This window comes from Ambystoma mexicanum, chromosome 4p (assembly GCF_040938575.1).
Source record: "Ambystoma mexicanum isolate Mex_15411 chromosome 4p, UKY_AmexF1_1, whole genome shotgun sequence".
In the NCBI taxonomy this organism is placed as follows: Eukaryota; Metazoa; Chordata; class Amphibia; order Caudata; family Ambystomatidae; genus Ambystoma; species Ambystoma mexicanum.
Window position 1 is genome coordinate 924,186,685 of NC_090927.1, and position 72,089 is coordinate 924,258,773.

The following is a 72,089-nucleotide window of genomic DNA, read 5'->3' on the forward strand; positions in this document are numbered from 1 at the left end:
CATGTCCCCTATCACCCCCACCCCCCAGCAGTGCAGGGGCACCCTCCACCAGGCCCCCACTCATGTCTCCCACCACCCCCACCCCCCAGCAGTGCAGGGGCACCCTCCACCAGGCCCCCACTCATGTCTCCCACCACCCCCACCCCCCAGCAGTGCAGGGGCACCCTCCACCAGGCCCCCACTCATGTCTCCCACCCCCCCACCCACCAGCCACCATGGGCAGCCTCCACCAGGCCCCCACTCCTGTCTCCCACCACCCCCACCCCCCAGTAGTGCAGGGGCAGCCTCCACCAGGCCCCCACTCATGTCCCCTATCACCCCCACCCCCCAGCAGTGCAGGGGCACCCTCCACCAGGCCCCCACTCATGGCCCCTATCACCCCCACCCCCCGCCACCAGGGGCAGCCTCCACCAGGCCCCCACCCATGTCTCCCACCACCCCCACCCCCCAGCCACCATGGGCAGCCCCCACCAGGCCCCCACTCATGTCCCCTATCACCCCCACCCCCCAGCCACCAGGGGCAGCCCCCACCAGGCACCCACTCATGTCTACCACCACCCCCACCCCCCAGCCACCAGGGGCAGCCCCCACCAGACGCCCACTCATGTCTCCCACCCACCCCACCCCCCAGCCACCATGGGCAGCCCCCACCAGGCCCCCACTCATGTCTCCCACCCACCCCCACCCCCCAGCCACCATGGGCACCCTCCACCAGGCCCCCACTCATGTCTCCCACCACCCCCACCCCCCACCCCCCCCAGCAGTGCACGGGCAGCCTCCACCAGGCCCCCACTCATGTCTCCCACCACCCCCACCCCCCAGCCACCAGGGGCAGCCTCCACCAGGCCCCCACTCATGTCTCCCACCACCCCCACCCCCCAGCCACCAGGGGCACCCTCCACCAGGCCCCCACTCATGTCTCCCACCACCCCCACCCCCCAGCAGTGCAGGGGCAGCCTCCACCAGGCACCCACTCATGTCCCCTATCACCCCCACCCCCCAGCAGTGCAGGGGCACCCTCCACCAGGCCCCCACTCATGTCTCCCACCACCCCCACCCCCCAGCAGTGCAGGGGCACCCTCCACCAGGCCCCCACTCATGTCTCCCACCACCCCACCCCCAGCAGTGCAGGGGCACCCTCCACCAGGCCCCCACTCATGTCTCCCATACACCCCCACCCGCAGCCACCATGGGCAGCCTCCACCAAGCCCCCACTTAGGTCTCCCACCACCCCCACCCCCCAGCAGTGCAGGGGCAGCCTCCATTAGGCCCCCACTCATGTCCCCTATCACCCCCATCCCCCAGCAGAGCAGGGGCACCCTCCACCAGGCCCCCACTCATGGCCCCTATTACCCCCACCCCCCGCCACCAGGGGCAGCCTCCACCAGGCACCCACCCATGTCTCCCACCACCCCCACCCCCCAGCCACCATGGGCAGCCCCCACCAGGCCCCCACTCATGTCCCCTATCACCCCCACCCCCCAGCCACCAGGGGCAGCCTCCACCAGGCACCCACTCATGTCTACCACCACCCCCACCCCCCAGCCACCAGGGGCAGCCCCCACCAGGCCCCCACTCATGTCTCCCACCCACCCCCAATCCCCAGCCACCATGGGCAGCCCCCACCAGGCCCCCACTCATGTCTCCCACCCACCCCCACCCCTCAGCCACCATGGGCACCCTCCACCAGGCCCCCACTCATGTCTCCCACCACCCCCACCTCCCAGCAGTGCAGGGGCAGCCTCCACCAGGCCCCCACTCATGTCTCCCACCACCCCCACCCCCCAGCCACCAGGGGCACCCTCCACCAGGCCCCCACTCTTGTCTCCCACCCACCCCCACCCCCCAACCACCATGGGCAGCCTCCACCAGGCCACCACTCATGTCTCCCACCACCCCCACCCCCAGCAGTGCAGGGGCAGCCTCCACCAGGCCCCCACTCATGTCTCCCACCACCCCCACCCCCCAGCAGTGCAGGGGCAGCCTCCACCAGGCCCCCACTCATGTCTCCCACCACCCCCACCCCCCAGCCACCAGGGGCACCCTCCACCAGGCCCCCACTCATGTCTCCCACCCACCCCCACCCCCCAGTCACCATGGGCAGCCTCCACCAGGCCCCCACTCATGTCTACCACCACCCCCAACCCCCAGCAGTGCAGGGGCAGCCTCCACCAGGCCCCCACTCATGTCTCCCACCACCCCCACCCCCCAGCCACCAGGGGCACCCTCCACCAGGCCCCCACTCATGTCTCCCACCAACCCCCACCCCCCAGCCACCATGGGCAGCCCCCACCAGGTCCCCACTCATGTCCCCTATCACCCCCACCCCCCAGCAGTGCAGGGGCACCCTCCACCAGGCCCCCACTCATGTCCCCTATCACCCCCACCCCCCAGCCACCATGGGCAGCCCCCACCAGGCCCCCACACATGTCTCCCACCCACCCCCACCCCCCAGCCACCATGGGCAGCCCCCACCAGGCCCCCACTCATGTCTCCCACCCACTCCCACCCCCCAGCCACCATGGGCAGCCCCCACCAGGCCCCCACTCATGTCCCCTATCGCCCCCACCCCCCAGCAGTGCAGGGGCACCCTCCACCAGGCCCCCAGTCATGTCTCCCACCACCCCCACCCCCCAGCCACCAGGGGCACCCTCCATCAGGCCCCCACTCATGTCCCCTATCACCCCCACCCCCCAGCAGTGCAGGGGCACCCTCCACCAGGCCCCCACTCATGGCCCCTATTACCCCCACCCCCGCCACCAGGGGCAGCCAGCCTCCACCAGGCCCCCACCCATGTCTCCCACCACCCCCACCCCCCAGCCACCATGGGCAGCCCCCACCAGGCCCCCACTCATGTCCCCTATCACCCCCACCCCCCAGCCACCAGGGGAAGCCTCCACCAGGCACCCACACATGTCTACCACCACCCCCACCCCCCAGCCACCAGGGGCAGCCCCCACCAGGCCCCCACTCATGTCTCCCACCCACCCCCAATCCCCAGCCACCATGGGCAGCCCCCACCAGGCCCCCACTCATGTCTCCCACCCACCCCCACCCCTCAGCCACCATGGGCACCCTCCACCAGGCCCCCACTCATGTCTCCCACCACCCCCACCTCCCAGCAGTGCAGGGGCGGCCTCCACCAGGCCCCCACTCATGTTTCCCACCACCCCCACCCCCCAGCCACCAGGGGCACCCTCCACCAGGCCCCCACTCTTGTCTCCCACCCACCCCCACCCCCCAACCACCATGGGCAGCCTCCACCAGGCCACCACTCATGTCTCCCACCACCCCCACCCCCCAGCAGTGCAGGGGCAGCCTCCACCAGGCCCCCACTCATGTCTCCCACCCCCCCACCCCCCAGCAGTGCAGGGGCAGCCTCCACCAGGCCCCCACTCATGTCTCCCACCACCCCCACCCTCCAGCCACCAGGGGCACCCTCCACCAGGCCCCCACTCATGTCTCCCACCCACCCCCACCCCCCAGTCACCATGGGCAGCCTCCACCAGGCCCCCACTCATGTCTACCACCACCCCCAACCCCCAGCAGTGCAGGGGCAGCCTCCACCAGGCCCCCACTCATGTCTCCCACCACCCCCACCCCCCAGCCACCAGGGGCACCCTCCACCAGGCCCCCACTCATGTCTCCCACCAACCCCCACACCCCAGCCACCATGGGCAGGCCCCACCAGGCCCCCACTCATGTCCCCTATCACCCCCACCCCCCAGCAGTGCAGGGGCACCCTCCACCAGGCCCCCACTCATGTCCCCTATCACCCCCACCCCCAGCCACCATGGGCAGCCCCCACCAGGCCCCCACACATGTCTCCCACCCACCCCCACCCCCCAGCCACCATGGGCAGCCCCCACCAGGCCCCCACTCATGTCTCCCACCCACTCCCACCCCCCAGCCACCATGGGCAGCCCCCACCAGGCCCCCACTCATGTCCCCTATCGCCCCCACCCCCCATCAGTGCAGGGGCACCCTCCACCAGGCCCCCAGTCATGTCTCCCACCACCCCCACCCCCCAGCCACCAGGGGCATCCTCCACCAGGCCACCACTCATGTCTCCCACCACCCCCACCCCCCAGCAGTGCAGGGGCAGCCTCCACCAGGCCCCCACTCATGTCCCCTATCACCCCCACCCCCCAGCAGTGCAGGGGCACCCTCCACCAGGCCCCCACTCATGTCTCCCACCACCCCCACCCCCGGCAGTGCAGGGGCACCCTCCACCAGGCCCCCACTCATGTCTACCACCACCCCCAGCCACCAGGGGCACCCTCCACCAGGCCCCCACTCATGTCTCCCACCACCCCCACCCCCCAGCATCCAGGGGCACCCTCCACCAGCCCCCACTCAGGGCCCCTATCACCCCCACCCCCCCACCACCAGGGGCAGCCTCCACCAGGCCCCCACTCATGTCTCCCACCACCCCCATCCCCCAGCCACCATGGGCAGCCCCCACCAGGCCCCCACTCATGTCTCCCACCCACCCCCCAGCCACCCTGGGCAGCCCCCACCAGGCCTCCACTCATGTCTCCCACCCCCCAGCCACCATGGGCAGCCCCCACCAGGCCCCCACTCATGTCCCCTATCACCCCCACCCCCCAGCCACCAGGGGCACCCTCCACCAGGCCCCCACTCATGTCTACCACCACCCCCACCCCCCAGCCACCAGGGGCAGCCCCCACCAGGCCCCCACTCATGTCTCCCACCCACCCCCACCCCCCAGCCACCATGGGCAGCCCCCACCAGGTCCCCACTCATGTCCCCTATCACCCCCACCCCCCATCCACCAGGGGCACCCTCCACCAGGCCCCCACTCATGTCTCTCACCACCCCCACCCCCAGCATCCAGGGGCAGCCTCCACCAGGCCCCCACTCATGGCCCCTATCACCCCCACCCGCCCGCCACCTGGGGCAGCCTCCACCAGGCCCCCACCCATGTCTCCCACCACCCCCACCCCCAGCCACCATGGGCACCCTCCACCAGGCCCCCACTCATGTCTCCCACCACCCCCACCCCCAGCAGTGCAGGGGCAGCCTCCACCAGGCCCCCACTCATGTCTCCCACCACCCCCACCCCCCAGCCACCAGGGGCACCCTCCACCAGGCCCCCACTCATGTCTCCCACCACCCCCACCCCCCAGCAGTGCAGGGGCAGCCTCCACCAGGCTCCCACTCATGTCTCCCACCACCCCCACCCCCCAGCCACCAGGGGCACCCTCCACCAGGCCCCCACTCATGTCTCCCACCCCCCAGCCACCAGGGGCACCCTCCACCAGGCCACCACTCATGTCTCCCACCACCCCCATCCCCCAGCAGTGCAGGGGCAGCCTCTACCAGGCCCCCACTCATGTCCCCTATCACCCCCACCCCCCAGCACTGCAGGGGCACCCTCCACCAGGCCCCCACTCATGTCTCCCACCACCCCCACCCCCCAGCAGTGCAGGGGCAGCCCCCACCAGTCCCCCACTCATGTCCCCTATCACCCCCACCCCCCAGCAGTGCAGGGGCACCCTCCACCAGGCCCCCACTCATGTCTCCCACCACCCCCACCCCCAGCAGTGCAGGGGCAGCCTCCACCAGGCCCCCACTCATGTCTCCCACCACCCCCACCCCCCAGCAGTGCAGGGGCACCCTCCACCAGGCCCCCACTCATGGCCCTTATCACCCCCACCCCCTCGCCACCAGGGGCAGCCTCCACCAGGCCCCCACCCATGTCTCCCACCACCCCCACCCCCCAGCCACCATGGGCAGCCCCCACCAGGCCCCCACTCATGTCTCCCACCACCCCCACCCCCAGCAGTGCAGGGGCAGCCTCCACCAGGCCCACACTCATGTCTACCACCACCCCCACCCCCCACCCCCCAGGGGCAGCCCCCACCAGGCCCCCACTCATGTCTCCCACCACCCCCACCCCCCAGCAGTGCAGGGGCAGCCTCCACCAGGCCCCCACTCATGTCTACCACCACCCCCACCCCCCACCCCAGGGGCAGCCCCCACCAGGCCCCCACTCATGTCTCCCACCCACCCCCAGCCACCATGGGCAGCCCCCACCAGGCCCCCACTCATGTCTCCCACCCACCCCCACCCCCCAGCCACCATGGGCAGCCTCCACCAGGCCCCCACTCATGTCCCCCTGCACCCAGGTCCTCACAATCACCAACCATGTGCGTAATGGTCAGCCTCCACAGCCAAAAGGCCCTACCAAGTAACCCATTCACCCACATGGAAATGAAAATTACATGTTACACCCCCAACGTACATAAAGCACATGAACCCATGTCTGTCACACACAATGGTTGCAAATGAATTTGAAAACACCCAACATGACATGCATGAAACCAATGAGATGATACCACACAGTGAAGTATGAAAACAAAAATGTATTCAAAAAATATGAATGCAAATGAAATGAAACAAACTACAATGCCAATGAAAAAAAGAAAAGGTGCATGTCCGTCCCAAAAAATGAAAAACACCAAATCCAAAAAAATGTACTTCAAAGTCACTTTAAAAATTAAATCAATCCGACAGAAAAAAAATAAAATCCAAACACCATTGCTCCATGGAGAAGAAAAAATAAAATTAAAAAATAAAACAATCCAATGAAGAACTATGTACAAAATATCCAAGGGTCCATGAGCCCAACTGAACAAAGGAAACCTACAAAAAACCCTAACAAAAATGCAACTATATACAAAAAGTGGAGCTGTGTCCGTCGACTCCAAATCATAAGAATAAACAAATGAAACCTAAAACTAAAGAACTATATACAAAGGCGGCGGGCAAGTCCAGCGGCTCACTCCGTAGTGTTCCGGGCCAGGGCATCATCAAACTCCTCGTCTAAGTCCCGGAGGCGGTCCTGTTCCATGGCCCCGAGGGTCCGCAGGGACGACACCATCTGCTCCTCCAATCCCCTGCGGATTGCCTCGAGGCACTCGGCCCGCCTCAGGGCCCTCCGCATGGAGTTCTCCGCCCTGACCATCGTGAGCCGCTCCTCTTCCGCCCGCCACCGCTCCGCACCTTTCTGCTGGGCCAACCGCAGCCACATGGAAGACACTTCCTGTCCTGGGTCATCCTGCCCTCCGGCCGATGCCTGCCCCTCCGATGTTGATGGCCCCGAGCCATGATGCCTCCCACATTGACTCTGCTGCTGCCTCCGACACAACTGCCTCTGCCAGCACGACGGCATCCAGGCTGATGGAATCCACTGACGCCGTCGTGCACGTGCCCTGCCTGATGATGCCGGCACATCCTCCATCTGCTGGGGTACAGTTGGTGTGGTGTCCACCCCTGCTTGACCTCCGACTCCCGACTGTGGCAGGGATGGGATCCCCACCGAGCTGGCTGCATAGGTCAGGGCAGGTCCACAGGGGGCCCTGGTGGCATCTGGGCCGGAAGACGGCAAGGAGAACGACTGGCGTATAGCCTCCACAGAGGAGGAGAGGGCCGCCAGATTGGCCGACACATGCAGGAAACCCCCGAACATGGAAGATCCCAATTGGGCCACGTCGGCACGGTGCTCTTCGTGATGATGTGCGTGCTCCTCCCGGGAAGCACGCACGTCATCACGAATTGCACCCGCGCGCATCGCAACCCCAATCAGGACCTTCTCCATATGGACACGGGTCCCCTCGTCCGCAGGTGGAGGGGAGTCAGGTGACATGGACATCCCCTCTACCTGCGGACGGGCCTGGGACGGGGCAACCCTGCTGGTGCATGGTGGTGCACTCACAGGGTCAGGGACAGCGACATGCACAGGCCCCTCCATGGTGACCTGTGCTGCCTCCTGCCCCTGGCCCTGGACTGCACCACTTGCACCAGCAGGGATGCCCCCACCAGGCCCCATGTGTGCCCCTGTTGCGGCCTCCTCCTCCTCTGTGGAAACCACCAACCTGGATGGCTCCTCACCGTCTTCCACCGTAGCAGGCCCCTGTGGGGGCTCACCCACCCCTTCCGCTGCAGCCGTGGGGGCATCCCCGCCGCCTTGCTCCAGAGCGCCGTCTCTGCCCTCTTCTTCACTAGCCGCTGCGTAGAGGGAGACAAAGAACACAAGCATCAGGGTACTGTACAATGGTCCCCTAGACAGGAAGCAATAGCAGATGAGTACCACTGTCAAAGTACACTTCCATCATGTCCCTCCACAACACATGGGTCAGTCCAGGCAAAACACACACAGTAACAGGCATGGTGCATGCCATGGACATTTCCATACATGTCCAATGGACTCTTGAAACATACAATGATATGGAACTCACATGCATCATGGGTCATGCCTATCACATGCACACACTTCACCTCAGTCACATCCATCTGGCCCCATACACCCCAAACACAGCGGATACAAGGGTAATTAGGCTGCATCAGTGAATCTGTGCATTGTCACACACATGTGTCATGCATCCATGGCATGCACAAGTCACAGACACGCAGGTCAGGCACACAGAAATGGCTACCATATATGTACCTGCCATCAGCACCCATCCCTCACCCCCACCCATGTCCAGGAACAGAGACTGGCATGCTCTCATGTCTAAAATCTGCATAGGGCTCCCCATGTGGCATTTAAACACATGCAACAACCATGTGGTTCACACATCACTGGTCGCACATGCATTACCATGATGTCCCTGTACACATACATGCATACATGGCCTATGTCACACATACAGGCAAGTATCAGAGAACCAGCACACCGCAACATGCCCTGTCTCACACAGCAATGCTTGGACACTTACCGCTCAACTCCAGACGGGTCTCCCTCTCAAGGATCTGGGCGTGGAGCGCTGGGCGTACGCGTTCCAGGACCCTCATCTGGATGGAACTCATGCGGCCCCGGCCCTCCTCCACGAGGCGCCGGGCCTTCACGAAGGTCCTGGACCTCAAGTCCTCCCAGCGCTTCTTGATCTTCTGGACGTCGCAGGTTGCCACCCCCTCCGCGTTGATGGCAACCACACAGTCGGCCCAGATCCTCTCCCGTCCTTCCTTGCTGGCGCGGGACGATCCAAAGAGGGCATCATACTGCCCCAGGACATGCTCCACCAGGACACCAACTTCGGTGGCAGTGAAGCTGGTGCCCCTCTGCCCCTCTGGCCTGGGGTTGCCACTGGTGCCAGATGTGGAAGTGCCCGACATGGCAACCACAGAGGCAGGTGTGGGTGGGCAACTGGGTCCTGGGGCTGGGCTGTGGAGCGATGTAATCCCAGTCGGGAGTCTTCAGTTCCAGCAGGGGTGGACACAGCAACTGGACCCCTGCAGATGGCTGATGTGCAGGCACCAAATGGCAGGGCACGGTGGCAGCAGGCAGGCAGGCAGGCAGCAGCAGATGGCACGTGGGAGGCTGCTCGGGGCACTGGGGGGCAGTAATTCGGCCTTCTGGGCAGGAGCGTGGTCTTCCGTGTGTTTTGCGTGGCCAGCTTGATACGGAGTGATTTGGCACGTGAAAATCCTGCACGTCAGCGTGAAATTCGAGGAAAGGCCCTTAGCGCGTAAGCGCGTCAGCACGCATACGCGATTCTATTGGACCAAAGGCCCTCAGCGCGTAAGCGCGTCTGTGACGTGACCCGCAGGGGTGTTTCCCACACAGCACGTGATGACAGAGCACACGTGGAAAGACTGCACGTCAGAGTGTCATCGCGTGTAATTGGACAGCACGTCAGAGTGTCATCGCGTGTAATTGGACAAAAGTGCGCGTACACGCGATTGGCCTATGTACGTGTATATCAGGGGTGCGCGGGCACTTACACACGCAAGTACGTCAGCGCACCTGTATCCCGGGGTGCGCGGGAATTTCCACACGCTATTGGACTGGGTACTGGATTTCAGGGGTGCGCGGGTCACACGCTCGCCTACAACACGCGCAACGCATAAATTTGTGCGCTAAATAACAAGCTCAGACCCAGGATGAACATACCGTTCCTAGCAGCAGTGGGCGTGGGCTACCAAAGGAGGAGGAGGAGGAGGAGAATAGTCAGGGCCAGAATATTCACACCCAGAACCAGCCTTTTCGGGATGCCTGATGACCAGGTGTATGGGAGGTACAGGTTTCCACCACACATAATACTGGACCTGGTGAGTGAGTGGGAGGATGACCTCACATCACCCACCCTGTGCTCCCAAGCACTCAGCCCCCTGGAGAAGGTCCTCAATGTACTGCACTTCTTAGCCACTGGATCATTTCAGCGGACAAGTGCCATAGTGGGTGGGGTATCACAGGCCACCCAGTCACGCTGCCTACACCAGGTCTTGAACATCATCACTGCACGCCCATCAGTCCGCAGGCACATATACCTGCCCAGAACACCTGCAGAAAGGCATACTGCAGCCCTGGATTTTTACGGTGTGGCACGATTCCCCAAAGTGCTGGGTGCCATCGACTGCACCCATGTGGCTCGACGTCCCCCCAGGGCATCAGAGCACATCTATAGGAACCGCAAGCACTGGCATTACATCAACGTGCAGGTAGCATGTAATGCCAAGGGAATCATCACCTCAGTATATGCCAACTATCCCGGGTCCACCCACGACAGCTTTGTTTACCGAATGTCCACCCGAAGAAGGGAACCTAGAAGCTGGGCGGCATGGCGATACATGGCTGCTTGGTGAGTATGAATGCTACTGCACATGCATGCATGTCAGATACTGAGCAAGGTCACAACCCCACCAATGATACCAATCACCACCTCCACAGGGGACAGTGCCTACCCTCTCAGCCCCCACATGATGACGCCAATTCGGAACCCCACCACGCCACCCCAGGTAAGATATAACACAGCCCACATTACAACCCGGGGCATAGTGGAGCGCACATTCGGAGTGCTAAAGTCACGCTTTCGCTCCCTTGACCGTTCTGGCGGCAGCTGTTGTACGCTCCCCCAGTAGTGTGCAGGATCATAGTGGCAGCATGTGTCCTGCACAACGTTGCAACACGCCGGGGCCTGGCCGTGGACATGGTGGTGGCCCCACATCCCAAACCACATGCACAGCCGCTGCGCATGGGAGGGGAAAGGGCACGGGGGACGCAGCCCGTACACAGCTAGTGGCTAATTACTTCACATAGAAATCACACCCCTGTGGAGTGCACACTGCCCTGGCACATTCCATCTGACAATCAATTATGACTCAACCTGACACTGATCCTGAATGTCTGGAGAATCAACCGTGAAAACCATAACAGCCTGAGATTGTTCACCTGGAAGTGTTACAATGTGTGCATCCCTACCCACACAGACACCACCAATGCAGTTTTGTGAAGAAACACATTCAAGCAGCTAAAATGAATACCCACTTGCAAAATGCAACAAGAGGACAGTGCCATGTCAGCCAACCCATCCCCAGCACCGCCACACGACACACCGTGCCATGTCATGCTATTTGCAGGTAAACAAAGTAATCCCCACAACATGACACTAGTGTCACAATGTACAGTGTCCCTAATTGAAACTTGCAACACCTGAAATGCTCACAGTAATGCAGGACCAACAACAAACTTGAGCAGGTACTACCATTAACATGACATCACAAATGTAATAAATTAGTAGTCTCACCACCTGGAAATGCCTGCACTCCCACCACTACCAACTGTGCAGTGTTGGCGCCATGTAGATTTGTAGGTGCACTGCTGCCAACATGGACCCCATCTCCAAACTAGAGGGCCTTGTGTAGACATGAGGAAGGGACCTGCAAATTGGGAGGTAGACACAGATGATGAGTTACACATCAATGCAACATGCAGTGTACAACACAACAGCAATATGCACTAGGAATGTGTACACAGTATTGACTAGACTACCCACACATGTAGTGGGAGTCCAATGTCACCATGTACGTCAATGTCACTTGGGCACACCCTTTGCAAGCCCGTGGAAACGGGAAGCAGGAGGGGTGTGTGTGACTCAAACCCAAGCATCTGAACCAAATACATGAGAAGCCTGCATGTGCCCAGCCACAATGCAGCGTATGCCCACAGGAACCACGGAAGGCAACAAATTGTCCCAAAAAAATTGGGAAAAAAATATTTAAAAATAAAAATAAAAATAAAAATAAATAAAAATCAAAAATGGCCATTGATAGGCCCGGGGGGTTGGGGAGGCCACCCAGGAGGTCCGAGGACAGGGTGCACACCAAAACCCACCTGTGTGGATCCTGGGAAAAAAAAAACACCTCCATGGGCTCATGGTCCACACGGCTACCCTATTGTGGGAGTATCACTGCTGTCGCTATTATCACCCTGTGCAGCTGCATCCGGAGGTGGTTGCACTATGGGAGGCAGCCCACGCAAGGCCCTAGTCTGCTCCTCCATGGCTGCAAGCATGCGGGTGTGGTAGGTCTCGTTCTGGAGGATGAGTGTGCGGAGGTCCCCATGCAACAACTCACGGGATGCCCGGACCTCCGCCCTCGTTGCCTGCATCTCAGCTGAGAGCGTACAGGTGAGACGCTCCAGCTGCTATTCTGTCCTTTGGTGTGTTGAAGCCTCAAGCTCAACAAGAGTCGTCCTGAGGTGAAGGAGCTCCTGCCTCAGGGCTTCCCTGTGGCCCTGGGACTCTATGGAGATGGCCTCCTGCAGAGTCGCCAGTGCCGCTCGCCTGTCCCTGTTGCTCGCCAACATGTCCTCCCTGTGTGACTGGCAGATGGAGTCGGTTGCCTGCTGTAGTCGCTCCATCAGCCTTTCAGGGGGGACAAGGGAAGTGGCCACCCTATCCATGGCCTGAGCCATCATCTCGGATGATGCTGCCTGTTGGGTTGCCATACCGTAAATGGATTGCTCCCATGCGGTATTGCCAGGTGGCGTACGGCCACCACGTCGGCGGGCACCACACCTGTCTGGGGCAAGGCGAACTGCGCCTTGCTGTGCCGGCACTGCCTGAGGCTGAAGGACTGCATTCCCCCTCTGATCTGCTGGCCCAGGAACAGGATCAGATGTCGCGGAGTGTGACCCTGCATCCGTAACCACCAAAGGCGTAGCTGCCAACACTGACATCCCCATTGAGGGTTCTGACCCTGGTGCAGGTGGGTGGGACAGAACAGAATCCCTCCCTGGAACACTCACCTGCGACGGCACGTAGGTCTCATCATCCGAATCAACACCTGAGTACAGCTCGGGGGAGGTGCAGCCAGAGACACCCCTTGAGAGCACGACCTGCAGCACTTGTGGGTTCTCACCCACCACCACACCACATCCCTCACTGGTGGTTGGTCGGCCCTCGGACCCCTCCTGGGTCTGCACCATCTCCACAACCCCAGCAGTATCAGGTGCGTCTTCCCCTGCAAAGACATAAAAACAAAGAAATGGAAACAGGCATTAGCACCATGGCACACAATGAGGGCTGAGAAGCAACAGAACCAGTACTTAATTGACACATGTCCCACATGACTAAAACCCTCCCATGCATGCACCCTCACTGCGTATGAAGGGGAGGCAAATGGCACACATTGATGACACCAAGTTGGAAGATGAACACATTTTCTGCATGCTGCCTGGCAGTGGCATCACACATTGGCCTGTGATTGCCAGGTGAAACACACATGCCATCACACAGATGGCATGTACCATTGCTATTGAGTGAAGATGGAGAGGAGGGCAGCACCTATTCATTCAGTCCAGTTCCCGCATGTAATAGCTTTTCTAATTCAAACAGGTCAGATTTTTCACCTGGAGCTGCCAGTCCTAAATGGTCCAATTGCACAGGGACATGTGTGAACAAATGATATCCAGGTAACAAAGTCACTCCACTTTACCATAGCCATGTCAGACAGGTGACTAGAGGACTGCGAAATGCCTAGTAAAAGTGGTGGAATGCAAACAATCTGACTGAATGAACAGTGAAAAATAAGCAACAATGTTGTGGCAAGGTGACACTTCCAGGGCAACTGGCGTGCAGATGGGCTAGATGTCTACTGTTGGCAGAAGGGATACTGCTATGGCCAAATGCAGCTGCGCAGGATGTATTGCATGAAGCACATGGATGACCCATACGACTCAGGCGCACACACTCTCACCTGGCACACAAACAGAAGCCCTCACAGACACACCATGCACAAGGATGACACACACATGCATGTGCACTCACCGGACAATGCCTCGTAATCAGGCAGATCTCCCACGCCTTGGATCTGTTCCTCCGTGACGTAGGTCCCAGCGACTGACTCATGTGGAGTGAGTTCCCTGTCTACTACTGGAGACCCACCTCCAGTCACTAGAGTTGCGGCATGACTTGAGGCCAGCTTACTCTTTGCCCTGCGCTTTAGGTCATTCCAGCGCTTATAGCAATCATTGGCTGTGCGCCTCACGATTCCAAGGGCACTTACGATGTCCGCAACGGTCTGCCAGTGTGCCTGGCGTTGTGCAGGTGTGGTCTTGGATCCTGCAACAATGACCATCTCGTTATCATGTGCGGACACATACTCGACAAGTGCATTCAGTTCGTCATCCGTGAAGCTGGGCTTCCTCGACGGGCTGGACTGTGTAGCCGTGTCTGGGGCATCAGCCTGTGCCGGACGAGCACTCTTCCTCTTCCGCTTGGAAGGTGGTGGTGATCCTGAGTGTCCTGCGCCGCTCTGGACACTAGGGGCAGGAGCCCTGGTGGACTCTGTATCAGGAGTGTGGGATTGCACACTCAGCATGGGAGTTGGTGCAGGCATTGGCTCAAGTGTAATGGTGTCAGGGGGAATGTCAGCAGGATGGACTAGGACCGACACTGTCCTGGCTGGGTGTGTGAGAGCTGGGGTGGATGGAGCCGCAGCTGCCCCTGCAGCCTCTCCGCCCTGCCTACTTGGGGCAGCAGATGACCTTGCTGCCCCAGATGCACGTGGCATGATGACATCAACGTGCACCAGCGCACGTGTCATAGGCCTGCTGACCTGGAAGTCAGCCATGGAGTCAGCCAGGTCTGGTGCCACAATGGGCTGGTCCAACAAGGGCTGAGCATGGATTGGTGTCAGCCACATCAGCCTCAACGGGAGGGGGGGGGATTATGGGTGCCCTTGACTGGTCCTCCACACATGGGGGGACAGGCTCACCCTGCAAGTAACGACCACGTCCCCTACCGGATCCACCACGGCCACCACTTGTGGCTCTTCCACCTTTGCCACCCTTACGGAATCCTCGCCTCCCAGCCATGGCACTGATGTTAATGTGCGTATGGGAGTGGCTGTAAACTATTGTCCTGGGAAATTGGGGGTCAAAGGGGTTGGGTACCAGATGGTAATTGTACCCTAGTGCTCTAGCAAGGCTGAATGTAACCCCTGGGGAAAGATGACGGGTCACACTACGCACAGGAGCCCCAAAAAAGGGAGATGACGTGCACGCAACCCCTCCTAGACCACGTGTGCAGAAAGAAAAACCTGCACTACGCTGTGGCACCCAGTAACACAAGAATGAACGTATGCGTGTCACACGCAGCCTAGAATGACCTCTGAAGGGGTAGGCTACACACGGGGCAAGCACAGATGTTAGATACGTGCGTGACTCACCGTCTGCCAGGTAAAAGAGCGTGAAAAAGGAGCGCGTTTGGTTGGCAACACCCCCGCCAAAAGAAGATTTGTACGCTGTCTGAGGAGACATGACAACAGTAGAAGGGAACACTGTTTGAGGGAACAGGCCCAGGTAAACCAGTAAAAGAGAAAAAAGTGAAAAAGCTGTCAGAGGTAACAGGGAATACGAACTTGAAACGCCGTGAAGTAAATCGCATGTGAAACGACAAGAAGTACAGAATTCACCCACTCGCTCTCCACGAAAAGCACGTACAGGGAAATGGTGTTCTACACGTACCTTTTATACAGGCCCACACGTCCAGCGTCACTTACGCGGCGTGTACGCGCTAGGGCCATTTCCACCAATTACACGCTTTGTCACTTCTGCGTGTAGGGCCATTTCCACCAATTACACGCTTTGTCACTGCCGCGTGTACGCGCTAGGCCCATTCCCACCAATTACACGCTTTGACACTCGGACGTGTCTTTCATTTTTTTAACACGCAACATTTTCAAACGTGTGCCCAATTCAACGTGCACGTGACTTCATAGACGCGCATACGCTGGCGACGCGTTTACGCGCTAAGGGCCTTTGGTCCAATGACATCGCATATGCGTGCTGCCGTGCATACGTGCATGGCCCTTTCCTCGTATTACACGCGGACGTGCAGTTTTTCACGCGCGCTGAAATGCACATGCACGTCTGTACGCGTCACGTCACAGGGGCGCTTGTGCTTGAGGGGCCTTCTGTCCAATGAAAATGCGTATGCGTGCAGACGCGCTTACGCGATAAGGGCCTTTCCTCGAATTACACGCTGACGTGCAGATTTTTCACGTGCCAAATCACTCCGTATCAAGCTGGCCACGCGTATGCACACGGAAGACCACGCTCCTACCCAGAAGGCCGAACTACTGCCCCCCAGAGCCCCGAGCACGCTCCCACCTGCCATCTGCTGCTGCCTGACTGCCTGCTGCCCACGTGCACTGCCATTTGCTGCCTGCACATCAGCCAGGGGTGCTGTTGCTGTGACCACCCCTGCTGGAACCGAAGACTCCCGACTGGGATTCCATCGCTCCACAGCCCAGCCCCAGGACCCAGTTGCCCACCCACTCCTGCCTCTGGGGTTGTCATGTCGGGGCAAACACCATCTGTGACCACTGACAACCCCTGGCCAGAGAGGCAGAGGGGCACCAGCTTCAGTGCCACCGAAGTTAGTGTCCTGGTGGAGCAAATCCTGGGGAAGTATGATGCCCTCTTCGGAAGTTCCCGCGCCGAAAAGGAAGGACGGACTCGGATCTGGACTGACATCGTGACTGCCATCAACGCGGGGGGGGTGGCAGTCCGCGACTTACAACATGTCAGGAAGCGCTGGGAGGACTTCAGGTCCAGGACCCTGAACAAGGCCCGGCGCCTCTTGAAGGCAGCGGATGCCAAGGAGCGCCGGGGCCACTTGTCGAAAGAACAGATGAGGGTCCTGGAACGCATATCCCCAGCGCTCCACGTCCAGGTCCTAGAGAAGCAGACCCGTCTGGAGTCGAGCGGTGAGTGTACATGCATCCTGATTGTGAGCAGTGCGTGTGGTGATTATTCGGTAGTGTGCAGGTTGCACATCTGTTTGTATGGGGTCGAGTATGGGTGGGGGTGTACAGGGCCGTGGGGCTGACACATGCGAGGGCTGTAATGTGTGAGACATGGATGGTGCTTGTGTGTGTAGGCTTGCATGCCAAATGCAGTTGTGTGGGCACACATGTTTGGATGAATGTGTATGTAAGTAGACATGTCCGTGATGTCACGCATGTATGTTGTTTTCGGCTGCATGTATCAGCACTGTGTACATGTGCATGTGTGTGTATTTGACAAGGGTGCAACAGTGATGCAACATGGATGCATGTGACAGCGGTATGTGGAAGCCTGATTGGCAGATGTGACATGGATGCCCGTCTGAACACTGCAACACTTGGCAGAGGTGTACACATGCATGCAAGTGTGGTGTGTGTACATGTGTGGTGCACTTCCTGTGTTGCATGTGATGTCGGGCTCACCTTTGGCTGCTCATGCTGTTGTATGTGTAGGGATGGTGGTGGCAGTTGCGATATGGCTGTGGTATGGCTCATGTGTGCGAGTTGTAATGACATGTGTGTTGGGGATTGTGATGACATGTCTGAGGTTTGCCAATGCCACTCATGTGCAACTGTCATGTGTGTATGTGTCCATTGTACAGTGCCCTGATGCCTGTGTTTTGTTTCTCCCTGTCTGCAGCATCAACTGATGAAGAGGGCGGAGAAGGTGCTGTGGAGCACAGCGGCGGGGATCCCACCGCCAGCCGGAGACGCAAGGCCCGGCTCCCCTCCTGTGTTGTCATCTCGTCGGGGAGTGAGGAGTCCGGTGCCGCGTCCTAGGCCGCAGCTGCCGGGGGGAGGTCCAAGAGGCGGAGGTTGGAGTTGGACTCCTCGGCAGCAGAAGGGGCAGCTGGGACCCCACAGGGCCCAACAGGGGAAGATGGCACAGAGTCATCCAGGTTGGTGGGGGGTTTGGTGGAGGAGGAGGCTGTGCAAGCACCAGAGACGGGGTCTGGAGGTGGGGATCCCACTGGTGCTAGTGGTGCAGTGCAGGACCAGGGACAGGAGGCAGCACAGGCCGCCGCGGTGGTGCCTGTGTGCAATCCTGTCCCCGATCCTGTCCCTGCATCATATTGCACCAGCAGGGATGCCTACGTCCAGACCCGTTTTCAGGCAGGGGATGAGCTGACGTCAACTGGCCTTCCTCTGCCTGCGGACGTGGCTATCCAGGTCCGGGTTGAGCTTGTCCTGGCTGGTGTGGCGTTGCGTCAACGGGCCATGGGAGGTGACCTGCAGTCTTTTCATGGAGAGACTGCACGTCATCTCGAATGGCTCGTTGACCATGTCAGCCTGCTGGGACAGGTCACCCAGGCCGGATTCCTCCGTCTGATGGGGCTTGCTCCGACCCCCTCCTCAACTGGACCCCCTACGCGCCAGTCGTCCTCTGTGCCATCTTCCCACCCATCAGTCACCTGGGTGCCCTGTGGAGCTGCCTTTGACGGTGCGGCCAGGCTGGTGGAGGAGGCATCCCTGCCACAGTCGGGAGTCGGACGTCCAGCAGGGGTGGCCACATCTACGACTGCACCCCAGCCGGCGGAGGATGTGCAGGCAGCAGGAGGCAGTGCACGGGCAGAGGCAGAGCAGCAGCAGCAACATGGTGGGAGCCATGAAGGCTCGGGGCCTTCGACATCGGAGGGGCAGGCATCGGCCGGAGGGCAGGAGGACCCAGGACAGGGAGTGTCTTCTGTGTGGCAGCGGTTGGGCCACGCCATAGATGCAGAGCGGCGGCGGGCGGAAGAGGCGCGGCTCACAATGGTCAGGGCGGAGAACTCCATGCGGAGGGCCCTGAGGCGGGCCGAGTGCCTCGAGGCAATCCGCAGGGGGTTGGAGGAGGACACGGCATCGTCCCTGCGGACCCTCGGGGCCATGGAACAGGACCGCCTCCGGGACATCGAACAGGAGTTCGATGATGCCCTGGCCCGGAACACCACGGAGTGAGCCGCTGGACTTGCCGCCGCCTTTGTATACAGTTCTTTAGTTTTAGGTTTCCTTTGTTTGTTCTTATGTTTTGGAGTCGACGGACACTGCTCCACTTTTTGTATATAGTTGCATTTTAGTTAGGGTTTTTTGTAGGTTTCCTTTGTTCAGTTGGGCTCATGGACCCTTGGAAGTTTTGTACATAGTTCTTAATTGGATTGATTTTATTTTTCATTTGACTTTGGACAACATTTTTTTGGATTAGGATTTGGTGTTTTTATTTTTTTAAACGGACATGCAGCTTATCTTTTTTTCATTGCCATTGTAGTTTGTTTAATTTCTTTTGCATTCTTATTTTTTTTAATACAATTTTGTTTTCATACTTCACTGTGTGGTATCATCTCATTGGTTTCATGCATGTCATGTTGGGTGTTTTCCCATTCAATTGCAACCATTGTGTGTGACGGACATGGGTTCATTAGCTTTATGAACATTGGGGGTGTAACATGTAATTTCCATGTCCATGTGGGTGAATGGGTTACTTGGTAGGGCTTTTTGGCTGTGGAGGCTGACCATAACGCACATGATTGGGGATTGTGAGGACCTGGTGGAGGCTGCCCATGGTGGCTGGGGGGTGGGGGTGCAGGGGGACATGAGTGGGGGCCTGGTGGAGGGTGCCCCTGGTGGCTGGGGGGTGGGGGTGATAGGGGACATGAGTGGGGGCCTGGTGGGGGCTGCCCATGGTGGCTGGGGGGTGGGGGTGGTGGGAGACATGGGTGGGGGCGTGGTGGAGGCTGCCCCTGGTGGCGGGGGGGGTGGGGGTGATAGGGGCCATGAGTGGGGGCCTGGTGGAGGGTGCCCCTGCACTGATGGGGGGTGGGGGTGGTGGGAGACATGAGTGGGGGCCTGGTGGAGGGTGCCCCTGGTGGCTGGGGGGTGGGGGTGGTGGGAGACATGAGTGGGGGCCTGGTGGAGGGTGCCCCTGGTGGCTGGGGGGTGGGGGTGGTGGGAGACATGAGTGGGGGCCTGGTGGAGGCTGCCCCTGCACTGCTGGGGGGTGGGGGTGGTCGGAGACATGAGTGGGGGCCTGGTGGAGGGTGCCCCTGGTGGCTGGGGGGTGGGGGTGGTGGGAGACATGAGTGGGGGCCTGGTGGAGGCTGCCCCTGCACTGCTGGGGGGTGGGGTGGTGGGAGACATGAGTGCGGGCCTGGTGGAGGGTGCCCCTGCACTGCTGGGGGGTGGGGGTGGTGGGAGACATGAGTGGGGGCCTGGTGGAGGGTGCCCCTGCACTGCTGGGGGGTGGGGGTGATAGGGGACATGAGTGGGGGCCTGGTGGAGGCTGCCCATGGTGGCTGGGGGTGGGGGTGGGTGGGAGACATGAGTGGGGGCCTGGTGGAGGCTGCCCCTGCACTGCTGGGGGGTGGGGGTGGTGGGAGACATGAGTGGGGGCCTGGTGGAGGGTGCCCCTGCACTGCTGGGGGGTGGGGGTGGTGGGAGACATGAGTGGGGGCCTGGTGGAGGGTGCCCCTGCACTGCTGGGGGGTGGGGGTGATAGGGGACATGAGTGGGGGCCTGGTGGAGGCTGCCCCTGCACTGCTGGGGGGTGGGGGTGGTGGGAGACATGAGTGGTGGCCTGGTGGAGGGTGCCCCTGGTGGCTGGGGGGTGGGGGTGGTGGGAGACATGAGTGGGGGCCTGGTGGAGGGTGCCCCTAGTGGCTGGGGAGTGGGGGTGATAGGGGACATGAGTGGGGGCCTGTGGGGGCTGCCCCTGGTGGCTGGGGGGTGGGGGTGGTGGTAGACATGAGTGGGGGCCTGGTGGAGGCTGCCCATGGTGGATGGGGGGTGGGGGTGGTGGGGACATGAGTGGGGGCCTGGTGGAGGGTGCCCCTGGTGGCTGGGGGGTGGGGGTGGTGGGAGACATGAGTGGGGGCCTGGTGGAGGGTGCCCCTGGTGGCTGGGGGGTGGGGGTGGTGGGAGACATGAGTGGGGGCCTGGTGGAGGGTGCCCCTGGTGGCTGGGGGTGGGGGTGGTGGGAGACATGAGTGGGGGCCTGGTGGAGGCTGCCCCTGCACTGCTGGGGGGTGGGGGTGGTGGGAGACATGAGTGGGGGCCTGGTGGAGGGTGCCCCTGCACTGCGGGGGGGTGGGGGTGGTGGGAGACATGAGTGGGGGCCTGGCGGAGGGTGCCCCTGCACTGCTGGGGGTGGGGGTGATAGGGGACATGAGTGGGGGCCTGGTGGAGGCTGCCCATGGTGTCTGGGGGGTGGGGGTGGGTGGGAGACATGAGTGGGGGCCTGGTGGAGGCTGCCCCTGCACTGCTGGGGGGTGGGGGTGGTGGGAGACATGAGTGGGGGCCTGGTGGAGGGTGCCCCTGCACTGCTGGGGGGTGGGGGTGGTGGGAGACATGAGTGGGGGCCTGGTGGAGGGTGCCCCTGCACTGCTGGGGGTGATAGGGGACATGAGTAGGGGCCTGGTGGAGGCTGCCCCTGCACTGCTGGGGGGTGGGGGTGGTGGGAGACATGAGTGGTGGCCTGGTGGAGGGTGCCCCTGGTGGCTGGGGGGTGGGGTGGTGGGAGACATGAGTGGGGGCCTGGTGGAGGGTGCCCCTGGTGGCTGGGGGGTGGGGGTGATAGGGGACATGAGTGGGGGCCTGGTGGGGGCTGCCCCTGGTGGCTGGGGGGGTGGGGGTGGTGGTAGACATGAGTGGGGGCCTGATGGAGGCTGCCCATGGTGGCTGGGGGGTGGGTGTGGTGGGAGACATGAGTGGGGGCCTGGTGGAGGGTGCCCCTGGTGGCTGGGGGGTGGGGGTGGTGGGAGACATGAGTGGGGGCCTGGTGGAGGGTGCCCCTGGTGGCTGGGGGGTGGGGGTGGTGGGAGACATGAGTGGGGGCCTGGTGGAGGGTGCCCCTGGTGGCTGGGGGGTGGGGGTGGTGGGAGACATGAGTGGGGGCCTGGTGGAGGCTGCCCCTGCACTGCTAGGGGGTGGGGTGGTGGGAGACATGAGTGGGGGCCTGGTGGAGGGTGCCCCTGCACTGCTGGGGGGTGGGGGTGGTGGGAGACATGAGTGGGGGCCTGGTGGAGGGTGCCCCTGCACTGCTGGGGGGTGGGGGTGGTGGGAGACATGAGTGGGGGCCTGGCGGAGGGTGCCCCTGCACTGCTGGGGGTGGGGGTGATAGGGGACATGAGTGGGGGCCTGGTGGAGGCTGCCCATGGTGTCTGGGGGGTGGGGGTGGGTGGGAGACATGAGTGGGGGCCTGGTGGAGGGTGCCCCTGCACTGCTGGGGGGTGGGGGTGGTGGGAGACATGAGTGGGGGCCTGGTGGAGGGTGCCCCTTCACTGCTGGGGGGTGGGGGTGGTGGGAGACATGAGTGGTGGCCTGGTGGAGGGTGCCCCTGGTGGCTGGGGGGTGGGGTGGTGGGAGACATGAGTGGGGGCCTGGTGGAGGGTGCCCCTGGTGGCTGGGGGTGGGGGTGATAGGGGACATGAGTGGGGGCCTGGTGGGGGCTGCCCCTGGCGGCTGGGGGGGTGGGGGTGGTGGTAGACATGAGTGGGGGCCTGGTGGAGGCTGCCCATGGTGGCTGGGGGGTGGGGGTGGTGGGAGACATGAGTGGGGGCCTGGTGGAGGGTGCCCCTGGTGGCTGGGGGGTGGGGGTGGTGGGAGACATGAGTGGGGGCCTGGTGGAGGGTGCCCCTGGTGGCTGGGGGGTGGGGGTGGTGGGAGACATGAGTGGGGGCCTGGTGGAGGGTGCCCCTGGTGGCTGGGGGGTGGGGTGGTGGGAGACATGAGTGGGGGCCTGGTGGAGGCTGCCCCTGCACTGCTAGGGGGTGGGGGTGGTGGGAGACATGAGTGGGGGCCTGATGGAGGGTGCCCCTGCACTGCTGGGGGGTGGGGGTGGTGGGAGACATGAGTGGGGGCCTGGTGGAGGGTGCCCCTGCACTGCTGGGGCGTGGGGGAGATAGGGGACATGAGTGGGGGCCTGGTGGAGGCTGCCCATGGTGGCTGGGGGGTGGGGGTGGGTGGGAGACATGAGTGGGGGCCTGGTGGAGGCTGCCCCTGCACTGCTGGGGGGTGGGGGTGGTGGGAGACATGAGTGGGGCCTGGTGGAGGGTGCCCCTGCACTGCTGGGGGGTGGGGGTGGTGGGAGACATGAGTGGGGGTCTGGTGGAGGGTGCCCCTGCACTGCTGGGGGGTGGGGGTGATAGGGGACATGAGTGGGGGCCTGGTGGAGGCTGCCCCTGCACTGCTGGGGGGTGGGGGTGGTGGGAGGCATGAGTGGTGGCCTGGTGGAGGTTGCCCCTGGTGGCTGGGGGGTGGGGGTGGTGGGAGACATGAGTGGGGGCCTGGTGGAGGGTGCCCATGGTGGCTGGGGGGTGGGGGTGATAGGGGACATGAGTGGGGGCCTGGTGGGGGCTGCCCCTGGTGGCTGGGGGGTGGGGGTGGTGGTAGACATGAGTGGGGGCCTGGTGGAGGCTGCCCATGGTGGCTGGGGGGTGGGGGTGGTGGGAGACATGAGTGGGGGCCAAGTGGAGGGTGCCCCTGGTGGCTGGGGGGTGGGGGTGGTGGGAGACATGAGTGGGGGCCTGGTGGAGGGTGCCCCTGGTGGCTGGGGGGTGGGGGTGGTGGGAGACATGAGTGGGGGCCTGGTGGAGGGTGCCCCTGCACTGCTGTGGGGTGGGGGTGGTGGGAGACATGAGTGGGGGCCTGGTGGAGGCTGCCCCTGCACTGCTGGGGGGTGGGGGTGGTGGGAGACATGAGTGGGGGCCTGGTGGAGGGTGCCCCTGGTGGCTGGGGGGTGGGGGTGGTGGGAGACATGAGTGGGGGCCTAGTGGAGGGTGCCCCTGGTGGCTGGGGGGTGGGGGTGGTGGGAGACATGAGTGGGGGCCTGGTGGAGGGTGCCCCTGCACTGCTGGGGGGTGGGGGTGGTAAGAGACATGAGTGGGGGCCTGGTGGAGGCTGCCCCTGGTGGCTGGGGGGTGGGGGTGGGTGGGAGACATGAGTGGGGGCCTGGTGGAGGGTGCCCCTGCACTGCTGGGGGGTGGGGGTGGTGCGAGACATGAGTGGGGGCCTGGTGGAGGGTGCCCCTGCACTGCTGGGGGGTGGGGGTGGTGAGAGACATGAGTGGGGGCCTGGTGGTGGGTGCCCCTGCACTGCTGGGGGGTGGGGGTGATAGGGGACATGAGTGGGGGCCTGGTGGAGGCTGCCCCTGGTGGCTGGGGGGTGGGGGTGGTGGGAAACATGAGTGGGGACCTGGTGGAGGGTGCCCCTGGTGGCTGGGGGGTGGGGGTGGTGGGAGACATGAGTGGGGGCCTGGTGGAGGGTGCCCCTGCACTGCTGGGGGGTGGGGGTGGTGGGAGACATGAGTGGGGGCCTGGTGGAGGCTACCCCTGCACTGCTGGGGGGTGGGGGTGGTGGGCGACATGAGTGGGGGCCTGGTGGAGGGTGCCCCTGGTGGCTGGGGGGTGGGGGTGGTGGGAGACATGAGTGGGGGCCTGGTGGAGGGTGCCCCTGGTGGCTGGGGGGTGGGGGTGGTGGGAGACATGAGTGGGGGCCTGGTGGAGGGTGCCCCTGCACTGCTGGGGGGTGGGGAGGTGGGAGACATGAGTGGGGGCCTGGTGGAGGGTGCCCCTGCACTTCTGGGGGGTGGGGGTGGTGGGAGACATGAGTGGGGGCCTGGTGGAGGGTGCCCCTGCACTGCTGTGGGGTGGGGGTGATAGGGGACATGAGTGGGGGCCTGGTGGAGGCTGCCCCTGCACTGCTGGGGGTGGGGGTGGTGGGAGACATGAGTGGTGGCCTGGTGGAGGCTGCCCCTGCACTGCTGGGGGGTGGTGGGAGACATGAGTGGTGGCCTGGTGGAGGGTGCCCCTGGTGGCTGGGGGGTGGGGGTGGTGGGAGACATGAGTGGGGGCCTGGTGGAGGGTGCCCCTGGTGGCTGGGGAGTGGGAGTGATAGGGGACATGAGTGGGGGCCTGGTGGGGGCTGCCCCTGGTGGCTGGGGGGGGTGGTGGTAGACATGAGTGGGGGCCTGGTGGAGGCTGCCCCTGCACTGCTGGGGGGTGGGGGTGGTGGGAGACATGCATTGTTGATCAGTAGTGCAAGGTGACATGTGGGTTGGCTGGGGGGCATGCCCATGGTGGATGGGCTGCCTGCGGGACATGAGCAGGGGTGCAGGGTAGTCCCCCGTGGTGTGGGCTGCCTGCAGGGGCCGTGGAGGTTGTGGAGCGTACACCTGGGAGGACCCACACGGCCAATTCACGTGTAGTACTCCCCAGAACCCCTGAAATACACATACCCTGCTGAAATCACGTGTGGAACTTCCCGCGCACCCCTGAAATACACGTACCCTGCTGAAATCGCGTGTGGAACTTCCCGCGCACCCCTGGAATACACGTACCCTGCTGAAATCGCGTGTGGAACTTCCCGCGCACCCATGGAATACACGTACCCTGCTCGCACTGGGCCAATCGCGTGTGGAACTTCCCGCGCACCCCTGAAATACACGTACCCTGCTTGCACGGGGCCAATCGCGCGTGGAACTTCCCGCGCACCCATGGAATACACGTACCCTGCTCGCACTGGGCCAATCGCGTGTGGAACTTCCCGCGCACCCCTGAAATACACGTACCCTGCTGAAATCGCGTGTGGAACTCCCCGCGCACCCCTGAAATACACGTACCCTGCTGGAATCGCATGTGGAACTTCCCGCGCACCCCTGGAATACACGTACCCTGCTGAAATCGCGTGTGGAACTTCCCGCGCACCCCTGGAATACACGTACCCTGCTGAAATCGCGTGTGGAACTTCCCGCACACCCATGGAATACACGTACCCTGCTTGCACGGGGCCAATCGCGTGTGGAACTTCCCGCGCACCCCTGAAATACACGTTCCCCGCTTGGCGTTTGCTGTTTGCCAGCCCGGTGAACTGGTCCAGGGTTAGCGCAGCCCTTTGCGATGATTTAGCGATTTTGATGGCTTTTCCTTGCACGAGGACGTTCTTGGGGGCGTTACTGGCGCTGCTGCAGGGTCGCTGCCATTCTCTGTGCCACGGCTGGTTTGGGAGCCTAAAATCCATGAATACGCTGTGCGCGGAAATCGGTTTTAGCGCACGTGCCTGGCGCAGACAATCGCACGCGGACACTCTACGCCAGCCGCTTGCAACACTTTTCTGCGAAATTCTATGAATTACCCTGTTAGTGTTCGGCCAAATACTAAATAGTTTGTCAACTATTCGGCCGAATATGAAGCCAAATAGTCACTTTATTTAATAAATCATGTCCCAAACTCCAAAAAACACACTTATTAAAAGAACAATAAAGCACCATTTTAAATGCATTCTATACTTTTATTTTTCTCTTCATTGTAATTAATGTTGCATCTTTATTTAAAGTATAAAAGCCAAAAATAAAGCAGATTTAACCAAAATGAAGGGACCAAATGTACACAAGATTGTTGCATATTCAGTGCCAGTTAAAGTAGGAGGCTTCACAAATGCAAAAGACTGCCTTTGTGAATCAAATGCATTGCATTCTCTATCCAGTTGCAAAGTCGATGTGGTCGATTTTCGAAACTTCTTTGCAGCTCACATAGAAATGTATAAAATGATTCATGTTGTCTCATGCAGGACACAAGTCAAGAGGGAATCTGAAATGTGTGAACTGCATCTCACAAATATTCACCCCACCCAAACACTTTTCACTTATCCTAGCCACTCTTTCTCGTCAATAAACAAACATATGCATCTTATAATTTCCTGATAAAATATCAGATAATTTTAAACTCAGGACTCAAGTCCTTAAAAAAAGAAAAGGGGGACTATGACATACCCAATGGGAAGTGACATAACAGAAACTGAAAATATCTATGCACATTTCTTTCAGTTTATTTTTTCTACCTGAAAAAAGTGCACATTGCATATAAACATTCACCAAAAAGAAAAGATGTTCCTGTATTGTTGCAGGCAAAGTATAAAAAATGAGCACCTTTTTTGTCTAAGAATCTGTAACAAAACATGACCTAAAGAGCAGATTACAATATAAGATATTTTTCGGTTGTCTGATAGCAATTTGTCTGGTCTAATTCTATTCAGTTTTGCAAACTGAAGTCTATATTTGCCTCTGAGTTCATGTTGCATTGTATTCAAATGAAAATGTCAAAGTATTCGTCAAGAGCCGAATGAGCCGAATAGCTTTTTTTCAGCCGGAATTCAGCCGAATACTTACTCGAAGCCGAAGTTCGGTACACCCCTAGTTCATATGGAATAGAATCAAAGGCTTCTATTGACTTGGCTGAGAAATAGTTCTCTCTCTTCATTCGATTCAAGATTTCAGCAGATCTCTTCTTTCTCAGGTGAGCGCCTGCTTTTGGAAACTCGTCAATGTGCAGGTCACCTTTAGGAATCACCAATGCTGGAACATGAACGTTCACTATAAGACACAGTGCTCCTGAATCCTTCGGCAGGTTCATGGAAGCTCTGGATCCACAAGCCCAGTAGTGATCCATTATCACTGCTGTTCCAATGCTCATTCCTGGTACGTCAAAGATTCAATCACAATTCTGGTTTTCTCCAAGCTTTCTTGTCCCATTATTTCTGAAGCATAGCTTTGCACTTTCCAGAGGCACTATCTGCAAAGGCCCTCCTTTGTCTTCAACCCATGTCAGTAGTTTAGGAAGTCTCTGCCATAGAGGTTTGCACCCATTCTCTGCAATATTAATAGTCGGTTTGTAGCATCCAATCACTACCCATGTTCTGCAGATAACTACTCCTTCCTCCCATCCATCTGGAGAAAGTACTCATCCCCAAATCTGCATCTGGCCTCTGTTCTTCTATTTTCAAATGTCTTCTGATTTTCCTGGACTTTCAAGTCTTCTGTTTACTTCCCATCTGATTCCATCCCCTTTCACTCCAGGCTGTTCATATCTCATAACATGATTTTTAGTGTGGGCTCTTGCTCTTGTCTTTGTATCTTGCACATAGTCATCTTCATCTGGATCTGCCAATTCAGTTTCCATGCTAAATAATCTGTTCAACCCATGAACTGATCTCTTGCTCGGCAGAGTGCTATTCAATAGCTATGAATGTCTTAGTCTTCCCCATACTATAGGGCAGGAGTGCAGATACATAGCATTCCTCCTCTGAGGTACTTTTGCAAACCTCTTTCGTGTGCTATACCACTATTGTTTCCAAAGTGAGCTGTGCTGTCTAGATAATCATTCGATAGAAGAATTAACACAGTTATAAGTAAAGGGGCGCACACCCCGGAATCTTGGGCGAATATAGTAGTAAAAGGGAAGCAATTGTAATCCCATACTGCATGAATATATAAAGAATCTTTATATCCACAAGGATTCTACGCAGCTTTACTCACTTGCAGAAGTGAGAAGCCGGTATTCCTGATGCCCCGCAATCGTGATATCTTTACAGACATGAGACTATCTTGTTTTGACTATGCAGCGCACAGCGCACATTAATATAAGGATTTTAATATTCCATGGAGAACGGAAATTACATAATCTCACTGTCTTAGAACCTCCTTTATAGAAGCAGAACACTATGCTTAACGTAGGGCACCTGAGAAGAGATACCGACGCAATGTAATTGCGGGAGCATGCATTTTCCTTGAATTAGCATGGGTGAAGACATGCAAGAAGCTTGGACTTTAAACACACTGCTTGGATTACATTCTGATGATATGCCCTCTATCTATTCTAGGTTATCACCTAGTGCGAGAGAGGCAATCCAGTTGACTACATCTAGTCATTATTGAATATTGGAGTACGATATACCAAGAGCACTGGTAGAATACCTGTGGCATTCATGCCCACCAGGTAAATATTAAAGTGTAAATGCGTCATATGTTCCATATATTTCCTAATATGGCTCTGGTTTATGTAAGGATAGTGACATATGTTATTGTTTTATGTAGGATTTTACAACTGTGAAAGTAAAGAAGACATTGGGAGAAAGTTGAACCAGAGCACCTAATTATTGTATTGACTGAAGAATAGCCTTGGAATGTTAGTTAATTTGGGACTTTCGGGGATAGTCCAAAAGGGTGAAAAGACAAATCACCAATACTAAAATTTCAGTTATTGTTAATTACAGATACACAGATGAATATAAACAAGATTGTTTGTTGGAAATCCAAGTAGAACACGCCCTGATGAAGGATGATATATTTGAAATGCATTGGCTAATTATTAAATGACTAAATTCACACTAAAAACTGTTTATGGTTCTACTGTTGTATTAAGGGAAAGAAATCGAATTGTATTTGAAAATGTACACTGAAAATCACACACAAGAATCTCTATAATAGAGTATTTGGGAAAGCTCGCTACAGGATAAACATAAATGTATTTGTCATGGTGAAATTGAACCACACTTTTAAAAAGTTAAGTTTGAAATTTTGTTGAAAATTTGAGTAAAACGGAACTTTTTATGTTACATATGGAGATTTGTGGAATTGTTACTTTGGTTGGTGCAATTGACAATGTCTCCTTTGTCTGAACATGCTGAATAACATTTAAATACATTTGTGTATACATAGAAATATTGGAGGGCATTCGGCTCCACTAGGAAATAAGTGAAACCCAAAGCACTTACAAGAAAGATAGAAGCTAAACAGCAGGACTGTGATATAGTTTAAAAGGTGTTTGCCGAAAAAGTTAAGCTAGCCCAAATTAAAATTGCTACTAATCGAGCTATCCTTACACCTAACCCCACACCAGATGCGCTAGGAATACCCAAAGGTATTTTTTGACACTGTCGGAAGCGGCCAGTACTCTCGATTGTGCCATAGAGTCTCTGGTGCAGCTTGGCGGCTTGACGGCCAGTGAAGGTCCGCTACTCTAATCCCTCTCGGAGCTTTAATGGAGCGTTCGTGAACTGAGCCGTACTTCAGGTTTCATGCTTCGTACTTTGTGCTGAGGGGCGAAGTGAGAAGCGAGAGGCTAGAGGCAAGAAGCGGGCAGAATTTTGATCACAGCAGGGACTGCCGCAGGGATGCTGAAGGGATGCCGTAGGGACGCCAGCAAGCAAGCAGCGGTGCAGCCCGATTCCCGAGTCCTGATTTTGCCCCACCAGTACATATTCTCAAGCTTCCCAAACGGACATGTGATGCTTGGCAGGCATGGCTGCGACTCAGGGGACTTTGACTTGTCTGCCCGAGCTTGCCCGAGCCAGCTGAGCTCACTGAGCTTGCCTGAGCTTGTTGAGAGCTGCCTGAGTGAGTGGCCTGTAAAGCACTTTGGCGGGCTGGCAGGCTGGTGGTGTACTCCTTCTCTCTCCTGTTTACTTCTGTTTACTGCAGCTCCGCATCTTAGCCGCAACTGTTGGGAACCCTACACCTATACACCCATACCTAAGCTTTACTATCACCTTAATAAGTGTGGGAGGGAGACTGTGGGCAGAGTGCCTTTGATCCCGACCTCACTAAAGAGAGATGGGCCAAACCTTTTGAGTACCTGTATATTTGCATATTTAGCAGCAGAATTAGCTTTAGCCTGACAAAAAGGCTGGTGGAGAGGAGTGGAGAGGAAGTGTTCCTGGAGGCCAATTCCAACTCCAATTCCAATTTTTACTACAATTGTATTCGAATTTTAAACCTTGCTGCTTCCCGTTGTGACTCCAAGTCTCCAAGTCTCGACTACGTATGGAGGACGACTCAGACTTTGTGACAGCTATGGCTGAATCCACTTTTGAGGACAGCCACACTGTACTAGGGAATGGTGGAGGGTGTTACAGCTACTATGGAGGATGAAGGTAGCTTGCCCCCAACCCCCCAAACCCACCACCTTCAAGCAGCGTCCAGACTGGAGTGCACTTGATCCCTACAGTGGTAATAATCAAGAAAACATTGACACACGAAAATGCCCTCCAAAAGGAAGCGAGGGCACAGGTGGAACAAATACCAGAGGCAGTAATGGAGCTATCAAACAACACTGACCTTACTGTACCTCCAAGTGAGGAAAAAAGCAACAATGGGTATGACAATGGGCATGACCCCACGGCAGATACCAATGGACCCAATTTGGGGGAGGCTACAAGTCCTATATACTCCCCAAGTTTCAACATCAGTAAGAGTAAATCTACACCTCCTCCATCTGTAGGAGCGACAGAAAATCACAAAGTAGGAGAGACTGCCAAACAATGTCAAGGTAACCAGGATACCCAGGAGGAATATAGGGGAGCTACATTAAACTCCTCATATACATTTGGTACAAATGCCAAACATCAATCACATAACCACCTGGCTCATGGTACTCTGGGAAGTATCTGGAGACCCAGGGGTATCACGCCTGTCTGTTGAAAGAGAACCAGCGCTTCCACTATTACAGGAAAGATGATAAACAAGGATGGGATTGGGGCCATACTAAAAGCAACTTAAACACTAAGGAGAACGGTCTAATGCCCACAGAAAGAGGTGGAAAGGGCATACAACTTTCACCCTGCCTGGCTTCCGGAACTCAAGGTAGTCAGATACACTCGCAGGTGCAGATACCACAGCGGAGAGGGAGGCAGTTCTGGAGAATGAACCATTCTCAAGGGTACAGTTTACCACTGGTTGCTCCAGAAGCTTGCCAGCACCTGCTTTGAAGTGGCTGGAACCAGTGACTATGGAACCTAGTGTAAAACAACGTGCGTTAGCAGGCGCAAAAATGGGCAATACACAGCGGGAAAAATTATGCTCAAAACTAACAAAGACAACCCCTGCAAACAAACGACAAAGGACTGACTTGGATAAAGTAACGCCTTACTCCCTCAATGAGGATCTACTAATGGATTTAATAGCCTCCCAGGTGGAGCAAAGCAAGGATGAATCGAGTAGTCACAGCACAATTGATCCTAAACTAATAGCAGCCTTTTCTCTAACCATGGCACATTTTATGAAGCTTTTTGAAACCCAAAACGATCAGATAAGAGATAAAACTACAGTGATTGCAATGTTGCACAGTGAAATGATCTTTGTAGAAGGGTTTATTACGGCTATCTGATCAAAAATTGACAAAAATGAGGAACAAACTACTAACATCTTGAAGAGCATACTAGAGCCCTAATTCGAGACAAAGAGAGAAGGAGATCAGAAAGATTTTTTTCACTCACACACCCACAACACCCGCTGGGAGAAGAGCCTCTTAATATGGATGTCTTCAACAAGAAAGGGCTCGGGGTGGGAGAAAGTGAGATCTCTAACACACCAGGGAAAATGTACACAACTGTATCGACATTCACAGAGCCAATGCCCCCTGTAACTATAGTCATTGCAGACACAGAGGATCAATGAACAAGACAAACTCTTAGTCAACCTACGTCTGAAGGGACTCAAAACACTGTGTTGTGACCCCTGATTGAAAAGAACAAAAAACCAAAAAGTGAATCCCTCTTGCGCCGAAGATCTTCAACATCTTCGACAAACTAGGTCAAGGTGATAAAGGGTTAGTAAAAAAGGCGGATTCTCCACAGTCGAAGAGACTAGCCTTCCAGAAAAAATTTGAGCAAGCAAAAAAAGCATTGGCAAAAAAGACACCGGCCAAGACACAGCCAGCTAAGCCACAAATTGAAGTGAAGAAAATTGGCGGAATGGTAGCGCCTATCAAGAAGGGGACAAGATCAAATGCAAGCACTACTATTCGAAACATTCAGAGACCGGAAACTCCAGATTTGTTTGTCAGAGGATCAAAGAAGCCTACTGTCAATGAAAGTGTGAAAGAGATCCAAGACGTAGACGTTCAAAAAACTTTGACACACTTACCTGAAGCTCAAGGGAAGCATGATGACATCAATGTAGACTTACTAAATTTGTCTACCAATTATGACGATTCAGATTCAATGTGCTCAATTGGGTCTGAAGATCAGTCACAGAGTGGAGAACCTGACTCTAAACTCTCTAATGAGGAGGATGGAGATGATGCCGAGGAATCGGAAGAGGAACCAGAGCAATGTAACAAACAGGGGCCTAACCCAAAAAAGACTGTAAAGGTCAGATTCTCTAAAGACTGTAGAACCGTTGAATCAACCAACTCAACTTGAGAAAAGACACCAAGCGCTAGTGGTCAGTCAAATGAGAATCACGACGAAACCAAAAAGGATGACCGCGACCCACAGAAACTGGTAATAGAAGAGTACAAAATCTGGAATCAGAATAAACATGGTAACCTGGAAAGGAAGGAGGTGGCCCAAAGGTCGAATGGAAGACTTGTCACACAAGAGAAAGAGAGTATTAGAATAATGAGGGTGGTTGAGAATAGTGACAACAGGTCTCCCTCGCGCTTGACGTTGTTTGAGGATTGTGACAACAGGTCTCCCTCTTGTTTTCTGCTAGAAAGGGTCCTAAACATCAAAGACAACTTGATCCTCAACAGAACCAACATAATGGGCCTCATTACAAGTCACTTGGTATGGAAATAACGATGGCGGTAAACCCGCCGCCACCGTTGTTTCCATACCGGGTGATCTTGAGTCGTGCAGGCGGAGGTGTCATTCCAGCCAGGTCTGACCTGGCGGGTTTAACACCGCCTGCCTGCAGGCGGACGTGGAAACACCGGCACCATCACAAGATGGTGCCGGTGTTTCCATGGTCCCCATTCCCATTGAGTCCTTTGGGACTTTGGGACTCAATGGGAGTGGGGTTTTACCGAATTCAGCCTCCGGAATTCCCGGGTCACCGGGGTTGTAATACCCCGGTAATTCCGGGAATCACGGAGGCGGAATGGTAATACGAGTTCGGCAGTAACCAAACCGGAAAAACCGGCAGGTTACCGCCGGACTCGTAATGAGGCCCAATGAAACTCATCGGGTCAATTGAGGAATTTAAGAACATACAATTGAGGGACATACTGCTAATTGAATTTCCAGAGGACAAGCGCCTACATATAGCTCTGATTTACATATCAGACCACAGAACTAAAGACACTTTCACTAAAGAAGGTCACAGGCTCCTTACAATGGGCTTCTGGCTAAAAGAAGAGAAATACTGCCTCCCACATCAACATTTGTATTTGAAGAGGAATGTCATCGCTCTGTCAAATCGGCATATGTGAAGTCTACAAGCCTGAGAAGTAGGGAGGCCCGTCCCGAGGAATTATTAAGCAAGAAGCAGGCAGTAGGGGATAGACAATCCTCACGCTGGGTAGGATCAGAAGACCTGGGAAGTGATTTACTGCCGTTCAAACAGCCCGGAGCGACACGCCTGCGTAGCCCAATCGAAGATTGGAGCTGGCTAGCGGGCACACTGGCCAGGAAGTCATAATGCCCAAAGCGCACAGAATCCGTTCTCTTCCAGAACTTGACCATCTGTTCTTGGAACATCAGGGGATTTGCGCACCTATTTGGGGAAGGGGAACTTGTAATTGAGAAATACGATATACTGTGCCTCCAAGAGACTTGGCTGAATGAGGAACCATCTCTGGAAGGCTATGAAGTATTCCTGAACCCCGCTGTTAAAGGGAACCTAGGACGACCCATGGCAGGACTGATCACAGCGTGTAAAAGAACAAACGGCTGGACTAAGCTCTATCAGATTGCTGTGCCATTGATTCAGCTTCTGTTGCTGGTAAAAAGGTACACCCAACACAACTGACACCTCTTGATATGTAACATCTACTGGAATCCTGCGTCTCCATTTGTAGTAATTACATCGATGAAGCCAGAACTACCTACACCAACATTGACATTCTGGTAAGTGGGGACTTGAATATTTAATGCTTTGACTCCAGGAACAAACTGATAATTAATCTACCAAGAGCTGCCACTTTGAAGATACTAAGGGGCATTAGTTGGAGAGAAGATCTACAAAAAAGAAACATAAATCTGTTGAATAGTAATATAAGGGGTGACATCCCACCGAAAGCAACTTGGAAAAGAGGACCCTCCACAAAGATCTTAGATACATTTTCGCGTCAGAGACCCTTTTGGGCCAGATGAGTCATCTGGAAGTGATATCATGCAACAACAGTGACCACAACTTATTGGAGACAGAGGGAAGCCACGCCGAAGACACCACTGAGCAGCCTTCCCATTCGTACAACACTGCCAACATTGAGGTAACACCGGGTCTCAACCGGTTAAGAATCTCTTCTACTGCTCTTCGTAAACTAACCACGTCCCTGTTTAATGACAAAAGCAGGGACATTTCTGGCAATATCATATCTCCACTTCATTACCCACTAGCTTTGAAAATCTTTCAGGCCAAGGCCGGAAAAGTGTGTTCACAAGGAAACACGTCTTTAACAAGGACATCTATGAAAAGAAAAAGTCCATCAAAAAACTATCTGTGCAACTCAAAAAAGGTGTGTTCCTTGATGTAAGAGAAAAGGTAAGAAAAGAGAAACAGTCACTGAAAAACTGGTTGAAAATGTACCAGCATCAGCTCTTGCAGGCTGACGGGGAGAGAATGTGAGGCCTGAAAAACGGTAGAGATTTGGAAGTTGCTGAACTCTACAACGGTTCCACAAGACGCAATCCTTGAAAATTCAATTCCGTCGTCAACATGGGAGAAACACTTTGCGGGTTTGTTTTCGAATAATATGGGGGAAGGACATGAAAAGGTTACACTCTCCAACTTTCCTTGGACATTTGAATTCGATAGGGAGGAGATACTTACCTTAATAAAAAAAAGCAAGCACATCAAGGGCGGCGGGCCCTGACGGCCTAACAAATGCTATTCTGAAGCAACACCCAGAGCATTGGGCCGATTTCACACTGTCTCTGTTTCAGGAAATTAAAGAAACAAAGAAAATACCCACTCCTTGGACCAAGTCAATCGTGGTCCTAATGTATAAAAAGGGCAATGGGACTGAACCTGACAACTACAGACCTATCGCCCTTTTGGATGTGGTAGGAAAGTTGTTTTCAGCAATACTCCTGAAACATTTGAACACATGGTCCCAACAATCACACCATCAAGATCGTTGGCAATCCGGGTTCAAAAAAGTGAAGGAACTGCCCTAAACCTTTTTCTGATTAACTTGCTGAAATGCAGGGCAAAAGTAACTAATCAAAACAAGACTTATATAGTGTCAACGGACCTGGCCCATGCATTTGACTCAATAAATCGGAAAATTCTATGGGAAAAACTATCAAAATGTGGTTTTCCGACAGATCTGAAAGAAGCCCTGGAACTCCTGCACTCTGGAACAACATTAAGAATACGTTCGGATAGGGGAGGAACTCTGTCGAGAGAAATTGGAACATCATCAGGGATAAAACAAGGCTGTAGAATAGCACCAGCCATATTTAATCTGTACATATCCGACATTGAAGAGGCATTTGAAGGTGTGAGATGCTTCTGCCCAAGGATTGCAGTCATTCCAGTAGGAAGATTACTTTATGCTGACGACCTTTTAATTATGGATCAAACTGAAGTGGGTCTGCAGAGACAGTTGAATGCCTTGTCTAAATATGTGGGCGCCAATTGATTAACCATCAATCCTAAGAAGTCTAAAATCATGGTTATAGGAGAAGCAAATAGAACCCGCAGAACAAAAAGAAGCTGTATTCTCCAGGGGGGAAAAATACCTGAGGTTTCATCAATGCAGTACTTGTGGCTAACAGTTAACACTAGTATGGTAGACTCAAATGGGGGAATGACCGTGAAGTCAAAAGCTAAGAATCTTGCAACCCAGGCTAGAATAATCAATTGTAAATTCAGCAGATTTACCCTACTACCCATCGTCAACTTCTATAAACTGAAGATGACTCCCATTTTGATGTATGGCTCTGAAACCCAACTACACCTTGTAGGCTCATTGTGGTGTCAGGTCGAGGGAGTATTTTGGCGACGTGTTCTGAACATGCCAAGCTCTCTCCCGGTAGAAGTGATCAGGAGAGAAATGGGAATGGTGTCACTGTACTCCATCATGGTCTGGAGATCACTGTTGAGGAAATGTTTACAACCGCCAGGCGAAGGAGGGTACGAAGTCTTACATAAGGCCATTTACTCAAACAGTGAGAAGTCTCTAACTGAATGGAGATCTACATGAGTGGATATATTAAAATGTTTAACACTGAGCGAAGAGCACCTATTGGAAAACCCTGACCACGTCAAGAAGTTGTAACAAGCCAGTTAAAAGACTATGTTGAGAGTCATAAAATTTAACATCCAAAACAATTGGGTTTAAGAACCGCACAGGAAACAGAAACTCCCCTCTTAGATCTGCAGTCAGAAATGTTGGACATTGTAGATAGAAGGAAGTCAGGGCTGCTGATGCTATTGGACCTGTCGGCAGCTTTCGATCTTATAGTCCAAGAGAAACTACTAACGAAACTGGCAGATTATGGAGGTTACTCAAGTGAAGCCATTCATTGGATTAGATCCTTCCTTCAGGACAGGAAATCAAAGATAGTTTTGGATCAAGCGTGCTCAAACCCAGAGGTCATGCAATGTGGTGTTCCACAGGGAGCGTGCCTGTCCCCTGTTTTATTTAATTTTTTTGCATGCCTTATGCGATGTTCTAGAATCCCTAAGGGTGTCCTTTTCTAATTATGCTGGGATTTATGAGAAGGATCTGAAACATATAGAAAAAATATACGAGGCTATCCAGCTCTGATGACAAACAATGGCCTCTATCTTAATGCAAAAAGACAGAGTTTTTAATTTTGAATCTCCACAGGCACATAACGAGCTTGTTAGCCTGTATGAAGGAATTACCTTAGAGGATCATTACATCAAAGTTGCCCCAAGGTGAAGGCCATGAGAGTCACTCTTGAATCATCATTGGGCTCTGAAGCTCATGTAAATACCGTAGACCATACGACACAATATTACCTGAGATTGGGCCTCATTACGACCCTGGCGGTAAGGGGTTAACGCCAGCGTTAGCTGCGCCGACCCCTTACCGCCAATTACGAGGTCCCTTAGCGCCATGGCGCTTTTAACACCTGCTTTTAGCAGGTGTTAAAATCCATGGCGCTAAGGGACCATGGAGTTAATTACGCCACCGTAATTTACGGTGGCGTAATTAACGCCTTCCCCACTCCCATTATGCCCTATGGGGCAAAAATGGGAATGGGGAAGGGTAAATGGGGATTGGGGACTTACCGCCCCGCTGACCTCGGAATGGGGCGGTAAGTCCGCCAACCACCATGGCGTAAACGTAGTTTACGCCATGGTGGTAAAGTCACGGCCCAGGCGGTAACTTACCGCCTGGGTCGTAATGAGGCCCATTGTTAAGGCTAGTAAAGCCATATGTATCTACAGCAAATTGCACAACATTGGTAAGAGCTGTGATTATGCCTAGGTTGGACTACTGCAATGCCATCCTTGTTAGAGCTAGCAAAGGATACATTAAAAAACTCCAGGTCCTTCAGAATGATGCAGTTAGGAACATTAAAGGCACCTGAAGACGATTTAAATTTAATAACGTTCTACATAAATGTTTGTTTGGAAAAGCTGCTCAATATCTGCAGGAAAGGCTGCCATTGGAGCATATTGCCAAAACCGCTAGGTCAAAAGACTCTATGCATCTAGCCCATCCAAGATGTAAAAGATCTCGATGAAATGGAAGGGCCTTTGCAACGCAAGCTGCAATGATGTGGAACCAACTACCACTGAAAATACGCTGTGAAGTAAATAGCTCCATGTTCAGGAAAAACCTTAAAACCTTTTTGTTTGCATAGGCTTTATATGCCACTATTAAGCCTAGTCCTGTTGTTTATTCTGTTTATGCGCCCTGATGCCTGTGAGCTCGGGCGCTTTATAAGCAAACAACATAAACATAAACGTAAACTAGAGTGCATGGGGGTTGCCTGTTGGCTACAACGGGTTATATGGGTTTTTAGATAATCATTCAAGTCATGATCATCTTCTCTTGTACTTCTCTTAGGTCTCCTTCTCGCCTTATAAGCTTTTATAATCATCTCATGAAGTATATCTGCATAATTCCTTCCCACTGGGGGAATCATAGGGACATTTGTCAGTGAAATAAGTGTCTTTACATGCGTTACTGGTGTAGGAACACTTACATAAGATCTCTTCCTTTGCCTTTCTCTAGGAATCTGTATCTGGCGCTCAGCAACAATATCCAAAAGACTCTTTCCTGCATAAGGATGTCTAGAGAAAATTGCCACAGAATCAGGCATTTTCACATAAGTTACTGGAGTAGGAACAATCACATAAGGCCTTGGTTGCCTTACAATGGCCACTTCTGTACCCTCCCACTACATAGGAAGATATACAAGAACTACTGCCTTGTTTTGATCTACATATTAGACGGTACATACTGTGAGAGAAAGTAGAATGGTAATGAACATAATGTATGTGTAGATGATATACCAGTAAATCCAACGTATACAACAACAGCCTCTTGCACATTGTGGTGGTCTCTCGTTGTTTGCCACATTATTGTTGCTATCAATGTTGCCCATTTTCTACTTTTACTTTTAAGGAAGGAAAAACCAAGCTTTAATCAGGCAATCTCATAAAATATTCTGTCAATTGGAGTATCTGCTCCACAAGCTCCATGAGCAACTGGCTGATTGCAGGACGATTTATAGGGTTCATGATGAAAACAAAAGAGTCGTCTTTTTGCCAAACCAAATGAGGATGCACTTCCAGCAAATAGCAGAAGACCAAGGCCAGAAGATTATGGATGTCCTCACTCGATAACCTCATCAAGTTGCACACTATGTTGTCTCTCACAGTAGACAAACTTGCTCAATTATATCACATAGCAATTGATTGATGGCTGGTTGATGCCTAGAGTCTCTCAGGAATACACAAGTGTTGGTTTGACGTCCAACAAGGTGCGGGCGTTCCTCAATCAAGAAATAAAAGACCATTCCTACTAGTCTATGAACATCTTCGTCAGACAGACACATCTGTTTTTTTCTTACTGTACTCAGGCAGTTGGAGGATTTGCTCTGTTATCACTGTGAGCAATCTCCTCACGACTGGACCATTTTTAGGATCTTGCAAAAATACATAAACATCAGTAGTTCTACCAACCAGATTAGGATACGCATGAAGAATGAAGAGGAAAACAGTAAGATTGATCCAATGAACTTTATCATTATGCACCACCATGCGTGTTTCCAATAAGAGAAACTCTGTGAGAAAGGAATCGGGGAATTGCTCCCTTTTTCAGTTGTCAAAGATGAACTCCAGGTTTGGCATTTCTTTTCTTTTCAAGACTTCAATATGTCTCAGTCCAATGTCAACAAGCTCCTGTGGCTCAAGAACAACAACTTTTTCTTTCACTCCTTGTTTAGCAGCTACAAAGAGTGTTTTGAATGAACCACAGTCCAATTAACTCTTTATCTGTCTACTGCGTAGTCTCTGCGTCCTTTCTTCCTCGTCATTGATCTAGTCTGCACATGCTAAACTACTTCTCCATTGCTTGCTTCCGAATGGAATGGAGGTGTGGTGGTCTCGCCGGTATAGATCTTCACGTCTCTGAGGAATATCCAAGCTCATCTTCCTAAAGCCTTGACTGATGATAGAGTAACATCTTTGACAATGAAGGGACCGTTAAACCTGTGCTGATCCCATTTGCGGATAAAGTTCCGGATCAGAACCTGATCTCTGGGAAAAAGCTTTGGCAGTAGAAGTTTGCTTGATTCGGTTACTGTATGGTCTGCATCTGTGTTCTGAGACCGGCACACCTTCTGCTTGACTTGGTCTGAAATGACAGAGATACTTGTAGTCATACATGATAAATATGCATGTAGCTCATCTCCTTACAATGCTGCTGTTGTCTGGGCATCACTTCTAATCCTCGATGGAGGAGTGAGAGGTGTTCTCATTTGCCTCCCTGTTACTAGTTCATGGGGCGCAAGATGATGGTCAGAGCCTTGTTGATTCCTCAACTCATATAATGCAAGAGGCAGGCAATGCAGCCATCCTTTTTCAATGTTAACTTAAGCTTGGCTATCCTATCTTTAAGCGGGCCATTGAGTCTCTCATAGATTCCGTTGGCTTGCAGGTGATAAGCTGAGGAAAACGTATGCTTTATACTGAGCAATAAAGGGATCTGCTAGAATACTTAATTCCCAAAATGTGTGCCATTATCTGATCTTAATACTTCACACATTCCCCATCTAGGAAATACTTCTCCTACTAGAAACTTCGCAGCGCAAATGGCATCTGGATGTGTGCAAGGGCCAGCTTCGACCCAGCTTGAAAAGGGGCACGCTACCACTATCTTATATCTATAGCCATTACAGACTTGCAGCATGTCAACATAATCAATATGTAAATGCTGAAAAGGACCATTAGGTCAAGGTATGACTCCTCTGACTGTTCCCAGTGTGTGCCCAGCAGTAAACTTTTGACATATGATGCAATTAACTACATAAAATGCAACATGTTTTAACAAATTTGGTAAAAACCATTCCTCCACAATAGTTGCTGTGAGGCTTTCCCTAGTGGCATGCGCAGGGTAGTGTAGCTATTTCAATACCACCCTTAATAAGGCTAGAGGCATCACCGGTTTACCATTGCTTTCCTGTAGCCACAATGCCTCGGACGGGGATAAAGAACACCCCCTCCGTGTCCACAGATCTTTCTCATCCTGTGGTGCTTCTCCTTGAACTTCCATTAATTGTGCCTTCGACAAGTTACTGAAACTTTCATTTATAATCATCATCACCACCATTCTTTCATTCAAATCAGGCGTATCAAAGCTCATAATATCCTTTGAATATGCAACTTGTTTTGATTCTTCATCTGCGACTTGGTTTCCACGTGAAATAAAGTCAGCTCTCTTAATGTGAGCTGTGCATTTAAAGATTGTGATGGCTACTGGGAGCAGTAGTGCTTTAATAAGTCTGTCCAATAGGGTGGCATGTTGCACTGCAGTGTCGTCCGCTCTGAGGTAGCCCTTCCTTTGCCAGCACGCTAACCCTGCGTGTACTGTCGACGTCACATATGCGGAGTCACTGTACACGGTTACTTCCTGTACTGCATTTTTCTTGAGTGCGACAATCAGCACCACTAATTCAGCAGCTTGGGCTGCAAAGTGAGAGGGGTAGTCATGCACTTATCATTACTTCAAATTCCCCATTAGCCATGCACCTTATCACAGTGACAACTGAATATCTTTGCCCATCAGTTTGATCGATACGCAGTGACCCATCAATAAAGAGGATCTCCCCAGCTGCCAGAGCATTTTATTTCACTCTCGGAATCTCATCATACAATTCCTCATAATTCGAGCGTTCATGTGCATGCTCGTCTTTCTATCAATGGTTAAGCTACAAACGTGGCAGGATTCACTGTTTTACATCTGACTATTTTAATCACCGGATTTTATATGACCACCTCATAAGCAGAAGCTATTTGAGACGCCAAAACCCCAAATTGGGCTGCCAAAGATTGTTCGCAGGGGAACTGACCCCTCATTACTGAGTCCAATATCCCACTGTAACATGCTAAAGGCTTGTACCCCAACATAGTTCTCTGCATGTGTACAGCTGTCATAACTGTTCCATTTGTGTGCGAGAATAAAAATAATTCCTCAGAATAATTCAGGATCCCTAAAGCTGGAGTTGTGCAAATTGCTTTTTTCAACTCATCAAACCCTTGCTCCATTTCCTCGGTCCATATAATCTTTTCCTGGCTTACTTGAGCCTTTTTCAGGGCCTGCAACAATGGCCTTGTTTATGAACTATAAACAAATACCCATACCCACACATAATTGCATAATCCCAAAAATTGCTGCATATGCTTTACCGTGTGTGGTTGAGCTGTCTTCAAAATGTCCTCAGCCCTTTCAGGTGTAACTTTCTTTCCTTCATGCAAAATTAACTGGCCTATGTATAACACTTCTTCTTGGCAATATTGTAATTTTTCTTTGTCCACTTATATCCTTTCTCAGCTGAAATAGCCATTAGCTGATCTGAATCATGTCTGCACTCGTCTTCTGATGTGCTGCAGACTAAAATGTCATCTATGTATTGCAGACAGTACTTGGCAAAACAATATTGCTTTAGTCCATCTGCAGGACTCTATTGAAAATCGATTGGGACTCACAGTACCCCTGAGCTAATCATGTGCTTTTTAACTTAATCTGTCTGAACATAAATGACATTAAATCTTGATACTCTTTATGCAATGGGATTGAGAAAAACACATTTTTCAAGTCAATCACAGTGAAATATCGCGCCTCAACAGGGATACTATATAAGATCGTCACTGGATTAGGAAACAGAGGAAACTTGGCCTCTACAATCTGGGTAATCGGACTCATGTCCTGAATGAAACACCACGACTCCCCCTTTGATTTTTTTGACAGGATACACTGCAGTATTGCATGGTGACTCTGACATCACTAAAATGCCTTGATCCATCTTGACGGATATCGTCTTAAAAATACCTTTGTCTGACTGTCAGACATGGGATAATGTCATGCTTGAGGTAAATTTGCTCCTGGCTTCAGTTTAATCTTAACTTCTCCATCCCCTTTTAATAGGCCTACATCATAGGGGCCCGTAGTCCATAAATAAACTGGCACTTTCGCCATGTCTTCATCAAAAAATGGAGGACGCTGTCTCACTATCATCATTCTCTGCGGGATCTCGCATTTTTCTGATCCAACCCAATATGTAATGCTTATGTCGAACACCACTTCGTCATTAGATGGGTCATCTTTAAACATGTCCTCATTGGTGATGTCAGGTAATCTGTAACCTTCTCCAACAGCAATTACTGTGCTCCCTGATCTGCCATTGTCAACAAATCCTATGAGCATAGCCAAAACCTCTCGCACTACATGCCGTTCTAAGGGAAAAATCTGTCCCACCTCCTCGTCCATAGGGATCTCTGACATAAAGAGAAACTCATCAGGTATCCTCATTGTTTTACCTACTAACCCAGGCAGCCATGTTAGCAGAATGCGTACCCCATAATGAAACACTTCTGGTTCTAACGGTACCCCTCATATGACTATTTGCCCTGTAAATGCCATAATGAATTCACTCACATTTAAATAATGTATTCCTGGTGTTGAACACACTATGGGCCTCATTACACGGTAGGCGGTAGCCATGGCGCTATTAGCGCCATGGCTACCCCCTGACCGCATTCCAGGTCCGTGTTCCCGGAATAGGGACTTACCGGTCATTCCGACCTTGGAGGACCCGGTAAGTCCCCATTCCGGGAACCATTCCCCATTCTCATTTGAGCCCCTATAGGGCTCAATGGGAATGGGGAAGTAGCTAATAACGGTACCGAAATTTGCGGTACCGTTATTAGCTCTGGAGTCTCTTAACAGGTCCCGTCCTTAACACCAGATCAGACCTGGCGTTAAGGAAGGGACCCGCTAAGGGACCTCGTAGTAGGGCGGTAAGGGATTACCAGAACCGGTGCTCCTACCGTGTAATGAGGCCCTATGTCTTCATCAGTAAACGAAATCGTCATATTCATCTTTGCCATTAAATCTTGACCCAGTATATTAACTAGCGTCTGCTTTGAATACAACAATGGCACAGACATATCACATTCTCCTATAGAGACTGGTAATTCTTCGGTAAAAGGAACTCTACTTGTAGCTCCTGTGAAACCTTGAGCATTCATGGCATTACCCGATAGTAAACATTTTCCCCCCCATATACATGAGCGAGTTGCACCCGGGTCTACCAAAAAAGCTAAATATCTGCCTCCTATCGTGATGTCAACCCTCGGTTCCTCTTGAGGATTCGGCGTTACTGATAGTACTGAACACATCAAGTCAGCCAGTGAGCTGTCCTATTGCAGGTACATGTTTATTCCTGTGCCTATGAAAGGAGTCCCTCCCTCGAGAGTGACACCCCCTATCCTAGGAGTCAATAACTGTCCTGTGTTTGCAATCTGCTGTATCTGCATGGGTGCATGTTGTGACAGCCCTTGTGGCGGACTCAATGGTGTTTGCTGTGGTTGCAAAGCCTGTTGTATTCTCAGCGCTTGTGCTTGATGCACTGTTTGATCTTGAGCAAACCCATTCCTATTTCGTGCGCCATATGCAGGCAGATAGCGGTTCCCCCTCTTGAGAACTGCCCATTATACACATATCCTTGGCCCCCACATGTTAGTGCTATATGCCCTGTCATTCCACATGTCCAACATACAGGAGGGATCCTTCTAATTTGTCCTCCATGCATGCCTTGACTCTCATTCTATATAGGCTGAAACTCACCTTGATTATTCTGAAAGTTCCCTTGATTGTTCTGAAAACCTCCTCTTCCGTGGAAGTTTCCTCTACTTCGTGGTACTAATCCATTACCTCCTTGATCGAACTGCTGGTGGTTATTCACCTGTAGCATACCTACTGCTTGCTGCAATCCCTGCCCTTCTCCACTAGTCAACATTGCCCCTTCTATAGCACACTACTATAGCTTTTTCTGTACCAATTTTGCCTCATCAAGCTTCCTACCTTCTTCTTTCCTTTGGCTTTTCTCTTGTAACAAACGGCAATGATGAACTATTGTCAACTGTATTTCTGGCCAAGGTTTTGCCTCCATACCTACCAATTTCTTGACCTGTCTCTGCACCTTGTCTGGCAGCCCTTGACATAGTATATTATAGTATACAGGTATAGATTTCCCTAGTGGCTTGCGCATTTCCATGCTCCATTGCTCTTGGAAATTTTGAATATAAATCAACGGATCCTCTCTTTCCTGCATCTTGCATGCCATTATAGCACCCATATCCAACGTATCTTGATATTATATCAAAGTGCTTTCCAAACTGCTGCCCTACAATTATTAAACGGTGCTCCATCATGAGTCGTGTTCTGAGCAGTGACGCCTGTGTATCCTGCTCTCGACCAAATGTTATCAGCTCTCCCCATATATAGCTGCTAGAGGACCCTTAATATCCCCCATAGCTAATGTGTTTCCTCCTGTCATTTTCTCTAATTCATAAATCTATTTTCTGGCCCCCAATGTCAAACTCAGGAGTTTACACCTTAAATGATCCTTATCCATTTGGGGCCACCGTTGTCTGACCCTTCCTTTCTCTAACAATGGCAATTGTGAGATCCCAAATTTGCATTCATCCCCCATCGTCTGCCTGTCCATAGCAGGGACAATGGTCCCACACTGTCTTCTTCCTGGTAATGACCTTAATCTGTTCACATAAGGTGGTGAGTCCCTCCTGACACTATGGGACCATACTTTAGGTCGATTTAGCCGTGCCAGAGGTTGTGACGCCCGAGATTTAGCTAGGTCTAGATCTCACCATCTTACTTCCCTTTCTGTTGGAGAACACCCTTCAGGACTACATGCACTAGCGCTTGCCTCCCCATGGAAGGTTTCTCTGTCTTTGTCTGACATATCCTGTCCCCAACTCGTGTGACTTCTCATCTCTATTCAGAGTCAGCCTGTCCAAAGACAAAGCTCTATGCTCGAGACTGAACAAACTTCCTTCTTTGCCTTGCGACTGCGTACTTTGAAATGGATCATTTTTTCCCTTTCCTTTTGATTCACATTTGGTCCTCATGATAGACGTTGTCGATGTTGTCCCCAATGCTTCTTATGTCATAATCATCTTCTAGATTTGCTCTAGATGGACCTGGCATTGGCTCATGTGTTGGGAAGAATTCTTCTATGTCCTCCCATCCTACTGGATTAGGTTCCATTAACTATTTCTCTATGCGATCAATATTGTGTACCCTTTGTCTTCTCTTAAGTTCTATTTCCCCGTCTAGCTCTCTACGTTTCCTTGCTTCCTCTCTTACCCTTTCCTCTTCCTGTCTTTTCACCTCTTTGCCCTCCGCACTTCTTCATCTCTTCGTCTTTGTCTCCTTATCTCATTCTTTGATTGCTCTTTGTCTATTATCATACTTCGTTTGCTCCTCTGCTCTTTCTTCTTTGTTCAACTGCTCATCTTGCTACAGTTGTTCCGGTCTCTGTCTACTCTTTCTTTTAGTCTCATCCTCTTTCAATTGTTTATTTCTTTCTTCATCTTTTCTATCTTGCTCGTCCTGATCTTCCTTTTGCCTTACTTCCTCAATGCTCTTTCCATCAAGTTTGAGCTATATCTGACCGCCCATCCATTTGTTTTGTATGAGCGCGAGCTCGTCAGCTTTATCCTTCTCTCCTTTCCATCTTTTTATTTCTCTCTCTATGTCTTGAGACATGCATAGTCGGTCACTTCTTTCCTTGTCCCGTATGACTTTAGGAATCACATCTCTTTCTGGAGTTATTTCAGGACTCTTATTGCTGCTACATGCAGGCGACTTATATGTTGGGTTACTATACCCTGTCGCTGCCTTGAGCTCTATCAAAGGATATAATCCTTCATCTTTTGTACTATCGCCATTTACTTCAGGTGCGGTAGGGGGAGCAGAAGGCTCTTCACCCCCATCTTTACACTGGTTAAGCCTCCAGTCCTCAGGCGGCGGTCTTCCTGTTCCTCCTGGTACATCTTCCAGAGCTCTAAGCTCGCTAACCTTTTTTCTAACTTTTTGCCCGTGTATGCTGCGTGCAAATATGTTGTCATATATTGCAGGACCGCCTTGGACAGCGATCCCCCTTGTGGCCATGGCATGAACATTTTATCTGCCGTACCCTTAGCCCATTCTGCACTGTACTTTTTAAGCTTGGGTGCGTGATTTGGCAGCTGTATGAACAAGTGTATGAGAGGAGTGATTTCTTCCATCAAGACTTAGTCACAATTAACTGTCACTACTTACCGTTATTTCATACAAATGAAAAATGTTTTCCAGAAATGTAATAAATACAATATGAGCATGCACCAATCGTCGCAGCTCCAAGCCATTTGAGTTTTTCGACTTCCGACCCTCGGGATCGTCTCCTCCTTAAACCAGCCTCTTCAGCCTTCAGTCCGCTCAGCTTCCCGCAGATGTCAGGAAGGGATTTCCCTTGAAAACGAGGGACCGGTCCCACCTGTACTTGCAAGGTTTTTTAAACTAAAGGCCGCTATCTTCAGGGAGCCTCACGTTCTTCCAGTTAAATGGCGGCCGACGTCCGATACCTCCGGGACCCTAAAGCTTACTAGATTGATCGATTTTTAACCATCAGCTCTACTACCACGTGAACTGTGGTGTCCACCCAGCCTTTTAAGACGAGGCAGCAATACCTAGAGACGGATGAGATGCAGAATATTACTCAAACATCAATAATCAAAACAGATTCAGGAAGTTGGCAAGGTGTATCTGTTTTAATATCAATTATCTAAAGCAGGGAGTTACAACGAACAGGGCACTATGTGCAAATATTTGTTAATGGCATACAGAATATTTGGAAGACCTTGCTGTCCATGGTAGACTTTGCTTATACTAACTCTGTCTATTCTGTCACACAGGTATCTGCAGTTTTTGTTTGTATGCTACTCAGCCTGTTTTTGGTTTTGGCGATTTATTTTGGCACAAGCCACAAATTTGCCAAAACAATTGTTACAAAAGAGAGAGAAAGGGAAAAGGGGTTCTGCACTGAGAATATCTGGTTGGCATGACAACCAGCAAGGCCACAGAATGAAATGGCCAACTCACTAACATTTATTTTTCCAAACTCCTCCACTGCTGTGCTACCAAATGTGGAGCTCCCTAACAAGATTTGCTCCAATCAGCAGGTTTGTAAGAAGCAGCTCAGGCTTTCCATTTTCCAGCGACATAGTGATGTGCCTTTTGGGGATATTTTGAGCTACTTTGTGTACAATTGGGCTATTTCTGGGCTATTTTGGGCTACTTTCGGCAGGATCATTTTTTGCTGTTCTACATAATTTCCTTACGAGAATAGTTTCTGGAAGATTGTATCACATGTAAACACACACTATAGAAGACAGTACACAATTCACCTGATGAATTGATATTTGGTCCTGAAACACGTAATGATTATGGGAGAAACACTAAGAAGATCCATCTTGGTAGATGTTAAACTGTTTACTTACATTATTCTGGAATACTCTATTTTCAAGTTAGAATTGTTATAATAATAATTTAGTGCTACAAACCCTCAGGTATCTGAGCGCTGCTTATTATTACCCACGGTGCTCATTTATCAACCTCGGAAGGATGAAAGGCTGAGTTTGGTCCTGCCGGGATTCGAACTTGCGTAAGCAGGCTCTGCACAGATGTCAAAGGGAGTGCTCTACTCGCTCTGCTATCAGACCAGCAATATGCTAACAAGAATTACAAAAAGCAGGTTATCTTTGCTTTTGAAAGAGTGTGAAAATAGTATGTCAAGTTTTGAATGTAAAATGTATTGAAAAGATATATTGTTTGGAGAATGTATGTTCTTGACTTCTTTTGAAAATATTTGTAGATTACAGAAAATATATTTTTGAGTTCACTAATGAATGCTTGGTGAAATTATTCGTCACAAGAGTGACTGGACAGCTCTTTGATCATTCGTTGAGTTTTTGTGTTTCTGAGAATCACAGGCTGAGCAAGGCCAACGATCACCCTATTAAAGGCAATCAGCGAGCAAGGACATGGGTGCACAGGAAGGAAGTCGCATCCTACAAAGGTGCCCACACTCTGAAAGGGTGAAGAAACAGTGCACTATGCAGAACAAAGGCAAGAGAAACCACCGCATGAGGACAACATGCATGAACACAGAGGCCCCAAGCAGAAGACATTGCAAAGACATCATGGTGGGCAGCTCCCTTCACAGTGAAGATGGCGGTGACAAGCAGGCATTGCTTTCAAGAACAAGGAAATCTGGAAAATCCGGAGGAGTGGCAGGCTGTGATGACATTTTCTCAAGGACTCGCACAACATGTAAAACATAACTTGTAACAAGAATGGCGCAGCCCAGCCAATCTGCGCCCAGAGCCCAGGTGCGAACTGTTTGTTCAGCTAAAAAGTTATGGGAACAAAGTCACATTGCAACAAGTTAAGAATTAGGTAATGGGGGCTGGCACAGCTAAATCAACCCACTGACGCAAGAGGTTAATATCCAATTATCAGGCTCTCTATAAAGGCTACATAGGTAACCTACCACTTTGCAGCCAATAGCAGGAGGAGATAGGTTTCTGGGAGCTGATCCAATTCTGTGAGGTCAGCCTGCAGTGTGATTATAAAGCTGGCTTGCAAACCAGCCCCCGGGGGAGACGGTGCCTGAACTCGCGATGCACGATGCTCTGTGCTTTTCTTTTGTTTTTTTCTTTTTTCTTTGCCTAGAAATAAATGCAGTTTGAAACATGCTGCTGCCTGCTTGGGACTCTGTTGCATTTCTGGGGGCCATATGGGAGGTGTTGGGGCCTCCCATAGCTGGTGAGGGTATGGCTTCTGGCCCCCCACTGCCCTGGGGGGGGATCCAGCTTCTCCCCAACAAGTTGGTGCCCTCTGTGAGGCTCATTGCTCATTGTAACATGGGTGAATGAGCTCTGCCTGCGCAAGCCCTGCGGTGGACTGAGCTCCCTGCCGCCGACTCAAGGAAGCTGTGGGACCCTCGCCTGCACCTGAAGACCACCGGAAAACGCGTAACCGGCTAAAGGCTTCGGGGGCCACTTGGAAATACCCCGCTTGAGGGCAGGTGAGAGCCCTGCAGGAGAAGGGGTCTGGTGAAGCGCATTGAGGGGGTGTCCAGCAGCGGTGCAACTGCCAGTGCCGCATAGGAAAATGTAAGTCAACCAGCAACATGGGCTTTGAGGGGGGGAAATGTTTAAAGTAGAAATGTTAAAGTGTTTTGTTTGGGTAGAAACTGAGGGAGGGATTGTAAATTGGGTGGTGGGTGATTGTACATTGTCGCAAAATTCAGCGCATTGGTGGTGATCGGCACGTGAATTGTAGTTGGGACTGGGGTGGTGGCAGTGGTCTCTTCTTGTGTTTTTGAGCATATTGGGTGGGGTAGTAACTCCCTACATATAGAACAGGAGTGCTGATTGGTCTGGATGGTGATTTCATGTACGGGGGTCTGGATTTCCTATGAATGGACGTTATAGATCAATGAGTAGATGAGGTTCCCTGCTAATTGAGCGTTTAGTTCAGTGAGTGGATGATAGTTGGCTGGTTAAGGTCCCCTGGTGAGGAGCGTATCACACGCTAGGCGACGCAGCGTGTGCAGTCCAATTATAAGAGTTTTATTGTGGTTTACCTTGTTCCAGTTGAGACAGGAAGACAGCTGTGGGGATTGTGGGGTTTTATTTTGGGATTTTTGTGGGGTTGGGAGAAATGGGTTATTGTTCTGTGTATGCACATTTGTCTGTTCATTTGCACTGTGTTTTTAGTTTGGTGACGTCACCTTCAGATTAATGCATAAGGACACAAAGTTTTGATGGTGAGGAGATAGTAGTGTGGTTTTGGATTTGGAGAATAGGTGACCCAGAGGCGGTGTGTGGAAGACACATGCGCAAGATTGTGGGGGTGTGCCGGAGAAGGCAATGGTTTGGTCAAGATGGGCTGCACATGGAGTGCACTGGCTAAGGTGCGGAGCCAAGAAGGCTCACAGAAGTTGAAAAATGTTCAATTATCTTCTAACTTTTGCTCCCTGAACAGCGGACTATCGAAATTTTCGAATTGAATAGAGGTAAAATGTATCACACAATACAGAAATGACTCCCCTTCACTTGTTGTATAGCACACAGCTTCCATGCCGAAATAAGTCAGTAAAACATAGTGTGCAGAGATTCAAAAGTACTGAAGGTAAATTAAAAAAGACCATGGCTGCTCATAGGCGGCTTCTCCAGAAGCGTGCAGCAATCGCTAAGGACACACATACACAGCACTTACACGGGAATAGCTTTAAAAGCACATGGCTACAGTTGAACTGTGTGCACGAAAGAAAGGGAAGATGCGAGGGGTCAGCTGATGCTGAACCAGCGCGAGCAGAGGGAAGAGGGGACTCACCCTTCTGAACCTCCGGGAGTGTAATATTTGATGACACAGGGGCAGAGAAAGGCAGATGAGGACAAGTAGGCACAAAATAAATCATTAAAGCATGCGATGGGAGGGGCAGTTAAAAACAGCTTCAACACACACGCACAAGAATGACAATAGCAGTGTCAACAATCACCACAATATGCACCGCCCATGTGGGGAGGATACATGGGGCAGGATGGGATCATTTCAGCAGACCCCACAAGCACCAACGCAGGTACTGTCACCACTACATGTACAGACACAACAAATGACAGCACCACTACCCCAGGACTGACGAGAATAACAACACAGGGGCACTGCACAACAGCCAGCACCCATACAGAACACTGACACAATAGCAATGGTACCTGTTGCATGACTGGGAGGGGTCTTCCTGATGGGGAACAAACCTTTCAAAGGACATAGATTGACATTATACCGCTAATAGGACAGCCCAAGACAAACTTGATTTGACTCACTCTGCCACACACACTCATGCTCCACCTCCCCGACAGAGCGGGCGAGACGCGCACCGACACACACACTCACGCACACTCAATAATGCAGAGGACAATTGCATAGGGGTGGTGATAGGTATCAAAACATTTTCTTTTCTGGGTGACAGTGGGGCGACTAGACCATGCATTAAGGAAGAGAGATTTGTGACATCATGAGCAATGTGGATATGACCACCTTATTAACAGAGAAATCCATAACTTGTTAAACACCAGACATACACATGTTGAAAGTAAGGAAGATTGTTTAAGCATAATGGGGGTGCATGGTACAGAGGGGGGTGCATAATGATAGCGCATCACAAGAGAGTACATTTAGCTACATTTTGAGCACACATCTTTCAGTGAGGAGACTGGGCTCATGAATACACGATTAACACAGAACAATTAAATGAGACACACAAGGTGGAAGAAGGTGCACTTGAGGGGGGAGGTCTACATTTCATTGACAGTTCACCACCGGAGGAGAGAAATGGAGGTAAAGGGTGGATGATCCATGTTCCCAACAGAATGAATTTGGCGACACAATAACAGTGCAAGTGGTACTGCCACTAGCACTTTTGAAAATAACACTGGCACAAATGCATTAGCCAACACACATAGGGAAAGAGGTCATTGCTGCACGAACTGGAGAATAATGGTTGTATTAAAATTTGAGAGCAGATATTGGGGGGAGAAATATATATTGTTTAAATGTAACAGTAATTAGAAATATATATTGTTTAAATGTAACAGTAATTACAGTAGTGGAGTAATAAAATACTAGACTAAATGAGTAATTAACAGAGTAGGTAGGCTTTAAAAAGTGGACATGGGGTGGGATAGAGAGAATGGGAGTAAATTGGAAGCGGATTTCATTAGTACCAGCTTAAAGTGCCTGCAGTTCACTGCGAGGCATGCCCTGAGAAGTGAGAGAGGAGCCATAAAAAAAAAAAAGATTTAAAAACCCTGCGATTATCTTAACTAAGTAACATGGTGCACTTAATTTAGAAACACAGCCACCCTATATGACAAATTTACCACCCTGATGTTTCCCTACTTAGCTTGTCAGTGCCTGATGCCCCACGGGACAAAGGCACGCACTATAAATAGCTTACAACAAAAGCACAGTAAATATAAAGATCCAAAAGGCCCATTTGTACACTAGCACCCAAATTGCATATATATGATCCAAGTGTGTAATGAGTATCTTCACATAAATTAAGTGCCTACCCATTTTCTGGGTACATTCCGAATTGTGTAATAATTTACAGTCAGACCGCCATTGAACGCCACCAGGTGGTGACAGGATGGTGCATAGGTGTACCATTGGCTCCTCCCACTAGGACACTGAATAGTGTGAGAGTAGTGCAGAGAGGTTAGGTCAAGAAATTGAAGAATATGTAAATTCTCAGGTCTCAAGCGCTTCCATTTCATTTCTCGCCAGATACAAAGGACCCAGGGCAGGCCTGAAGACAACGGACAACCAACACCCAATGGCTATGGACTACAGTGGGACATTTTCCCCTCCTGACAGACTTTGTTAGAAGTGTAAGGCGTCAAGCCCTACCAAGCGGTGGCCACCCTGGCAACGAGGGAGCAACGATCAACAGGGCCAACGCAAGAGATTTTCATGAACTGCAAAATAGTACAAACACTCCCGAGTTAGGGAAACATGGCCATCCCATGGTCCAACGCACACTAGCAACTAGAATAGGGACTGACACACGCATTTCCAAAGTTTAATTGAGTTTCATATTACATTTTGTGCACCTACAGCTGTAACACTGTTTTGTTTCTTCTCTTTTCCCCGCACATGCAGGTTGTATGCTGTTAGAAATGTGTAGGAAATTTCCTTAATGTTATCTTCCATTAGAAACTGTGAGGTCTACTGATTAAAACATTGTGTAGCATTCCCCACTCAATTGCCCACCCTATCAAGAACCTCAGACCCCTTAGAGCATGTTTCCCTGAAGTATATTTCCTTGCTTCCATTGAATAAACAGCCCAAGATTTTCCCTACCCATATTGAGAAATTTTGAAAAGGCGAAATGTCCAGGGGGAGGTTTGATTTTTGCCCTTAGTGATTGTTTAGTTCGCGGAGCTTGAGGTTACTAACAAGTATTAACGTATTAACGCTTTTCTTGCGATTTTCAGGCGGGCAACTTTATCATCTCATCAGCTGCAAGGACCCAGCAGCGTAAGTGGTTATGGGCACGCAAATAAGGATTTTTACCTTCACGATGGGACTATTAATGATGAACGAAATAATGGGGGTGGTACTTTGAAAATTATATGTAATAGTGAGCATTACCGCTGTATCCCCTGCTAACATTCCCTAACCTAAGCAGGAAGAGTTACGGCATCAGTGGGTAAGGAAAAGCTGCTGCTAAAGTAAAGAGAGTTAAGGGCAGACACAAAGGGAGTAAAACATACACATAACACACATAGCAGAAGTGAACAACAACATGCACACATGTACAAAATTGGTAGGGACACCACTGGAGAAAGCTGTCCTGACTGTTCTTTAACATATGCCGGAAGAGAATTGATTACAACAGAAATTACTACAGCAGAGCACGACGCCCATGTATGACAAGGTGCGAAGAAGATTGCAAGGGAAGACAGCAACATTGAGATTGAAAAAAATAAATAAATAAATAATAATAATAAATAAATAAATAAATAAATAAATAAATAAATAAATAAATAATAAAAGAAGAAAGAAAAACAAAAAGAGAGAAGAAAAAATAAAATGAAAAAGACAAAAATATGATACGTGCCTAACAGAGTGGGAGAAAAGAGCAAAGATGGTTACTGAAGAAGGACGTATACTGTTAAGGTACCAACGTTATGTTACCAGCACAACAGTGACAAGAAGTGGACAATCATGCTGGATGCGAGAAGGTTGAGAGAAGTTGCGAGATGAGAGCAGGAACATCACTGCTTATGGACTACTATTGAGCACATGCATCCAAAGATCAAGAGAAACTACCACTGAATTGGGGAGGAGAGTGTTCATTGGTGCGCATCAGCATGCCCTTGTTGGTGATGACCAAGGAAGATGTGAAGAGTGACACATTAACAAAGATGGAAAACAACGGAAGAAGAGAAACAGACAGAGAAGTAAAAAGAGGGGGGAATTACTTCTCGAGCGAGGAAGAAGAATGAGTGGGTGCAGTACCAGCATACCAAAGAATGATCAGCAAAAAATGCATCTGAAAAGAGAAAGCAAAGAACTAGCTAGTGCTTGCATGGTAATGGATGACATCATGACTGCCTGGTTACTTGAAGGTGATAACGGAAGGACGAGTACCGAGCACAGCACCATTGTGCAAGATAGAGATACATTGCAAGAGAACAACAGAAGAAGTTATCGGAATGCAAATAAGAGACATGGTGAAAGGAAGAGCCGGACTAAGATAGCGGTGTGCAACATGGTTCCAGCAGTAATAAAGGTGGCCACTCCCTGTGATAAGAGGAAGTACGAAGGGAAGTGAGTGTGGTGGAACACAGAAGGAGAACACTCCTATATGTACTGTTCATCGACAACAATGCAGAAAATTATGGACACTTCAAGGAATTGACAAAGATATGCAGAGCGGAAGGAGGTGAATGTTGCTTGGTGGTGTGGTCGACAAAGTCGACCAGAGGGGGGACTGAAGAGGGAAAATCGAGACCAAACCCATGCCCCCTCACCCCAAGCGCATACATAAAAGAACAGCAGGAAGAACAAGGAGCGCACTTATCATTTGAACCAGGCCCCAGCGCACCCATGGGTGACAAATATGCTGAAACACACCCACTTCACCAACAGTGCAACTTCCATGCTACATTAGAATCAATGCTGCAATATCAGAATCTACCAGCACAACAATCCCTGTTTAAAGGCTTGCAAATGCCTATATGAATTAACATGGTCTAAATGCAGAGTGTAAAATCATGTTTCAGGAAAATTACAGCCAAGTTCATTTCACTCACTGAACACTGGCTGCGGGAGCCTCATCAACACTCCTTGCAAAACATCCGACCTACCAAAGCCGCAAATTCAAGATAAAATTGCTTTCTGCAGACAAACATTCCTCGCAAAAACCCAGTCCGACCTGCCAAGGCCGCACATTCAAGATAAGACTGCCACAAATGCGAATAAATCACGGCAACCCAGTGTGTTTTTTTTTTTTCTCTTTCTGGGAAAGAAAGACATTTTCTCAAGGACTCGCACAACATGTAAAACATAACTTGTAACAAGAATGGCGCAGCCCAGCCAATCTGCGCCCAGAGCCCAGGTGCGAACTGTTTGTTCAGCTAAAAAGTTATGGGAACAAAGTCACATTGCAACAAGTTAAGAATTAGGTAATGGGGGCTGGCACAGCTAAATCAACCCACTGACGCAAGAGGTTAATATCCAATTATCACGCTCTCTATAAAGGCTACATAGGTAACGTACCACTTTGCAGCCAATAGCAGGAGGAGATAGGTTTCTGGAAGCTGATCCAATTCTGTGAGGTCAGCCTGCAGTGTGATTATAAATCTGGCTTGCAAACCAGCCCCCGGGGGAGACGGTGCCTGAACTCGCGATGCACGATGCTCTGTGCTTTTCTTTTGTTTTTTTCTTTTTTCTTTGCCTAGAAATAAATGCAGTTTGAAACATGCTGCTGCCTGCTTGGGACTCTGTTGCATTTCTGGGGGCCATATGGGAGGTGTTGGGGCCTCCCATAGCTGGTGAGGGTATGGCTGCTGGCCCCCCACTGCCCTGGGGGGGGGGATCCAGCTTCTCCCCAACAAGTTGGTGCCCTCTGTGAGGCTCATTGCTCATTGTAACATGGGTGAATGAGCTCTGCCTGCGCAAGCCCTGCGGTGGACTGAGCTCCCTGCCGCCGACTCAAGGAAGCTGTGGGACCCTCGCCTGCACCTGAAGACCACCGGAAAACGCGTAACCGGCTAAAGGCTTCGGGGGCCACTTGGAAATACCCCGCTTGAGGGCAGGTGAGAGCCCTGCAGGAGAAGGGGTCCGGTGAAGCGCATTGAGGGGGTGTCCAGCAGCGGTGCAACTGCCAGTGCAGCATAGGAAAATGTAAGTCAACCAGCAACATGGACTTTGAGGGGGGGAAATGTTTAAAGTAGAAATGTTAAAGTGTTTTGTTTGGGTAGAAACTGAGGGAGGGATTGTAAATTGGGTGGTGGGTGATTGTACATTGTCGCAAAATTCAGGGCATTGGTGGTGATCGGCACGTGAATTGTAGTTGGGACTGGGGTGGTGGCAGTGGTCTCTTCTTGTGTTTTTGAGCATATTGGGTGGGGTAGTAACTCCCTACATATAGAACAGGAGTGCTGATTGGTCTGGATGGTGATTTCATGTACGGGGGTCTGGATTTCCTATGAATGGACGTTATAGATCAATGAGTAGATGAGGTTCCCTGCTAATTGAGCGTTTAGTTCAGTGAGTGGATGATAGTTGGCTGGTTAAGGTCCCCTGGTGAGGAGCGTATCACACGCTAGGCGACGCAGCGTGTGCAGTCCAATTATAAGAGTTTTATTGTGGTTTACCTTGTTCCAGTTGAGACAGGAAGACAGCTGTGGGGATTGTGGGGTTTTATTTTGGGATTTTTGTGGGGTTGGGAGAAATGGGTTATTGTTCTGTGTATGCACATTTGTCTGTTCATTTGCACTGTGTTTTTAGTTTGGTGACGTCACCTTCAGATTGATGCATAAGGACACAAAGTTTTGATGGTGAGGAGATAGTAGTGTGGTTTTGGATTTGGAGAATAGGTGACCCAGAGGCGGTGTGTGGAAGACACATGCGCAAGATTGTGGGGGTGTGCCGAAGAAAGGAATGGTTTGGTGAAGATGGGCTGCACGTGGCGTGCACTTGCTAAGATGCGGAGGCAAGAAGGCTCATAGAAATTGAAAAATGTTCAATTATCTTCTAACTTTTGCTCCCTGAACAGCGGACTATCGAAATTTTCGAATTGAATAGAGGTAAAATGTATCACACAATACAGAAATGACTCCCCTTCACTTGTTGTGTAGCACACAGCTTCCATGCCGAAATAAGTCAGTAAAACATAGTGTGCAGAGATTCAAAAGTACTGAAGGTAAATTAAAAAAGACCATGGCTGCTCATAGGCGGCTTCTCCAGAAGCGTGCAGCAATCGCTAAGGACACACATACACAGCACTTACACGGGAATAGCTTTAAAAGCACATGGCTACAGTTGAACTGTGTGCACGAAGGAAAGGGAAGATGCGAGGGGTCAGCTGATGCTGAACCAGCGCGAGCAGAGGGAAGAGGGGACTCACCCTTCTGAACCTCCGGGAGTGTAATATTTGATGACACAGGGGCAGAGAAAGGCAGATGAGGACAAGTAGGCACAAAATAAATCATTAAAGCATGCGATGGGAGGGGCAGTTAAAAACAGCTTCAACACACACGCACAAGAATGACAATAGCAGTGTCAACAATCACCACAATATGCACCGCCCATGTGGGGAGGATACATGGGGCAGGATGGGATCATTTCAGCAGACCCCACAAGCACCAACGCAGGTACTGTCACCACTACATGTACAGACACAACAAATGACAGCACCACTACCCCAGGACTGACTAGAATAACAACACAGGGGCACTGCACAGCAGCCAGCACCCATACAGAACACTGACACAATAGCAATGGTACCGGTTGCATGACTGGGAGGGGTCTTCCTGATGGGGAACAAACCTTTCAAAGGACATAGATTGACATTATACCGCTAATAGGACAGCCCAAGACAAACTTGATTTGACTCACTCTGCCACACACACTCATGCTCCACCTCCCCGACAGAGCGGGCGAGACGCGCACCGAAACACACACTCACGCACACTCAATAATGCAGAGGACAATTGCATAGGGGTGGTGATAGGTATCAAAACATTTTCTTTTCTGGGTGACAGTGGGGCGACTAGACCATGCGTTAAGGAAGAGAGATTTGTGACATCATAAGCAATGTGGATATGACCACCTTATTAACAGAGAAATCCATAACTTGTTAAACACCAGACATACACATGTTGAAAGTAAGGAAGATTGTTTAAGCATAATGGGGGTGCATGGTACAGAGGGGGGTGCATAATGATAGCGCATCACAAGAGAGTACATTTAGCTACATTTTGAGCACACATCTTTCAGTGAGGAGACTGGGCTCATGAATACACGATTAACACAGAACAATTAAATGAGACACACAAGGTGGAAGAAGGTGCACTTGAGGGGGGAGGCCTACATTTCATTGACAGTTCACCACGGGAGGAGAGAAATGGAGGTAAAGGGTGGATGATCCATGTTCCCAACAGAATGAATTTGGCGACACAATAACAGTGCAAGTGGTACTGCCACTAGCACTTTTGAAAATAACACTGGCACAAAGGCATTAGCCAACACACATAGGGAAAGAGGTCATTGCTGCACGAACTGGAGAATAATGGTTGTATTAAAATTTGAGAGCAGATATTGGGGGGAGAAATATATATTGTTTAAATGTAACAGTAATTAGAAATATATATTGTTTAAATGTACAGTAATTACAGTAGTGGAGTAATAAAATACTAGACTAAATGAGTAATTAACAGAGTAGGTAGGCTTTAAAAAGTGGACATGGGGTGGGATAGAGAGAATGGGAGTAAATTGGAAGCGGATTTCATTAGTACCAGCTTAAAGTGCCTGCAGTTCACTGCGAGGCATGCCCTGAGAAGTGAGAGAGGAGCCATAAAAAAAAAAGATTTAAAAACCCTGCGATTATCTTAACTAAGTAACATGGTGCACTTAATTTAGAAACACAGCCACCCTATATGACAAATTTACCACCCTGATGTTTCCCTATTTAGCTTGTCAGTGCCTGATGCCCCACGGGACAAAGGCACGCACTATAAATAGTTTACAACAAAAGCACAGTAAATATAAAGATCCAAAAGGCCCATTTGCACACTAGCACCCAAATTGCAAGTGTGTAATGAGTATCTTCACATAAATTAAGTGCCTACCCATTTTCTGGGTACATTCCGAATTGTGTAATAATTTACAGTCAGACCGCCATTGAACGCCACCAGGTGGTGACAGGATGGTACATAGGTGTACCATTGGCTCCTCCCACTAGGACACTGAATAGTGTGAGAGTAGTGCAGAGAGGTTAGGTCAAGAAATTGAAGAATATGTAAATTCTCAGGTCTCAAGCGCTTCCATTTCATTTCTCGCCAGATACAAAGGACCCAGGGCAGGCCTGAAGACAACGGACAACCAACACCCAATGGCTATGGACTACAGTGGGACATTTTCCCCTCCTGACAGACTTTGTTAGAAGTGTAAGGCGTCAAGCCCTACCAAGCGGTGGCCACCCTGGCAACGAGGGAGCAACGATCAACAGGGCCAACGCAAGAGATTTTCATGAACTGCAAAATAGTACGAACACTCCCGAGTTAGGGAAACATGGCCATCCCATGGTCCAACGCACACTAGCAACTAGAATAGGGACTGACACACGCATTTCCAAAGTTTAATTGAGTTTCATATTACATTTTGTGCACCTACAGCTGTAACACTGTTTTGTTTCTTCTCTTTTCCCCGCACATGCAGGTTGTATGCTGTTAGAAATGTGTAGGAAATTTCCTTAATGTTATCTTCCATTAGAAACTGTGAGGTCTACTGATTAAAACATTCTGTAGCATTCCCCACTCAATTGCCCACCCTATCAAGAACCTCAGACCCCTTAGAGCATGTTTCCCTGAAGGATATTTCCTTGCTTCCATTGAATAAACAGCCCAAGATTTTCCCTACCCATATTGAGAAATTTTGAAAAGGCGAAATGTCCAGGGGGAGGTTTGATTTTTGCCCTTAGTGATTGTTTAGTTCGCGGAGCTTGAGGTTACTAACAAGTATTAACGTATTAACGCTTTTCTTGCGATTTTCAGGCGGGCAACTTTATCATCTCATCAGCTGCAAGGACCCAGCAGCGTAAGTGGTTATGGGCACGCAAATAAGGATTTTTACCTTCACGATGGGACTATTAATGATGAACGAAATAATGGGGGTGGTACTTTGAAAATTATATGTAATAGTGAGCATTACCGCTGTATCCCCTGCTAACATTCCCTAACCTAAGCAGGAAGAGTTACAGCGTCAGTGGGTAAGGAAAAGCTGCTGCTAAAGTAAAGAGAGTTAAGGGCAGACACAAAGGGAGTAAAACATACACATAACACACATAGCAGAAGTGACCAACAACATGCACACATGTACAAAATTGGTAGGGACACCACTGGAGAAAGGTGTCCTGACTGTTCTTTAACATATGCCGGAAGAGAATTGATTACAACAGAAATTACTACAGCAGAGCACGACGCCCATGTATGACAAGGTGCGAAGAAGATTGCAAGGGAAGACAGCAACATTGAGATTGAAAAAAAATAAATAAATAAAAATAAATAAATAAATAATAAAAGAAGAAAGAAAAACAAAAAGAGAGAAGAAAAAATAAAATGAAAAAGACAAAAATATGATAAGTGCCTAACAGAGTGGGAGAAAAGAGCAAAGATGGTTACTGAAGAAGGACGTATACTGTTAAGGTACCAACGTTATGTTACCAGCACAACAGTGACAAGAAGTGGACAATCATGCTGGATGCGAGAAGGTTGAGAGAAGTTGCGAGATGAGAGCAGGAACATCACTGCTTATGGACTACTATTGAGCACGTGCATCCAAAGATCAAGAGAAACTACCACTGAATTGGGGAGGAGAGTGTTCATTGGTGCGCATCAGCATGCCCTTGTTGGTGATGACCAAGGAAGATGTGAAGAGTGACACATTAACAAAGATGGAAAACAACGGAAGAAGAGAAACAGACAGAGAAGTAAAAAGAGGGGGGAATTGCTTCTCGAGCGAGGAAGAAGAATGAGTGGGTGCAGTACCAGCATACCAAAGAATGATCAGCAAAAAATGCATCTGAAAAGAGAAAGCAAAGAACTAGCTAGTGCTTGCATGGTAATGGATGACATCATGACTGCCTGGTTGCTTGAAGGTGATAACAGAAGGACGAGTACCGAGCACAGCACCATTGTGCAAGATAGAGATACATTGCAAGAGAACAACAGAAGAGGTTATCGGAATGCAAATAAGAGACATGGTGAAAGGAAGAGCCGGACTAAGATAGCGGTGTGCAACATGGTTCCAGCAGTAATAAAGGTGGCCACTCCCTGTGATAAGAGGAAGTACGAAGGGAAGTGAGTGTGGTGAAACACAGAAGGAGAACACTCCTATATGTACTGTTCATCGACAACAATGCAGAAAATTATGGACACTTCAAGGAATTGACAAAGATATGCAGAGCGGAAGGAGGTGAATGTTGCTTGGTGGTGTGGTCGACAAAGTTGACCAGAGGGGGGACTGAAGAGGGAAAATCGAGACCAAACCCATGCCCCCTCACCCCAAGCGCATACATAAAAGAACAGCAGGAAGAACAAGGAGCGCACTTATCATTTGAACCAGACCCCAGCGCACCCATGGGTGACAAATATGCTGAAACACACCCACTTCACCAACAGTGCAACTTCCATGCTACATTAGAATCAATGCTGCAATATCAGAATCTACCAGCACAAAAATCCCTGTTTAAAGGCTTGCAAATGCCTATATGAATTAACATGGTCTAAATGCACAGTGTAAAATCATGTTTCAGGAAAATTACAGCCAAGTTCATTTCACTCACTGAACACTGGCTGCGGGAGCCTCATCAACATTCCTCGCAAAACATCCGACCTACCAAAGCCGCAAATTCAAGATAAGATTGCTTTCTGCAGACAAACATTTCTCGCAAAAACCCAGTCCGACCTGCCAAGGCCGCACATTCAAGATAAGACTGCCACAAATGCGAATAAATCACGGCAACCCAGTGTGTTTTTTTTTTTCTCTTTCTGGGAAAGAAAGACATTTTCTCAAGGACTCGCACAACATGTAAAACATAACTTGTAACAAGAATGGCGCAGCCCAGCCAATCTGCGCCCAGAGCCCAGGTGCGAACTGTTTGTTCAGCTAAAAAGTTATGGGAACAAAGTCACATTGCAACAAGTTAAGAATTAGGTAATGGGGGCTGGCACAGCTAAATCAACCCACTGACGCAAGAGGTTAATATCCAATTATCAGGCTCTCTATAAAGGCTACATAGGTAACCTACCACTTTGCAGCCAATAGCAGGAGGAGATAGGTTTCTGGGAGCTGATCCAATTCTGTGAGGTCAGCCTGCAGTGTGATTATAAAGCTGGCTTGCAAACCAGCCCCCGGGGGAGACGGCGCCTGAACTCGCGATGCACGATGCTCTGTGCTTTTCTTTTGTTTTTTTTCTTTTTTCTTTGCCTAGAAATAAATGCAGTTTGAAACATGATGCTGCCTGCTTGGGACTTTCTGGGGGCCATATTGGAGGTGTTGGGGCCTCCCATAGCTGGTGAGGGTATGGCTGCTGGCCCCCCACTGCCCTGGGGGGGGGGGATCCAGCTTCTCCCCAACAATACCATGAAGAAGACCATAGACTGGCTGGGCAATTCAGCGTTTTGATGGTTAATGGGGAACATTCTTTGGTTATCTTGACATTTGTATCATGTTTATCGTTTGCCAGTTGAATGGTTCCTCTGTATTTTAGGCTCCTAGGGGTGGAACATATATTTAATCTGGTCTTTCTTCATCTTATTTTACTGGCCAACTGGATGGCTCACTCAGTACATGATGTGTTTCACAGTAAACAAGAGACTCAATACCTCAAAGAGCAAAATCCTGTTTTGCCTTCATCTCTACTTGTCATGAAGAACTTTCTGTGATTTATGATGCTCACATTTGATCGTGATGTTAACAGTATATGGTTAATTGGAATGTGTTGTATTGCGTCTCCATGGTGATGTGGAATGGGTGTGTAGGTTTGGGTTGCAGCAGAGCCAGTACAAAGAGAGACTCAGGGAGCTGATGAGGCAGGGAACTGGGGTTCGCTGCAAGACAACCTATTTTACATTAAATGAGCAAGAAACATTAACTGCTGTGACTTGGTCATCTTTGTTTCACTGGCGACGAGATATGCTTGACTGGCGACACCCAGCATCGCTAAGCGGCAAGCCGTGCTGCTGGCTCCTCTGGTTGGGGTCTCGTCCCTGCTGTGCATCACAGCGCAGCCCTGAAGCTGTATCACAGCCGACTCTGAAATGGTCTGTCTGGTGCAGCTGCGGCGCTCACCCCCATGTAGCTGAGAGCTAGCGAGTGTTGCAGGGAGTTTCTGAAGCGCCCTCTACCTGTGCTGTGCACGGCCTATACCTCCTTGTTGTGGCGTGGGCACAGGCAGACTGCCATTGCCTATGAAATTCTTCTGTAAAGTTAGGACCGAGGCGCAGTCAAAAAGCTCACAACTTTATTTAACGCCACCTCCAACCTCATGGCTACCCATCAGAAGTGACAGGAATGGTCTCTGGTACTCATTAAGGTATTGTGACTAAGGAGGGGTAGTTGGAAGCCATGAGGTCGGAGGTGGTGTTGAAAATAGTTGTGGTGATCTTTGTGAGTGAGGCAAGGATGACCGGAAAAGAGGCTGCTTAGTGAGGAGAATGCATATTGGGAAGTCCGGTCTGAACTCAGTGTGGAAGCTGATTTACTGTACCGATGGGAAAACATGGTAGTCCCAGTGTCTGTGTACCACAAGTTAATTGAGTTGGCCCACGAGGGGAACATTTGAATTATGAAAATGAAAAGTGCCTTGCGGGGGGAGTATTGGTGGCCCGGATTTGACCAGGCAATTGAGAGGCGTTTAGGAAAGTGTGTTAGATGTGAAGAGTCTGGGAGAGGAGAATTGGCTCGCTCTCGACCCGTGATTAAGGTGAGAATGCTCGATAGATTGTGGAGTGATTTAGCTATGGATGTGCTGGAGCCAGTGGATGTTGGTGGAGAACACGGAACATGTATTTTTGTCCTGGTGGATCTGTTGTCAAGATGAACATTTAGAGGTCACCAGTGGTGGAGTTTTTAGAAGGTGTTTTTGAAAGGGAAGGATTACCTGATACATTGTTGAGAGACAATGGGAGACAGTTTATCAGGGGATATTTTGAGCAGTATTTAAAGCGTTGTGGTATAAGGCATAAGAGGACGGCTAATTATCCTGCAGAATGTAACGTAGTGGTAGAGAGGATGAATAGATGTGTGATGGAGGCAATAGGGTTGGCGGGTGTGTGTGGACAGGGTGAGAAGGTAGCTGTGTGAGAAAGGTTGTATGCCCTAAGAATGTCACTGCACTATGACACAGGGATTAGTTGATGAGGGTACTGAAAGGAAATACCAGAATTGCGCCTCATTGGTTGGGGAGGGTGGGAGAGACAGATTGTGTGGTAAGAGAACTGGCCAGAGTGATAGATTATGAAAAGGATGTGTCGGTGAAGAGGGAGAGTGAAAAGAGTGGGTGTAAACCCATAGAGGTGTGAATGGGAAATTAGGTAAGAATAAAAAAGGGGTGGTGAGAAGGAAGGGAATCCTTTGTATTCTGATCCAATGCAGGTGAGTGAGGTATTGAGGTGTGCCATGAGAGTGAGTGGCGGACAGGTGTGCAACTTGGGAATAGTGGCACTGGTGGGAAGGAAAGGCCTGAAGGGATAAGTCATACAGTGATTAAGGGAGAGAGATGTGGTGTATTGCATCTCCATGCTGATGTAATGGGTTGCAGCAGAGCCAGTACAAAGAGAGACGTATGGGGATGATGGAGGCAGGAAACTGGAGTTCACTGCAAGACAGCTTATTTTACAATAAATATGCAAGACACCTTACCTGCTGTGTACGGTCATCTTTGTTTCAGAAAGATTATCCAGCTATTAGCTAGTGATTGGTTTTGGGAACATGCATATTTGTTTTTTTTTCTTTCTCCTCTTTTGAGTTGTCTTTTCTATTAAGAGTTTCATTATGAACCTGGGGCTCATGTTGGGGAGTATTTAAATTCCTGTGCAATTGTACATTCCCTAGCTATTAAAGCGTGTGCCACCACACTCTTACCCATCATTTGTAAATTTGTCAATGCATCTTTTAAGGGCTGTGAGGTTCCCACATGCATCAAACACTCTTGGGTGACCCCCATTATTAAAAATAACCTGATCTCTCGTCCGATGACCCACTTAACTGTCGCCCTATCTCTAACTCCCCATTTCTTCTTAAGATTCTCGATAAAGTGGCTTATGTCCAACTATTGGCTCACTTAAGAAATGGCAACATCCTGAATAAGAGACAGTCTGGCTTTCGGGAAAAACATGGATTTAAAATCTAGGCTCCTTAGACACATGGATCAAGGCGTCCATGCTGATGCTGTTGGACTTAGCCACCGCCTTCGACCTGGTAGACCATGCGTTACTGGTCTCCAGGTTGAGGGAGGTGGCGGGTTTCTCGTCGTCGGTGGCGGATTGGGTCACCTCTTTCTTGAAAAATCATTACTGTAGAGTGAGCAGCAATTTAGCTGATGCCAATATCAAGGAGTTGACACAAGGGATTCCTCAGGGAGCCTGTCTCTCTCCGATTTTCTATAATCTCTTTACGGTTCCATTTCTTGATTTCTTGGACATTAACAACATTGAGTTTACTAATTACGCTGATGATACTCAGTGTCTCATACCCATCTCTGGTGTCTTCTCCGATGGCGAACTCAACATCAACCGAATTTATCTGCTTATTCAAAGTTGGATGTGCTCCAATGGCCTGGCCCTTAACACAAGCAAGACAGAGCTTATGCTTGTGGGTACCGCCCCCACGATCCGTAAGCTTGAAGATCAATATTCCAAATTGGTTATTGATGAATGTGTTATAGTGGTCAAGAAGAAAGTCAAGGCTCTGGGCATTTATCTTGACTGTAATCTTAATATGAAAGCTCAGGTTGGTAGTCTGGTGGGTTCATCCTCCTACTATATCAAATTGCTCTCACATGCTCGACCATTTCTTTCCTATACTAGTAGGGAAACCCTTGCCAGGGCATTGATTAGCTCCAGGCTTGATTATTGTAGCAGACTGTTAATTGGTCTTTCTAATGGTGAGTTTAACAGACTGCAGGTTGTGCAGAATAATGCTGTTAGGGTTGTCATGGACAAGAAAAGGTCCGATCATATTTCCGAGGTGAGAAGGGAACTTCACTGGCTCCCTATTAGGGAACGTATCCTCTTTCGGCTCTTATCTATCTCTTTTAACTGCCTGAAACATTCAGGCCCTAGTTATCTCAGTGAGGAACTACGACCTAAAGTGAGAAAACATAATCTCAGATCCAACAACCAATATCATTTTATGCTTCCGGTATGTAAACTATCGCAAACCAAGGCTGGTGCCTTTTTCTCTGCAGCTCCTGTGGCCTGGAACAATTTGCCCTTGAAATTGAGATCAGAAAACTCCATTTGTGTATTTAGAAAAGGTTTGAAGACCCATTTGTTTAAACAATCTACCTCTGGTTTACTAATTTCTTGATCTTTTTCTTACCCTTCTATTTGCTCAATCACTTCTCTCATCTGTTTGTCAGCGCCCTTAAGCCTTCGGGTCAGTGGTTTCTGCGCTATATAAATGTTAAATAAATAAATAAATAAATGTCGGCTCTGTGGCTAGGATCGTCAGGATGGAGTAGTGTGCTGGTGCTGACTTCTCTTCAGTGTCTCCAGGGTGTGAGTATCAGGAAGATGTGTGGGCTCACGCCACTGGTCCTTTAGTGCTAGGTAGAAGCAGTCCAAATCTATGAGAAACTGTGAAAATCTGCAGAAATACTTTTCATAACTACAGTGTTGGAATTCCATAGTTACAGAAGGGTAATCTCCTGGAACTGTCCACATATATGAAAATCTGCAGGTGATTCCTATAAATCTTCAGGAAAGTTTGGAAGTCTGAGCATTTCTGCAGAAATATCTGCCATGCAAATTTCAACTGTCCCTATTAATTGGAGTAGTTGACCGCTGTGGTTGCACATCTGATTAAGCAGTAGACAGTGGCGTTGAGTGATGTGCATTAAATATAGCTGTCGTTTTTAACATTACGGTTTTAGGAATGCTGATGATGCAGATGGTTCATGGGAATTACATGTTCTATATTGTCAATCTGGAAAAATGAATACCCTTCATTTGAATGATAGACGTAACTTGATGGCCGCGGGCCAACCGTCTTATGCACCGAATTATAGAAATATAAACTGCCATGCTTGACCAACGAGCGGCCATTTTAAATGTAGCAAGAATCGCCATTTTGCTTGTTAACCATTGCTCATTGCTTTCTGTCTAAAAACTGCTTTGCTGCTTGCAATTCTTGCGGATTCTGCTTACTCTGCTCAACTGTTAACATTGTTGTCTGAATATGAAAGGACAAGGTCGCGGGACTCAAGTGTTTGTTGAAACTCCTCATGAGTAGCCCAGAGAGGAATGCCCACGCTCCCTCTCTGTAGCCTTGGGAGGGAGCTGCAGGGCATTTAATCACTTCAAAGCTGCCAGCCAGTCTCGTACGATGGTAGAATATGTTAGAATAATACAGCTAAAGGCTTGAATTATGCTTTTCTTACGGCCCCCCTTCGCAAAACCCTTTAGAACGTGTCAACTCCCAGGGCACGAATAGTACCTCATAGATAGCAAAGCTTGGAATGTGGCTCTTCCCTCGTGTGCAGCTTGCTTCCAAGAACAGAACCACCGTGTTCTGTTAAACAACTAAAAGATGCCTCCGCACTTTCTAATTGCGCATTGTTACTAGAATAGACTTCGAAAATGTTATAATCGTCATATTCGTCGGATATGTCCATCGTCATCCCGAGTTCAAAGGAACTTAATAAAGAGGGGTGTTGAACATGACTTTGCTGATTGTATGATATGCATTTTGTATATATGTAACTGATGTACGTAATTCGCTCTCTGGCGTCCCTCGAGGTCTAGGAAACTCACATCGCGGGGCGTGAGATCAGAATTGGCCAATTGATACTATCTTTTGCTTGCAATAAACCCTAGCATTGGGAATTTGAACCTCGTGTCTGGCGCATCTTTTCGTGTATGGTTATTGCCTTGTTTCCATAGCACGAGGGACCCCTAAGGGCCCCTTTCAAGATGGCGCCCGAATAGGGACCCTCCCCCACTTGCCCCATCGTATACGTTGTAACGGAGTAAAGGCGGAAGAACGGCGAGGACGGGACGGTCGAGCCGGGATCAAGAAGTGTACGGGGCGCCCTGTAGAAGAGAGGAGAGATTCCTTCCGCAGATCTGCACACATCTGATCCCTGATCGACGTACCAGGCCACAGGGCAAAGGAGGCGAGGGTCCCGAGACGAGGCAGAAGCCAGAGAAGCGCAGACACGACGTTGGGAGAGGTTGCGTTAGAACAGGCGACTTGTTTTATCAGGTGAGTCATTCCCCGATTCAAAGAGAAACCTGATTTTTGGTAGAGTGTTGATTTTGCAAACTCAAACGTCCAGGTAAAAGTGGCTAACCAAAGGGGAAGGTTAAAGAAACATGCCTGAAGTACTGTCCACTTTAGCGGGGCTTTTCAGCTGCGTTAGACAGTCCTTGGAATATGGCCAAAGTGCACCGCCTGGGGGAACGCCGGCTTATGATATGTATGCAAAATATGCTGTGGGTGCGATAATATTTTGTGAAATTTGGCATAGGCAAACTAGAAAGCAACCCGACCATCAGTGGCCGATTAATGGTAGTTTTGAGATTGGGAGGATAGATAACCTAGAGAGGGTGCTAATTAGAAAGAAAGCGCGACCTGCAGCTTTTGAGACTGTCAAAGATTGGAGGAGGGAAGCAATGCTCCGACTTAGGAGTAGAGAGAAGCATGCGCGTAGGCACAAAACGAAGCTTGAGATAGCAGAAGAGAAGGAAGAGGAGGAGTGGACTGCGAGTCTAAGACGGGAAGGGAGACATGACCAGATGAACATAGACAGAATATACCCGCAGCAGGAACTACACATAGCAGACGAATTAATGGAACATTTGTTAACTAACACGGGCCGAGGCCCAAAACCAGAATTGAAACCAAACACACCAGCAGTGACTGTGCAGGCCCAACCAGTAGCTCTCATACCCCCTCCCGCAGCCCAAGCACTTCCCCTCATGCAAGCGTTAACCCAAGCCCCGCCCTAAGTGCGAGCACTCCGACAAGTGCAGACCACGGACACACAATTTCCCAGCACCCAGCAAGGCCCTTCACAGATGCCACCTGTGTCACTTGTCCCATCCACACCTCCCGCTCTAGAGACAGATTCAGCACCATCCACCCCTCCAGAAGTCGAAATTGAGACCAGGGAGGCGAGAGGCGGGGCTGAAGGAACAGGATTTGGACGGGTAACTCGAAGAGCGATCAGCAAAGAAAGAAAGATTGAATTACGGCAAGAGGCAGAAATGTACATAGAAGGAAATGATGAGACGGCAGCATTGGCCTCATTGTATGGGTACCTAAGAAGCAACGAGAGACAGGTAGTGTTGGAATGCATGGGGGAAATTTTGGTGGGAGAATGGAAAAAGATACTTGGGAATTTACCGCCATAGCGATTGTTAGATTTGAATAAATTAGCACGCAGTGAGCAAAGAGATGAGGATGTAAGAAAACATGTGCACAAACTGATTGAAGTAAAAAATTAAATGGAAGACAGATATGCTGAAATGTTTGCTACACCTGAGTATAGTAGAGAGTTTATTAAGAAAGGTAGGAAGGAGGCGTCAAGGTTGAATATGAAAAATAGTTTTTCCAGGTAGTACAAAGCATTTGCCGGTACCGGGACAAATAGGCGATAAACAAAGATTGCAGGCAGGGGTAGGGGAAACAATGTGATGGATGTCGAACAAAAGAACGTCAGTAAAGGAAGCAAGTGAGATATGTAATGGGTACCCATTGGAGATGAGAAAAGAAGCGATGCAAACGATAGTAGGGGTGTTACTGCAGCAGGTCATTGGATACAATAGAGGTAGAGGAAACGCACAAGGCAGGGGACATTTGAATAATATGCATGGGGCGTCATTGGGATTAAATCAATGTGCGTATTGTAAGGAGGAAGGACACTGGCGAGCGCAATGCCCGCACCTACAGAATAGGGGTGGGTTTGGTCAGAGAAGGCCTCATAGAGGACATCAGGGGTCAAACGGCCCAAGCAGAAATAACATGCAGCAGCAGTAGGGATATACCAATGGAGGTACTCAAACCCAATCATATGGTCAAAACCAAGCACAACAGAACCAGACACTGACCCAAAGTGTATCGAACCAAAATCAGGGCGGGCAGGGCCAACAGAGAAATGATCAGAGTGGAGGACATCGAGGTGGAAATGGGAACACTTTTGATACACAACCAAACACGTATTTTAGCAGTAGCAGTGACTACACATCGGACGATGTGTTATTTTCGCGATAGGACAGCCCACGACAGGGGTCGGAACCAGTGTCTATTCCCGTGAATCAGAGAGGACCCTACGTAGAAATGAGAGTCGGGAGTAAGGAGCACCGTTTCCTTGTAGATACAGGGGCACAAAAGTGCTCGATAGACCACCACTTGGTTCCGGAGATACCACTGTGGGGGCAGAAGAATGTTTCTGTAGGGTTCGCAGGTACACCAGTAATTAACCCCATGTCCGAAGCTGTCCCAATTACAATAGGACCATTTACAGAACAGTGTCCATTTCTTTTGACAGAAAATTGTGGAGCGAACTTGCTAGGATTAAATTTGTTGAGAAAATTGAGGGCAGTCATACATTGTACGGCAGACGGGGTGTTCTTCACGATGTGGCCTCACAATGCACCGGTGACGGAATTTATGTCAAAAGAATTGCCAGAAGAGCTAAGTAGAGTACCAACCTGTCTGTGGGCAATG